Source organism: Aphis gossypii, chromosome X, assembly GCF_020184175.1.
Source record: "Aphis gossypii isolate Hap1 chromosome X, ASM2018417v2, whole genome shotgun sequence".
NCBI classification, from domain to species: domain Eukaryota; kingdom Metazoa; phylum Arthropoda; class Insecta; order Hemiptera; family Aphididae; genus Aphis; species Aphis gossypii.
In genome coordinates, this window is record NC_065533.1 from 40797314 (window position 1) to 40869402 (window position 72089).

The window sequence follows — 72089 nt, forward strand, 5'->3', positions numbered from 1 at the left end:
ATTGTACTTATATCTATATGCGTTTTCTTTGTATTAGTATAGATGTGTGATCTTTAACTCACGCGTACTGGAAACTGTGTTTACTTACTGCTCGAGGATAACAATAAAGAAAACTTATATGTTTATACTTGAAAGGAAATACAAACACGTTCGATTTTTATTGAATTCATTCTTAAAAAATAAAAAACTTCTTCACGTCGTTATTTTGTTTGATTATATTTTCGCGAAAGTTAAGGTGTAGTAATGATGTATATAATACAATATACAGTAATAAAACACGTGAATTGCAAGTTACCTACCAGATGACATACGAAAATGTACACATACGGGAATTCATTGGTGGAAAGTAATTTAATAAATAAAATTGAATTAATATTTTTTATTTGTGCTTTTTCTTACTAAATTATTATGATTTACTTTGATTTTTTCTCTCTCTGTAAAGGAGAGATAATAATTTAAAATAACATTTTGATGAAAATATGGTGCAATCAAATAGTAGAAAAATGTTAAAACTTATAATAATATATGTACAATTATTACCATAAACGTACGGAATTTATGTGTATTGTGCAGCAATACCTACCTGCTATATAAGAATAGATAACAAAATATTGAAAATAATTATAAATTATAAATGAACAATATTATATAATATAAATGTCACAGTAATACATATTGACAATAGGTAGACAATTAATAAACAACTAAGCAAGAAATCAAATAGCTTTTAAAACAACAATCATTGTAGTTTTATTTATAATCGAAGCTTTAACAAATTGGCTACATTATTATTATTATTATTTTTCTTTCTTTATTATTTATTATTTTTTTTTTTTTAGATCGAAAATAACCAACATTTCCTCTACCATTTAGTAATACCAGTTATCTCAAACTTAGATAAATGTAATATAGGTAATTCAAAATGTATTATCAAAATAACTGCCCATTATAATGTCGATCCTACAACGAGAGAACCTATCACTCCATGATTTACGTGTCATATTATATTTTTATAATATACACCCAATCAGATTTACTTGCAGATTTTGTAACAGGTCTCGCGCAATAAAAAAATTAAATTAAAAAAAAAAAAAAAACTATTTGAGAGTTTGAGCACATCTGACACCTGTCAAGTTATAAAAACACAAATGGCCAGGCAAACAACATCAACGCATAATATTGTTCTATTTTTAATTTTCGTTATTAAAATCGTTATGTTTTTAATTATTAAATTAAATCAAACCTAGTCATATTAATCACGTTTAAAGTACCGCGCACCGATAAGGTATACCTACATTATTTACTTCTATTACACGATATGACAGGCGGGTTATTAATTTATATTTTTAACTTAAAATAAATTTCATTTTTAGTTATAAAAAAAATTGGCGATTCAAAAACGATTTTTATCATGAGATTATATTAAGCTCGTCACCACAATTTTGCTGTTGAATATATTATTATATATTTTACCCCTTGGGGGGGGTATATAATACTTTAGGGGGGGGGATATATTATTTTACCGTCAGTCCGTCACCACACTGAGCTGTTTGATACATTAATATTTCCATTTAAAATTATCTTGCTCTTATTCATAATAGGTACGTCCAACTGTTTATGTTATTATTATAATAACAGTTCCTTAATGTTTGGCACGTTTTAAATTTAAACGACATAGCAGCGCGGCACACAGGTTGCTCTATCCATCCGCTGTTATTGTTATAGATGATATTATTATATAGTATTGTCAAATATGCTAAATGAGTTTGTTCGTTAAAAATTTAAATTATGATTCAAGTTGCTACACTATGAACTCACTGTGAATACATGAAATAAATGCTCATAAACGTCCGAGGTATAAACATTATGATAGTAGAAAATCTATACAAGAAAAACATTATAACAATTCAATAATAATAATTATAATAATTCAGAAATATAAATAACATTAGGCTTATGGATGTTTAAGGAAATAGGTAATTTAATTATAATATAACTATTGTTCAGTCTATAAACACGTATACTTGTCTTAAAAAAATCAGAATTCACAAACAAATAAACAAAAAACTTGTTATTTAAGAAATTTAACGGCTCTTTTTATTTCAAATTAGCATATATTATTTATTTTTAATTTTTATGCAAACTATTGTATTATTAAAATATTTATTTGTATTTTATTGAATTAATATGAAACACAAAAAATATTCTGTCTAACAAAATACATTTTTATATTTTTATATTGTTATTATGCTATAATTTTACTATATTATAATAGTATAGGGCTATATATTTAGGGCTCGAATTCTATACATTTGCATATTTTTAAAATTTGGATTGTACTGCATGCTAAATAAGCGCAAAATTTGTTACATCAATGTGTGGTTGAAAATACGAATTCCCTTAACATACATTTTTTGTATAATAACCACACAGTGGCCAGCACAATATACAAAGCATTAGACTTAACACAATCATCACCATTACGATGATATTCTTCTTGAGAATAGCCTACCTAAACAATTTAATATAAGTAATGGTATAAGAACATATATAATAACTTGATATATTTAAAGTATTTAATACATATCTAAGTAATTTAACTACTCATCATTACTATTACTCAAACTATGTAAAATCAAAAAGTTAGCTATTTTTAACCATGTAACTTTTATATAATTTTATTATAAAACACTTTACTATATAATATAGAAACTATGTAGAAACTAATAAACTTTGTAGTTGAGATTTGTTTAGTTTTAATAAAAACATTTTTTTATTTGTAGATTTTAATATTTTCAGTATTTATAACAATTTTTTGAATGCACAGTAATATTTTATCTTTTTATTGTATATGCTAAATCAGTGTGATCGAAAATGGCTAGTCCCTAATTAATATACCTAAACTGGATAAACTCGATTGTCTATGAATGTTACAATGTGACGTAATATACATCATTGTTTTGGAACATAGAATGCAGTTACTTACACGGGATTGGATACTACGCGTCCTAAAGATCATCATTTAGTACATAAACACAACTTCTTATGACCCAATGGGATCATTATGTTCCATCTCACATATTGAGTATTGCACGGAGGGATATAATTGTACTATTTTTTAACTCGAGTAAAAACTATAAGTAGATATAATGTACTATAAACAATTTAAAAAATATAAATATATTTATAAAGACTGCCAATTCGGTAGAAACAAAAAAATTAAATTTAAATATGTATAATATATATTATATATTAGTATATACTATATATATTCAAGTAACGTATCCAATTATTTATTTATGACATTTTTTTTTTTGTGTATTTTATTTTATTATATATATTTTTTTTAAGTTAGGTATTTATGCAATAAGAAACTTATAAATAAATATTGCTGTTTTAAAATTCATTTAAAACCAATAACATACATTTAAAAAGAATATTTATCCACAAATTTGGCCATTTTTGGTGCATGGAGGCCAGAAGGCTACTATACAACTTTTTGATTTCGATGCATATTAATCCTATACCTATTGTAATATCAGTCGGCTTTATATGGATATAGCATGTCCATAATGTAACCAGTTTGAGTAATATTTTCGATTCAAGTATTTTATATACAATTTTTTCTTGTATTTTATACGATATACGATTTAATTTTAGGAAGTATCGAGTATTTTGTATTGCAATACATTTTTAGTCTATGTATCGAATATTTCATTAAATTTTTTCATCTAATGATAATCGATACATTAAACATATACACTAATTTCACATTTCTTTTTAAAGATAAGTAATTATCGTTAATAAAAATAATATTACTTAGTTTAGGCCTTTTTTTTTCATTAATATTATGTAGTGGTTAGTGTTGACTTGTTAAGCCGGTTTTACACGACTCTTATACTAGGCAAATAATCGACGATAATTGTGTTTTACGAATCATATTGACTTTATGAGGTAAGAGAGATAATTAATCATAAAAAATATTAAAACTATTTTCAATTCTATTTTAGTTTTTCGTCTATTTTAGCAATTTAATATTCGCTTTACACACACATATACACACATCCAAACAGACATGGTTAGATCGGAACGTACAATGACTAGTTGTCAACGAATATTTATAGTATGTATGTGTAATATATCTCTGAAAAAATTTGTTTAACCATTGAACATTGTTACTATCATTACATTTTATAATAAATTATTGAATTATATTGATAATTGTAATAAAATAAAATATAATTTAGTTTAATTTTATTATTACATACTAGTGATTTGTGGTTTTCATAGTATGTCTATTTAAATTTTTATAACAGTTTTGTTTGTTAATAAAATATTGCTATACATATACCAAATATATATTATATATATATATATATAATGTTGACATATGATGAAATTACTTATACTAAAAATACTTTTATTTTAATGTATCGAACATCAAGTATCTAAATACTTAAAATGAATAGGTAAGTATTGAATATCTAGTGTAATACTATACTTCGAACACGAGTACTTAAGTTCTATTATCGTGATACTGATTTCTAAGTATTTTCCCTTCTTTGCTTTTCAGAAAACTGTTATAATATTATAGTTTTCTTTTTTACATTTTAGTAAAATTTTTATTAAGATATTTTGCACGGAATCCATTTGAAAATATACAGTTCACACCGGCTACAATACAATACCATTTAGTGTATATAATGTGTAAATAACATATATATATATATATATACCGTAAACACTGAACAAGCTTTTCTATTGATATAATATAGTATTGTTTGTCCAGTTTAGTTGTGCAAACAGAATGTACCAATTGTTCAATGTGCCCGCTTCACGAGAGAGCAAAAATAGCTGCTAGCAGAATTGTTGGTTGAGAAATCTTATGTCCAATTTTTATTTGGTGAAATGTACGTATTATTGTCATCACGCAAAATGTTAGAGGTTAAGCTCTTTAAAGTTGTGTTAACAAACGTCTGTGGTCGTTTGAAAAAACTGAGTATAATATGATTTGTCGGGAAATGGTATTAGGAAAGTTGTGTTTACTATTTGCAACGATTACATCCGTATAATTTTGATTCACATTCAGATAATTTCGAGCCTTATATACATATATTATACATATAAAAGGATTGCAATTTGTAATCTATTTTTTAATATCAAATATTGTGTCAAATTTTAACAAAACATAACGAATATGACAGAGAATAAAGTTCACACTTTTATATTTATTAGTCTTTGTTTTTTTGATTCATACAATTGCCTAATAAAATATTATCGTCTTGTGAATTGCCTATACATATGTATCATTCAAAAAATAAAAATTTTAATTACTTACATTAGAGTCTGTATTAGTGTTCATATTTTTATCGAAATAAATTCAAAAATGAATGTTATATATTTAATAGTTTTAAGAAATAAATTTGAGATACTAATCGAGGAAATAAAAATAAGTGTATACGCTTATAGCGTCATCTAACGTGAATCAGATTCCATTTTCGTCCGCTATTGTCGTCGTCTTCGTTTATCGATCCACTAGTTTTCAGCAACGACCACTGTAGCGTGCGGCTCCAGTAAATGCTATGGATAGGGATGAGTGTTGGAGGGTGCGCTAATGTTGGTGATTGGGATAGCGAGGGGGTGGCATTTCCAGTACATTGCAGTCCAGTATAATACCGCTCGATTGCGACATGTGGTTGTACGCGATTTTTTCTACGAATTTCTAAAAAAATTCACATTCTATACAAATTAACGCCATAATATAATTGTAATGGCCTGGCTGCAGTTGTATCTGTCTATGTTAAAAAATACATCGACTATCGACTGTAGTGGGCTATTTTAAATAGTTATTTAATAAAAAAAAAGTCACTTCTAATCAAAATATTGATATTTTTTTTTTGTGCTAACTAATCAAATGCATAGTTCATATTTCTTTCATAAACATTGATGTTCACCGTAAATAAAAACATATTATATGGAGTACATTATGTTATAACAATGAATAATGTACAAGTCTCCATGTCAATATTCTGTTTTGTCGAAATTATCTTCTCATTTTATTTTATTTTTTAAATTTTGATATTTATTTAAAAACATTAATTAAATAAACGTAATACAAGTATTCAAATTTTTAAAACGGATAAATTATACAACTTTTATTATAGCTATTTCTCAATTATAATCATAATGTTTATATTAATTTTTTTTTATTTATTATTCCTCTATAAATTACTTTAATAATTATTCTATTGAGTTGACCGAAAGGTTTTGAGTCTAGAATAATTTTACATTTTATTTTAACATTTTTTACTAAAATTAAAAAACAAACATATATTTATTTTGTAAATAACTTTATATTAATGTACAAATAAATATATGTTAATTAATTGTATATTAAATACATTTAATATATTGGAAAACTTAATTAATTGAATATTCGACGAAACAAAATTTAGTCAAAACATTAAAACACCGAAATCATTTTTAATGCACACAACATAAACATAAACAACATTTGCAGTCTTATAGGTGAGACTATAATGTAAATAATTTACATTATTATTATTTACAAACGTGTAAAAGGAAACAATATAATATTTAATTTTTATCCATAAAATACTTAACAGTTAATTATCATTGTAACTACTAATAGATAATGTTAACTAGCAAACATAATATTGCATAGTATTGGATAGAGAGATCATTGTTGATAGGAAAGGGTTATGATAGAAAAAAATAGCGCGCTGACATCATTCATTTAAGTCTCCCGATTTTATCAACCACTGCAAATTTTTTCGATTTTGATCAACTTAAAATATTTATATTCTATAGACACATAATCTGGCAGTATGATAATTTTGTAAAATGTTGTCCTAAATCTCGGCTCTTGGGAAAAGCGTTATCATAACAAAACCATTTCTAATAGTTAAAAAATGTATTTGGAATATATTTTTTAGCTATAGTGTCAGGATTCATGAAACATGTGTTTCGGTTCTGTTATTTAGAAAAACGTGTTATCCAATTTAAATACTCTGATGTTTCGTATTTTTATAATAAAGAATTTTCTTTGATTCCTAAACCAATGAAAGTTAAGTTAAGGTATGACTTTCGATTCAAAGAATTTACCGAATAAAATAAAACTACCGTACACAATCGTATACGAAAAACTTTCCAACTCACGGAATCCAAAATCTACATAATTTTCTTCTTTTCAAATATCAAGATGAAATGAATTGTACAAAAAAGGTTTTAAAGTATGACGATAATATGAACGTCACAACCAATAGCGTATTTTGATCTAAATTTTGGGGCAGTGGTTAAATTTATAAATTGTGTTAAGTTGACCAAAAAAAGATATTTAAAAATTGAATTTCCAAATCCAAAAGTATTCGGTGAGAAGAGTTCATTCTCCCTATTGTCCATTTATACGATTAACACGTCACTGGAGGCGTGGTATATATTTATTTTTCTTTGTGAAAAATCCAGTTTCCTGACATACTTGTATGCTATTGACCACGGCTACGGTTATTATTTATTAGTTATTAGTAGAGCCCGGATTTATATGCACTAAAAAGTATCGAAATATGCCATATAATATGTAGTAATATATACTAATAACTAATATACTAATATACTAATATACTAATAACTTATTAGTATATTAATTTAACGATTACCAAAAACCGAAATTGTAATATGCCTTTTCGCTCGGTATTAATTTTGGTCAGGTAACCTGAATATATTAATCAAGACATTTCTGAATTTCCTACTGTCATTAAATTAAATGTGAATGTCGAGAGCATAATGAAATATCCCCCTGGATTTCTACCATTGATTACTTTTAGTAATTTCCTCATAATGGATCATCAAGCGTATCTATAAATAGAATGGTCGAGCATTTAATGACGTATAATTTGAACAATATTTGGAGTGGATGAACACTGTTAATTACAATAGTTTCGTATAGAATTTGAAATTAGTTTGTATTTACTACTTTAATACCGAATATAATAGTTAACTTTACAACAAGATAATATTCGTGTGTTTTAAAGTTCATCACTTTATAGATTTGAATAATGATTTACATACACAGAAGTTGCAAAAAGTTATTTATTGCTAGTAGTTCAATAAACGCGTATAATATCTATGATTTATGAATTTAAAGAACTGCAGTTCGTCACTAGCGTTTAACGCGATTTTACAAGCTCGCATAAGTATATTATAATATAAAACAACCGGAGATTATAAAAAACCGTCTATAATAATAAAAATTATACTTTTACTATTATTTTTGAATTTTATTTGTTCCTAAATTACAACATAAAATAAATATTATACTTTTTTTAATTTCTTATTCCCGATTTTTTTATGTGAATGATTATATAACGAAATGCTCAAAAAATTTAATAATATATTGTTATATTAATACTATGTTATAACCTTTATTATATTATTATTTTAAGCACAGTCATCCATTTATACAATTGACGTTGTACACACCAACAAATATTTATTCACGATTTTCAAACGTGATTAGCCGATCATAGAAAAATGTACCAGTTCGTTTAGAATTTGTTTTTTGGATAAAAAAAAAAAAAAAATGAAAACTACCTACTTTGTAGTATTTTCTTCAGTTATCATGGCGCAAAATCCAAAGAAATTCCCACCGGAGATTTCTTTGGCAAGAGTAACAGTTTTAAGGAATTGCTATCTGTCACTAGGGATTAAACGTGTACAGTTCACGGTGAATATAAATAAAATAAAATTGAAAAACATATTAAAGTGAATATTTTTGCTGAAATTGAATTATTTTAATTCACTTTTTCTTCACACCAAATGACTTATGTCGATTATTGTCATATTTCGGAAGCTTTCAAATATCAGATGGATTATGGATATCACACAAAATATATTATATTATGAATTTTCCTTTAAATATATATATATTTGTATGTTATCGCCTATCGGTAATATATATATTTTTTTCATAATACCTGATATTATTAGTTTCAAAATATAAAACTAAATTTAAATTATCGTTGAGTATAAGTAACTCTAAAAAACTATTGTAATATATACTTATACAAATATTATAAATAATTACCTATACGTAGTTATAAGAAATAGATTAATCTAATTTATATAAAAATAAAAATACTTTATACTGTTTAATTTATTAATTTTTATATAAACATTTAAATATTATAAACTTATTATTATCGTCAAAATACACGTAAGTACGATTATTTTACAACATGATTTGACAGAAAAATTATTTCTTGGCCTGCCAACTCATTAATTTCAAAATTTCAAATAGATTAAGTTAATTGCAGTTTATGGATTTATATGTTACAGGAAATGTTGAAATTTTGGTGATGATGACAGTTCCCAGGAAATTTTGACAATTCTTAACAATATTAGGCAAAGATGTCAATTTTTTTTTAGATATTTTAATTTGATCTTTCTAATTTAAATATTACTTTAATCAAATATAATTCTTAATTATTACCCTGTCATTACCCTAATAATCAATAATCAATAAACAAATAAGACAAGACGTGTTTTTTTAACATTTTTTTTTCACTTTGATTTGTTTAATTTAAGCATTTTTACGTTAGAAAAATTAGGAACTTATCAATCCATTTTAACAAATACGTAGGTACTGCACTAAGAAGTAAGCGCACACTACTCAACTCATCGTGTTGAATGTATAGATTAAGGAGTAGGGACACTTTTAATTAAAAACATAAATATTGCGATATGCTGTGTCCCTGCGATTTTCTAATCAACCATTTTATCGATATCAGTCATTTCCCAACCTCATATTTTTAGATCACGGACAATATTGACGGTTGACGCCAAAATTGGTGGATGACGATTATGTTTTTTAGCATGTCGCCGTTGCGAGTTAGCCAATGCTTTCGTGTAAGAAAGCGATGTGTGATAACATAGCCTAATAAACTACGGAAATATGATAGTTTCTAGGAAATGATATCATTTCCTTCTGCTATTAGTAATTGTCATCATTTCCTAAATATTATCAACATTTCCGGTAACATATATAATAAATATAATACTGTAAAGAGTATAAAAACGAATAATGTAAGAATTTTGTGATGTGATATGGTAAAAATTTTATACAGTAATGTGGTTAAGTAGTTATTATTAACCATTTAACACCTATCTGAGTTGAACTATTCGAACGTTAACAATTTCAAGTGTAACTTATCATTGAAAATGATGATGTGTTAAATAGGTATGAACTTAAATATTTAATGATAAATCATTGGATAAGAAAAATGGTTCTAAGCAGACATTGTGTACCAGTCTACATTTCTAAGGATATTTTATAATTTGTTTGGGTATATAATGTAATAAATATACGTAATTTATTTTTCTAATATCAAATAATTATTATAGTGATGATTATTGTGGGTAGCCAACAGTGTCATTTTAATTTTTAAATTGAGAAGCGAACATATTTTATTGTAGGCTAATTTTAAAAGTGGTGCTAAACGATGGTTAGGTATGTAAAAATATAAAAAAATATTGAAGTAGAGCAGAAAAAGAAAAAAAGAAAGAATACACGAAAAATTTTGTTTTTATATATTTTAAAAGCATTAAGCAGAAATAATTATATATTCGTTCAGTTTTTCCAATAATTTATAACAACGTAGGTATATATATCTAATGTCGTTAATATTTTTTATTATAAACGAAAATATTTAAGTTAAAATTATATAATTTTATTTAAAATAATATGAAGGTTATAATATGTCATAGTTAGTATTGCATAAAAATTAATACATTTTGTTAAAGCATAAGTCTTATGTTATTATACTTCAAACTATATAACATGAATAACATTGGATAACATTTTAGTATTTTACTTTAAATGTATGTATAACGAGAGTAAATTATATTATTGGTTAATTAGATATATTTACTCATATAACACTAACCAATCATGGTGTTAAAGATATTATTGCTTGACAGTGAGTAATCATAAAGTTATGTTTAAGCAAAACGAGGTCAATATTGTTATGTTCAAATAGGGATAAAAACATGATTGTATTTGTTTTCCATTGATCGGGGCCCACTACCTACTATGTAATACTATGTCTATGTATAATCATAACGACACACAAAAATTAATTAAAAGTACTTCTGAAAAAAAAAGTAAAGCCACGATTAATTTTATTCATAAGCAGTAATAATTTATTGATAGAATAGGTTACCGAAAGAAGTGATATTTTTTTTTGTATACTTAAATATTTACCAATAATTTTAAAAACTATATTGAAAATATTTTCAAAGGTATTTTGGTGATCGGACAACGTTAGGGGCCGTTATTAGCATAAAGTTTGCCTTCAAAAATATTTTTAATATTTTAAATATTATTAAAGAAAAATAGCAAATCGAATCAAAGGGATACTTTTGGAAGTCATGAATGAAAAAATCATACCTCGGGAAAAGGTACACTAAAATACGTAACTAAAATATTTACCTAACACAAATTATATAGATAAAAAAAAATTAATTATTATATTATAATTCAAAAACATATAACGTAGTTTATATTTTCCATGAATTGTTTTATTAGAATTTTCTAGAAATAATTTTTTTTTTATACATACACAAATAAAAATTTTTAATTTTTTAAATTTCAGTTATAAAGCTTAGTAGGTACAGTAAACTCTCGTCCATTTACATTGCACATAACGCATGATCCTTCACAGAACAGTGATTTTAAGAAGTACAAATTAAATAAATGTACCATAACAATACTCCATATTGATATGAAATATATGAGATATCACTTCGGTTCAACTAATCGGCTTAGAGTAATAATGAAATAATACTAAATACGACATGAAATAATTTAATGTCAATAAAACATGTTAAAAGCATTTTTGTGTTAATTTCGGCCCAATTGTTTTATTTTGGATTATCTGCGGTGGCAGCGTCACCTAATTATGCGGACAATCGAGAGTTAACTGTACATGAGTTTAAGGTTCCTCATTTAATAAATATTATAATATATTTGAATGACTAAAAGTATAATGTGAATCCATATTTATTTAAAAAAAAATCTGTTTGAGGTTAGAATCTTGACAAAATTTGTTAAAATTGAGAAAATAAACTAATTGTTTTGTAGGTAAAAATTCATATAATATTTATATTTAATACATATGGCTTTATTTTATAGACAATTTTAGGCGCTAGGCTGAACATTTTGAAAATTAAATTCAAGATACCTATCAGATGAATATAATGTACAGTGGTTTAAAAATATAACAATATTATTGGATGTTTTAAAGTAAAAATAAAGATTTTTGCGCTTATTATTAGGAATTAAAAAATATTATCATACAGACTTGAAAGCTTTCCAATCAAGTGCAAATGCAAATATTATTATCTATACATAATAATATTTTAAAAAAATTAATGCATCCTACCGTATTACTAAAACAAAAAATATGAAATATCATTGGAATTAGGTATGTGGCACAAACTGTCAATCGTTACCACTCTGAATTGTTTTTTTTTTTTTTTTTTGTAAACGGTGATCACACAGTGATATAGGTACTCGATTACTGCCGATAGCCTCTCCTAATTCATTTTGAATATCGAAACGCGTAAACAGCTAGAATCTTAAGTTCGATACATTAATTACTTTTTTCGGAAAATCGTGATCAAGCTTAAATAATTGTTGTTGTTTGTCGAATTTAATTTTCAAAGCAATCGGTTACAAAACGCCTACAGGTATTTTTGGTATTGATTAATGTTGTGTCAAAGACAAACAAAATAAAAAATAAACAAACCAATACGTTTGAAATGTAGATGCTAAAATATATTTTCTCATAGGTAAGCCACGTTATAAACACTTAATTACCAAAAGCAATTATACAATGCAACAGTTTATATGTATAAGCGGCAAAGTTCAATTTATTTTGATAGTGTTTTAGATTTGTTAACTGTCTCAGACATATTATTATCAAAAGGATATGGAAATGGTAATAATATAAAGCAATTTCCTTTAAAAACAAACATTATAGAGAACCTTAAATGCTTAATAAATTTACGACTTGTTTTAGCTTTATACATTTATTAGGAGTTAAAACAGACATGTCAATTATTTGGGATAGAACACATGTCAGGAATTGTCTTTGATGCAATAAAGCAAAAGGCAGTTTTATCAAAGGAAATTGTTTTCTTTTTTTCGGAATTAAATAAGTACCTAAAGCTCTATTGTTTACTGTACACCACATTTGACTTTAATTTAATTTAAATGCAAAATTTATCTTTAAAAAATATAACGTTATTGACTGAAAATAGCTGTAAGGTTTTTGTTTTATTTTATTTTATCTAAATGATGGTACATCGTCAGTGGTTTACTGACGGGAGGTTTAGTGGTTTAACCCTCGTCCACCATAAGTAAAACATGTATAATGATTTGTTTTACTTTTATTTATTTATTTTAGATCTTAGACCACACTTGTTTTAAGTTGAACAACTGTTTTGATAATATTCAATATTTGTAGTTTTTACATTAAATACTTAAGAAAAAAATATTATTTTTCAATATAAATATATGTCTACATTAAATATAAAAGAGAGAGAGAACGAAAAATGGAGGTATTACAAATTGGAATAGTATATGATTTAAGCATTTGTCTAAAAATTATCGAAAAAATGGCATGCAGTAATTTTTATACATGATATATTTCCAAATCAAATAGTGCTCCAAACAAAAATTGTAAAATGTAGTCATTTTAGATTTTGATCAAAGTTGTTAAAAAAGTAGTGGAACGACTTTGATTATTTGATGTTTATCGTATATTTAATACGATTATTAAGTACCTATAATAAAGAATATTATCATAATATTGTGATTAAATTACTAGATACAGAAAATTTAAATAATTGTTCATTAACGTTTTGAATACGTGAATGAAATAGAATATGGCGTAAAACATAATGATATTATAAAGATTTTTTTTAAGGGGAATTTTACAGTTTGTTTAAGTTTTAAAGTGTATATAATAATTTAAATATACTAACCACTATACCTACTATATAATATAATATAATTTTCTCATTGTCTTATATTTCGATTGAAAATTAAATCAAACTATTGATTGATATTGTTATTTTTCTCATCATGTACCGGTAATCGGTATAAACTTTGAGGAAAAATGATCAAACATGTTCGATATTATTTCATACCCATTTTACATTTCTGATGGATGTATTCATTTCCTGTGTTTTTATTATCAGTTGGTCAGTCTTCGCTTACTTAAAAAAAATTAATTTTAAACTTAAATGAAATAATTTAGTAGCAAATTTCAAAATTACCAAGAAAACAATTGTATAAAAACTGATATATTTAAGAAAAATCTAATATTTGTATTGTCAACTTATGTTTTTAGTGATTTTGTTTTTTTCTGTTATTTGAGAAAAAAAATACTCTGAAAGATTAGAAACAATTGTTTGTTTGTAAATATTGATAGAAGGATTTGATAGACACGATACATAATTTTCAAAATATTTTAGCATTTTATATATTATAAAAAGATTTTCAATTTTATTTTTTTTTTATTTGTGTATAATAATGATAAATATTGTTTTAAAAAGCAAAAAAGTTGCAATGATCATCATAAATGGAATATATAGCAAACATAGTAAAGTTTAAATTTTGCAAATTTTGTGCAAACCATGAAAATTCAAAAATTATTTTGTAAATTAAAATTTCTGATACTCAATTTTTATAACTAAAACTTAAAAATATAATAAAATGTTCCGAATAAGTTCATATTAATATTAAAAAAATGAAAATCCAAAATATATTTTAAATTTATTTATTACTTGTAATTCAAATTTGGACGAAATTCGATATTCAAACAAAAGAATAACGTTCCTAATTATTTTTGTTTAATCTCTCATTGGAAATACATGCGCTGTTGTAAATGTTAATAGCACAGAGATTTACTTCAAATAAATACCTACATAATAAAATAATAATATTGGATTTCATAATTGGACGGACTCCCACCTCATACTATTCACGTAAAAAAATTTGGATTATATACTTGTCATATTTTACTTGTACATAATATTTTCATATTATATATTATGTAACATAGATTAAAAAGTTTATATATAGTAAGTTATTTTGTTGTAATTCAAAAACATTTTTCATTGGGATTTAAAACGTTTAAAAATATTTATAAAAGTACACAATTAAATTTTCATAAAATTTAAATCAATTCATAATGTTTCATAATGTTATAGTTTATATTAAATTACTTATAATATCATATAATATTTATAGCTTATAATGGTTTAAGCGTATTATAAGTAAATACTTTCGAGAAATGAAAAGAAAAACATACAAGAATATCAAAATATTATTAATAATAAGGGTATTCTAAATAATGTAATAAGAACTTTTTCCTTAAAAGCTAATAAATTATTGATTATATTTAACTTAAATTTAAATTTTAGAAACTTTTTATTTCATAAATAAACAATGAAAGCGAGAAATCGTTCATCCGTGTATAGTAGGTTTTTAAACTGTACTACGTCTTTGAGTAATGAAAACAAAATCTTTATATATTTAAGAAAAATGATTCTGATAGGCGGGAGACAAAAATAGATCAATACGACAGTACCTATCTATTTCTAAAGATAATTTATATAATACTATTATTAGTAATTTCTTAGTATGGATGGTTGAGCTAATTTTAAGCGAAAACATTTCATAGGTACAATGATACAATTAGTATAAGCTAATACTAACGTAGCGTAGAATGGTGTTAATAGCACTTAGTCTTATAAATAGCTTAGGATATTAAAACACATTTTGTTGTTTGTAGTAAATAATGTATTTTACCGACATAATAACCAAACATTTTAAATCCCAACAATAAGTTTTTTTATTTAAATTACAACATAATATATAATATCTAAAACCATAAGCTTAAAACTAATCATTATTTTCGTTTAATATCCTATTTTGTCAAAAATACAATTTCAAATGTATTTAACACCTTAACTGTGATATGACCGCCGGTGGTCGTATAATAGGTTTTTGTTATACACCAGACGTTTTTTTCATTGTCATTCCAAATTTGTATGGACTATGTTCTTAGAAAAACATTTAAAAATATAAAGAGAAAAATGTATTGCATCAAAAACGTTGTAATGATTTCAGTTACGCTACGACACTTTTTCAGCGCCACGGAAAAGATAATAATATAAAAACAAATTCATTTACGGTCGTTGGAAGTCATGTGGCATGGTAGTTGTGATCAACTATGAGCGCTGACGGATATAAACGTATACAATTTATGAATAACAGATGATTGACTTATTTATATTTATATTTTTTTTAAAAGCTTTAAGACCTACTTCATAAAAACATTGAAATAATTAATATTTAATTTTTATATTTATTAAAATTGAAAAAATATTACACATTTTGAACTCATAAATAATTGCAAAATGTAGTGCCTATGGCGAGTTTTATGAAACTTTAAACTTTAAACGTCTGTAAGGAAATTTTAGAAAGGAAGAGCTTGATTTTTTGATGTTTCATAAACTGAAATGGGTTTCTCAAACAAATCTGTCTTCTACATACGATTTAAGTATAAAAGTTAATAAAATGTAGTGCTCAAAAAGGATTTAAATAATAATAATTAATCTTGCCATAGTTCCATGTTTTAGACACGTCAAACAATTTATTTGAGTAATAATGTTTTATTACCAATGATAAAAAAATACAGTCTAATTTAACCTATGCATTTAATAAATTGTAGAAGTGATCAAAAACCTGATTTGAATATCGGTTTATTTTTATTTAAAACTTTTATTAAATAATATTATAAGCTGCTAACTGCGTAAGAATAAAATATATTCTTATCATAAAGATTGATATGGACAAGTTTGTCTTGTAAATTACTATAAATTAGTCAAAATATTTTGAAAATTTTGCTGTAGGTGTAAAGAAAATTATAATTGGATGAAAATTAATGATTGAGCTGAATATGATTCTAGTTTCTACGATTAATATTTTTCGAATATTAAGAAAATAAAAAATATGAAAATTATTTTATGATTTTTTAACAACAAAATATTTTACATATTTTCGTGTTTTTAGTACAGTTCGTATACATTAAAACGCTTATAAAAAAAATTGTGCCCGTGTATTTCTATATTTCAATGATTTTGTTTGTGTTTTTTTATTTATTTTTAAATGTAAGTTTTGGAAATCTATACTAATAATTAATATTTTTTGTATAATAATTTAATATAACAGAAGTAAAAATTAGAAAAAAAATTTGGCATTTGAAAATAGACATCAATGGTAACTGACGAGACACATTTATTAATTATTATTCTATTTTCAACTCACGAACATATCAAGAAACATATATTTATATCTTATTATTTTCATTACATATCTATTTGTTGTTTTTTAAATTATTTATAATTTTAATAACATTAAAGTGGCCAACGTTTTGTTATAATATTTTGCTGAATTATTTATTTAGAAACAATATTTGTTGTCATGATAATTGATTCTACGTGGAAAAACAACGAATATACTATATAATTTAATAATTTATAGTGAGTAGGTAATACATTTAGTTTCAAGAAATTTCTCGAAGGAATAATTCATGAGTACAGTTTTTGTCACGATGTAAAAAATACATTATTTATTTGAAATTGTTATAAAATCGTGTTTTTGTTTAAAGAAGATTAGAAAAAACACTTGAAAAATCAGAGAGAGATTTATGTTTAAATGTAGGTTTAGTTTTTCTAAATAAATATAGCAAACTCAGATAATATTATATATTTTAATGAAAATAAAGGATTTCTATTTGTAACGATAACTATATCTACGTTCATTTAAATTAATTCATTACCACTATGGTTTTTAATTAATATTATTGTACTAACGAATAACTCAGCTCACTCTCAATAGTACCTTTATTCTCTAAACACACTTTCCGTCTTAATAAAAAAGTACGATAATCATTATCTAACATACTTATTGTGAACCTAACGTCTTAGACAATCAAAATGAAAAACTAGTATGCTACGACATATGAAATTCATATATTATATTAGATATTATTACATATCATACTAATTTTATCAATACGATAAATTTCTATACGGCTATAATATTGATAAATACATAATATTTTATCTCATTCATTAAGTTTAATTATCTGAGTAGTTAACTAGAGTTTTCGTCGAAATATTATTGACGTTTTGAAAAATAATTTTGGTCAGGAAAGTTGCGTCTTTCGGGCTATGTGCGTGGATTGAATCTAGACCACACTATATTATTCTTCTAGAATGATGCGTTTAGAAAACAATATTGTCGAGAGTGAAGTATTGTAATAACAATTTATAAAAACACGTTTAAATGGCACACAAACAAAATATTTCAAAGACCAGTGTGCGACATAAACGCTGTTATATATTATACTATATTGGACATAAACGACGTACTCACACACACACACACACACACACACACACACACATACACACATTCCATAATTGAAGAATAATATTATTCGAATGAAAAAAGTTCATTATTTCAGTGGATGCCTACGACTTGGTTCCCAAGTCAAAATTACCGAATTGGTACCCGAGGAATAGTTCATATATAGGGCTGGGTCACTAGAATTTAAATGTTATAAAAAAATGCAAGTTATGTATTTGGCTTATTAAAATTATGCGAAAATATGCAATTAATATTATACAGGAAAAAACATATGAAATATAGACTGATAGACTGAAAATAAAATTAACATGTTTTAAAATTAATAAAACATTTTTCTTTTACGATCTTTTAAACGATCTTTTGTTGTTCTTATATTTACTAAAACTACGTTCGACATCACATGACGTAAAAAGTCTATCAACGAAATATACCATAAAACATGTTTTTTAGCGTTTTTATAATCAAAATTTGCAATAATATTAATTTTATTCAATTATTCAATAATATGCATTTTTTTAAAAATATGCAAAATAAGAACACCACAATTTACATCATCATGAAGTAATTCGTTTTTTTTGACAATTTTATGTTAGTATTTATTAATTTCTTATACATAGTATAATTTTGGTATAATTTTAAGAATATTTCGACTTTTTTTAAGTCATTCATAGACATTTTAAATCTTCAATGTTTCTTATTATTAGTATTTCTATAAATTTTGATTAAAATGTTTTTAACAATAATCGTCAAAATTACATACACTTTGCAAATTGTTTCGCAGTTTAAAATACATATTATGTGCAATTTTTTTATCTTAAGCTAGAAAAACTAATTCAAAGTATCTTCAAAAATCTAAAAAAAATTTGAACCTAAGTTTTTTAGGTGTTGAAAATTAAATTTTGGACTAAATTGGGCATATATTTAAACTATGAATAACTACCTATATTCATTATTTTTAATAATTTAGAATTATTTTTTATAAGACTTTAAAACATATATTGTTATATTTTATACACGCAATGATATTTTTAATTACAATGTTTTTGTTAAAAACATAATTCAATATACTGTAATGCATAAAATTAATAGTAAAATAAATTATAAATTACTTTACCTAGTATGAATATCAAAAAACATAACATAAAATATTCTTAGTGTTATAGGCTGAGCACTAATAGACTGTTTAAAATCGTTTTTAAGGTGTAGGTATACAATGATGTATTATCATTGAATTCAAATTCAAAAAACATCCATCACAGTGACCCACTGAACAACTACAGTTTATCACAGCAGTACTCACTTACCCACCTTTTTTTTTGTGCTACGTTACATAAGTCAACCCGTGAACCCAAATCCTTTAAAATGTACATAAACTATGTTATATTATATGAACCTATAAATAATTTGATTTAAATAAAACGTCAAATTTAAAACAGAAAGAACATACAAATCTAACAAACTATCGAATATACCCGGGTTTTTAAAAAAAAAATAAATAAATCGTTTAAAGGCATTATTCATAATGATTAATAATCAATTTAATTTTGGAAGTTAAGTATTATAGTTTATAAATACATTATTGAAAATAAAATAAAATAAAGTGTCTTCACTGATCATTAAATACCATGGAAACAACATCTATATTAAAATATTAATTATTGCTAGTTGGTAATAATTTGTTTGGTGAGAACAAATGTATAGTAAATAACTTACTATAGTACGCTTAAACAGCGTAGTGTATTTAGTTTTGAACATTTCATCCCCTCCTTGCCACTAACCTTACCAAAATCACATTTAATAATAATTAAATGAATATTTCTATAATTGACAGCCGAATTATACGTTTACACTTCACTAATATTTATTTACACAATAAGAATAGATATTGTAATATTTATACACGTATTTTGTTTTAGGGAACTAACCTTATTCTAGCTATTTTATACAAAACTAAAACCTGTTTTTTTCTTTTTTAAATCCATATCAGATCAAATTATATCACTTTCTATTATTAAAAATAGAATTAGTGTTTTCCAAACGAAAACTTAAGACATCATAGTCACGACGAAGATCCGTCATCCGTGTGTCATTTTCCTTTATGTTTACAAAATATAATATTATAACTTATAAGCATTTTTTGTAGGAAAAAATAAATGTCTTAGTGATTGTTCTTCAAATTTTAAGATGTAAAAGTTTTATTTATGTGTGTGTTTTTACTACTTACATCATATTATAATTAAATAAAAAATCCATTATTTCTGATATTTTTGGAATTTTTAATACTTAGATATATCATATTTACTCTCATACTCTCAATATTTACCCTTTATAATATATTCAATCAATGTTTCACCATACACTCAACTTTATTTGACTTACATTTTTTATATTTATTTAAATATTTCGACTGCTTAATTTGTTCAATTTACATTTCATTAATTGTATACATAATCATTTTTTTACCATATTATATAATAGTAATAATTTTCAATCATATAATTTTATTCACCACTTGGTCACAAATTTAAAGTTTTATATGGTGGACATAATTGTAACATAGATTACAGTATTAAAAATTAACATAATTTTTAGTAAAAAAAATTAAGTGATAATATGACCTATAAGTACGGACTGACTTGAATTTGATTTAGCTTCAGCCTAAAACTGAACGTTAAATTCTTTAGAGTGTACCATCGTCTTCAGCATAAAAAATACATACTTGGAAAAATATCCAAATCAGAAAAAAGAGTGCTAATTGAAAAAAAAAGTACCTACCTCTGCTAATATGTAATATTGTTCAAAGCAAGTCCGTAATTAGAAAAAAATTTCAGAGTGGGCCTAAAATTTTTTTATATATCTGGATACTGAACACTTGTCATTTTTATTTATAATTTATGTTAGGTAAATATTTCTACTTTTAAAAATTTCGGGGAAGGTCAGACTCCTGGACCAGCTAGACCTAGTTAAGGCCTTGGTTCCCAGTAAAATGCTGTATTCAATATTTCAATGTTACTATAAATAAAAATATTTATTCTAGATAGCGTAATTATGATTTAACTTTTAAAATTTAAATTCATACTTCCAATTTTCGGGGGTGAAAATCATTTTTGTAGGTATAATATGAATATAATATAACATGAAAATATGAAATACCTTATTATAAAGGTACGTATAGACGGTGCATAATATTATAATGAACTTAGCTACTTACCTATACTACTTGAATTCGTCTATTTGACCGGTAATTAATTTATAAATATTTGCGAGTTATGAGAGTAATGATAGCAATATAAAATATAATGTCAATATTAAATATACAAATAAGCTATAACTCATAAATTAGACATTTGTATGAATTATTTTTTATGATGGTAAATATTTGTATCCAAAATCTGAAAAAATAATTTCAATGCGTAGGTAGTTTAAGTTTTTTATTGGTCGTATAATACGAATCATCGTTTAGTGAAATATTGTCAATTTGTATACCGGTTTTATTATATAATATATTAATATATATATATATATATAAGTAAACTATTTTGAATCAAATCACCAAGTGAATGTAAAGAGTTTTATTTGGATGAAATAAAATGGGCACAAAAATTATTGCCCATAAAATGTTTTAGGGTTTATAATCAAACTTTATTTTCGCAATATGTATTCATTTCATGCGTTCATATAATATAATACGTTCAGTCAGTGAAAAAGCCGATGAGTTTTCAAATTTATTTGTTATTATTATACTGCTATTGCAACAATATTGGAAAACTTATGAAACGACACGTTTATTTTCGAATATATCCATTATATTTCATAGGTGATATGATATTTATTATTATGTTTTTAATTAAATAATAGTTTCCGATGGTCTCGGATCTAAGTCTAGAAATTGTATTTGATAAATCGTTATTAGAATTTAGAGATTTAAAAAATGATTCATCAAGATTAAGTATTATATAGGTATACCAATTCATTATGATCGAACTTCCAATGACCTATATAAAGTATATAAATAATATTAATAATATTAATTAAAACAAAACAAAATCAATACAAATTATCTTCAAAAATAATTATTTTAATATTTTGAATTTGGCAGTGTTGGATTTGAGGACTTGATAGGGTAAGAGGGTAAAAAGAGCCTAACCTTATCTAACCATCTAGCTCTTGGGACTTGGTTAATTCCTTTTAATTTACAATATTAAAAAAAATAACAAGAATAATTTATGGTAATTATTTTTAGTAAATTTAATATAAAAGATATAAAATATAACAACTTATTATAAAAAAAAATAAGTACGCTAGAATGATAATTAAAGTATTTAAAGTACTATATTTCAACACCCCCTCCCAAAAAAAAAAAAAATAAATAAAAATTACTTATTTGTATTGAACATTTTTATGCACTCACGACAATTAATTTAGAATTCAATGAAATTATTTAAAATATTGTTTTTTTCTACATTTAATACATATTAACCAAATGAATTGAGTGCCTATATATATGCTTTTAAAACCCTACATTTTTCGTATTTTGCTACAAATTAACAATAATTTAAAACTATTTTGAGCTACTTGAGATGTAAAATAACACTATTCGACATAATATTGTCATATAATCTATTATAGGTTACAACATGTTTAGCTATTGAGTATTGATTCATACGGAGATAGGATTATTTAAAATATTATTTTTACGAAATCAACTCACACTAAAATTTAATTTATTTTAATTAACCATTAGTGATAAAATATACGCTAATAAAAAGGAAACAATTAGTGTTCAACTGTGTTCTATTTTACCTCGACACCAATCAATAATCAATAAATTCTGATCATATTATGAGGATTCAACAAAATGTCGTACAAGTTCAACAGACCGTTATTGTTATAATAAAGTTTGTTATAATTTGCTCTATCGCGATTCTGGATGCGCCATTATAACATAATATAATACATTAAATATAATTCTTACGTATATAATACTCGTAAATACAATTTTTTCTAAGCATCTGTTAATTTTTAACGAGTTTTATTTACGTAACATTATAATTATTAATATCGATATAAATTCGCAGTGTGTGGGATATGTTTTAACGATTCAATTCAATCAGTTAATAAACTGAACAATGTAAGACTTGAAATGTTATACTTAAGAAATATAATTTTTAAGACATTTCTGTAAAAAGATTTTTAGTATTAATGTTCTTGAATTTTTTTTTGAAATGTCTGCATGTTATTTAAAAATGTAATTGTTTTTCTTAAAAAATAACCTAAATTGATGAATTTTGTTCCATCGAAACTATACATATTATAAATATTATTTAATTTGACATATATATGTATTTGATTTGAATATATTAATTTAAATATCCTTTTTAAACTCAATCTCATTAGTTATTAATCATTACCTATACTCGCGCTATTTCAGTAGCCAATATAAAACAAATAAATAATATGAAATACAACTACAGTATTGTCCTTTTATTAAAACATATTTTACATTAGTAATAAAAAAAATAATTTTAAGGGTTTGAATAAATTGGCGAAATTTCCATCTTAGAAATTTCTTATTTTCTTTCTAAAATCAGATATGCGTGCAACGGACGGATTGCCGAGTTCTTATTTTCATATTCATAATTATTTACAAGTTACGAAAAGCGTGTGTATACCGACGTCACATTCGTTAATATAATAATACATAAATTATTTAATAAGTGTTAGCGATAATAGGCTTATAAACCAATCTTTTTTTCCTTTTAAAGTGGCGTGCCACTTCGTTGTAGTGTGCTCCACACTATTTTAATAATACATATTTACGTATTATAATATTATAACCGTTGTGCCGTAACGACATTGTACCGATGAATGATGTATTGTCGTTTCCATTGGGGACAACAACAGATAGTTTTGTGTTGTTCCCCAAATGTTACAGTGTAACGCTCATAAATATTTTAATTTTCAACTGTTGATGATTGAGGATCTGAGAAAACGTATTTCCCCCGCGGTGTCACTCAAGCGAGTTTTAATATCTCCAAAGAGCCGCTCGACAATTATATTATATGGGTACGAAATAAAATGTGATGAAACATATTATAATATTGCGGCACCAAAAATAGTAATATATTTATATAATTTGTATACTTGTACGATGCACCTACACGGAGCTACGATACGTGCAATTCTGAGAATTCAATGAATATACACGATACCTTGATGCTCTTTAATCGAGTAACGTCAAATACATTCTGTTTTTGAACATTTCTTCGTTTGATATTCCCATTGCAGGTAAAGGATGTTTATGAATTGTAATGCGCAGCACGCCGGACGCGAAACTTTTGGAGTTTGGAAATTATTTGCATAACCTAATCTTTCTGCACACGGTAAAATCATTATAATAGTGTCACAAAAATACGTTTGAATAGAGTAAAAAAATATACATAGGTATATAATGTTTCGAATCGTCACGACTTTCACTATTTATAATAATTTATAAGGTGAACATTCAAGTATCACATAGTATATTGTAACAATGCATTTGTATATTTAAAACATTAAGTAGGTATTAATTTTTTTTCAAAGTTTTTAATTTGCTCATCTTTCCATAATCGTAAAAAATTGTAATGTTTTCTTCCCTTATATTTATCGGTTAATTCACTTTTGATTTTCAACCCACAACTAATAATGTAATCAATTAACTTAATTATTCTTTTATGGATTTTTAGTTTTTACGTTAAATCTGATAGCGAGGTATAACACCGTAAAGTCAAATCTTTTCGAAAGGCTCTAATATATGTTTCGTTTGTAGATACGAGGGATCGATGTATCGATCAACTAAAGGTAACGAAAAAGTAGTTTTATCGATTCATAATCCTGGTATCTATCTACACTAATTAATAATTTATTTATCAATAACTATCACTATACTGTTTATTACATAATACCCGCTCTTTATCAAGTACTAACATATAACCACTGAAAACATAGGTTCTGAATACAAATAACCGATAATTTACGTTCAGTACTATATAAAATGTATGTTACAGTTATTTTATAATACATAATAATTATATTCAAAAAAAAAAAAAGAATATCATGTATTTTTTATACGAATGTTTTTTTTTTTAAATATAAAATAATTTGTAATTTGTAACTTGAAAAATTAAATTAAAACTAAATTATATTTTACCGAGTTAAATGCATTTATTGTTTTGTTTTATTAGATAATTGTGTAATAGACACAAATGAATTCAACAAATTCAGATTCAAAATAAAAATGTGGGAATATCGAGTCCATCTAGGAAACTTATTCAAACGTTCATCCGTCTAGATTCTATAGATTCTTGATGGTATGGAGAAAGGATGAAAAAGAAGAAATCGCATCTACCGAGCAATGGTAGACATAACCGCATAACCAAAATACAGAGTAGAGACAAAATCTCGGTGGGATGCACAAAGTTCAAATCAATGAAGATAATTTTATATAACTTATGTAACTATCGCTAGACTTCATTTCAGATGATATTTTATGTATAAGTATAAAATATATGAATACTAGATTACGACGAACGATAAGAATATATTATTGTATTGTAATTTAAATATTTAATTTAAAATAATATTATCATATCTTTTCAGTGGGACCAGAAGGCATCGTAAAAATGTCGACAACATTGAATAACAATATCTCCGAAACCGATATCTGTCATATTTAGTGCTGGACCAATCAATCAAGGATATATGATACGCAATGGATAATTTTACATTTTAGGGGTTGGTCAAATTTTTTATTAACTAAAAATCCCGTGGAATGAAGATACAATATCTTAAATAATTTTTACCTCACGCTCTTAAGTTTTAATAAATGATCCAATTAGATAAAATATTTAATCATTAATTATTAATGTTAATGTAAGTATTTATTTATTTTATTTTTGGTATTTTTTCACTTTTAAATCTAATTTTCTACGATAAAAATACAATATATTACCATACATTTTCTTGTTTTTGTAATTTCTAGTTGTATTTTTATAATAGATACATTATACATAATATTTAATATCTATCAAAAAATAGAAGATTAAAACTGCCATGGATTTATAGGAGTGCTATTGTTCATATATAATCCCCTTTCAAAACGTACGACTATAGCACACTATGATAATAATATCATAATATATATGTGTGTACGTGCGCGCGTGCATGTTTCTATTATTATTAAAAACAATTATGAAAATATTTATCTAAATAAGTATTTGAATAATTAATATATATTTAAATAATTTTCAATCATGATTATCCTAATAAAAAAACATTTGAACGTAGAAGTTGAAAATATATTGTATTTTTTAAAGTTATTTGAATAATTGTGTTAGAAAATTATACAAAAATAAAATTTTATCCAAATAATTATTTAAATACAGATTTATCCAAAAACTCCCCTACTCATATAATACTATATAATATGGTTGTATTTAAAAAAGTAGTTACACTCAGATAGCATGGTTGTCAGTAGGCATCTCGAATCACTGAGCATCTGATTATTGCAGAAATCTTGACCACATTTATTTAAAAGAATTCAAAATTAAGCACAATGGTGTGACATAAAAATATGAATTTTATTTTATTTAGTCATATGAAATATTTTGGTACAAATAATGTTTAACGTCTACGATGTTTCTTTTTTTTCTGGCATAACATTACTTGTTATTCAAAAGTACAGTCTTATAAGAATGTATTTTGACAATGTGTGGCAACTTTTAAGGAGTCCGTTTTATCTGAAAATATTTCATCAGCGCCATATTTTAGTCGAACAATGTATTAGATATATGAAAAGTTTAATGTTTTGTATTTTCGTCAAAACAGTATATCCTGAAAAATATTTCATCAAAACGGTATTTAGGGCTGAAAATAATGTACATCGAGATTAAAGCTGTTGAAAATATATCATATGAAGGTATTTCCCAAAAATTATCTTGTAGGTATAAATATTTTAGTAGTTAATGAGTAGTTATTAAATATTATAACTATAAGGAAAATATGTTTTTGAACTTTACTGGCACGTATAGAAAATATTTTAAAATACACAAATTTAATGGAAAAATCAAAATACTAAAAGACACAATATTATAGTAAAATTTTTAAGAACAAAAAAAGCATACAATAACTTTACTATGCATATGAAAGACATTTTTTATTTAGTTAAATATTTTTTTAACGCAATATTTAAATAAAATAATATGAAATAAAAATGATAAATAAGTTTAAATGTATTAATATTATAATAGTATACTTCTCATCAAATAAAATACTTTGAAGATTATAAAATCAATAAATATGATTTAAAATTTATTTTTAATTGTATACGAAAATATGTATGAAAAAACGTTTCTATTAAATTCAAAATTGACTGAATCATGAGAATTATTAACAAAATAAATAGATATAATGATGTGTTCATAATACGAGTATATATTTATAATAGTATTATGTTTTTAAATACAGTTACTATAATTTCTACATTAATATAGGTACAATACTATAACTTTGTCAACCAAAATCATTGAATATTGAAATTATTTTATTTTTATTTTTAAAAGGCCTTTTTACGCTCAAAAAAATAAGCATAAAACGTTAAATTTTTAAAGATCAAACTAAATTAAAGTTAGTTAATATAATCGGATTTTAATATCTAAGAAAGATTTAAATTCAATATAAACTATAAATTCAAAATATTATTATTATTTTTTATTTTTTCATAAACAAAAATAAAATAGTATTGTAAAATGTGTAACCAAGTATAATAATAATATAAACAAACTAGAAGTTAAACTTAGAAAGTTGTTTTTAATGTTATAGTGTTATATAAATATAATTTATAAGTATTATATCATCATATTTTGTAGTTTAACATTTAAATGTATTGAAGTTTAATACTTTTTGTTTAAAAATAAACTTTTATTTTTTTTGTTAATAATAATTTAATAAAAAAACATTTTACCTTTTTTCTTTATTCTGATTATTTTTTTAGTTTTATTTAAACGAAAATCAATTTTGGTGACCGTATAAAAATTTAAAACAAAATATTATTATTTTCATATCAAACCCATGTACAATATATTATCTCTATTTTGTTTGGTACTTGGTCTATAATGGTAAAATATTTTATAAATATTTCCCTTTTTACTGAATAATAATAATAATAATCAAAATATTAATCAAACAACGTTTTGATTAAAGTGCTGTAGGCCATTGTTCAGAATTATTACTGTTTGTTATTCTAATAGTTTATAAAATATAATAATAATAAGAATGGAAAAATTATTAATTCGTGAAAGTGAAAGGACAAAAGGTAATATTCATATTATTAAAATGTTCTTGATATTTTTTTTGCAGTCATAAACAAAAAAAAACCAATCATTTTAATAACGTGAAATAAATGACAATTATGAATACTTGTTAAGTTTTGTAAAAGAACAAAACGTGTACAACGTTGGAATTTTCTTAGAATAATTGGACACGAACGCGAACAAAAATAAAAAAAAATATACAAACACAATATAATGTTCGATACGGTTCGATTTATTGTATTATATAAATAATCAAAGGCAGGATGCTGTTAACTTAAAAACGTACACATTACTATAATGTACACGGAAACGAATAAACCCATTAAATCATATTGTTTTCTTTTTTTTTTTCAGATAACAACGTTGACTGTTTTCAGACAATTTGGTCGAAGAGTCATTTTTGCCACAAAATAAAAACATCAAAGAAAGGCGTGATATTTCAGAGATCCCGAAAGCCGATTTGATTTCGAATAATATCGTTTAATATTTAAAAAAAACCTCTATTATTGCTTTTTAAAACACGTTTTGTGCCGAGTGTCGAAGAGCATGATGATGAATACGAATTATATGTATATACTTATTTATTAAAATGTCCATAATCACCGAAAATTATAGCTGTAACCGTCATTATGATGGTATTGTTAATTTATTATAGTATTAATGTAGACAGAACGATAAATAATTTTGTATTTTAACATTAAGAAAAAATATTTAGGTTAATATTTAGGTAATATTTAGGTTTCTATGTTTGTTTGCTTCAAAGTTCCACACTTCCACTTCGTTCTACTGCACCATTATATGTAGTACTGCTTGCCACCACCAACTAAATTTGACTAACGAATCTTTAAGATGTGTTTAATTTCGATTGGCTATGCAAATTAAATGAAAAATTAATATTTTTAATATTATTATTTAATTAATTAAATCCCGCCTTTATAACGATTTGTTATTCATCTAATTATAAATAATTTCTAGATTATAAGCTATTATTATTGTATATTATCTCCTATCATAAATGTTTTATGTTCTAAAAGGTCAACCCGTATAATTGAAATTAAAATAAATGTACGACTCAGTACGACATAATATATTATCGTAAAATAAGCAGTCTTCTCAAAGATAATTTTTTAATGTATCTGTACTACAGATACAGATACTTTAAAAAGGTAGTAATAATAAATTGATACATTCAATTTTTTTTCCCATTTATAAATCTACAAAACTGAATTTTTTTTTTTAACACGTTCCAATTGTCTTACATTATTATCATTGTATAACATTTTGTACCGTATCATTTGGTGTAGGTAATTATAAATTCTTCATCAAAGTATTCAAATCTTCGATTAGATAAAAAGCACACAGAAAAAATAGGTTTAATATTGTCAAATGCGCACATAAAAGTATATTAATATTTTAAATTAAATTATTGATAATTTTTAATTAACTTAAATTGAACAATACACAAATAAAAAATACAATACTTCGAATGAGTTTGTAATATTTTATATTTTTATATATTCTAGCTAGATATTGATTTTTTAGTTTATTTTTGTTTTTTATTTTACAATTAAATAAAAAATATGAAATAATCTAAAAATAAAGAGTACCTATTTAAATATTAATACTTAAATTTTCAATACAGATAGTTTGAGAAAAAATTTAAAATTCGTATTTTATCATTTAAAAGTACCTAATTAAATACTTAAATACTTTTACTCATCTACATTAGACACATTAGTGAAAATATACAATACTACTAAGTACTAGGTACTTCTACTACATTACTGACTTCTGATTTATATTATTATTATGAAAGTCGTTTAATATTTGAACAAAATAAAGTTTTACGATTATTTTATACAACAATATTATTATGTACCAACGCGCGTCGTCCCGCTTTATTTATATACCATAGTTATATTTGTAATCTACGTGCGTAAATCACACAATGTGATAATACATTAAGTGGTGTAATCATGACAATTAATAGCGTTTTAATCGTAATTTTTCAATAACGCCAATGGTTCAATCAAATAGCGTTTTTTACCCTAAACATGATAACAACGGTTTATTGTCGGCGAAAAAGAATGAACTTCGTTCAACCGAATTTTATAGTGTTATATACTTATTGTATAGTGTAATTCAGTCACGTTTTTTAACGTCTCTACGTTTTCGTTTTTACGTATCTGTACTCATGATTTTATCAATGTTACTTTAAAAATATCATTATTGATGTTAGTATAAATACTTGTTATAAGCCTACAAAAATCGTTTCTTGTATAATTTTAAATTTTAAACAAAGCGGGGATATACGCAGGTGTGCATATTTCTTTTACAATGATGTGAAATGTAATTTTTTTTCAACTATAAAAACTGTCATGTTCAAGATCAAACTTTAAATAAGCTGTTTTGTTCTTGATAATTTTCTCGGAGCGTAAAAATAAAGAGCACATTTAATGTAAAAACACTATCTGTGGAGAAATATCAGTTGTTAAACATAATTTGATGTCTAATTTAACTTATTCGTTTAATTATTTATTTATATAGAACTCAAAGTATATCATTTTGGTTACAGTTTTACGATATTTGATTGATTAAGTAATATTATTTCAAAGGCGCTTGCTCACATTGTTTTAAAATAAATTAATAGATAATAAAAATAAATAAATTTAGATGTCAAGTTAAAAAAAAATCAAGTTAGTACAAGTCCTACTCTGAGTCAATAAAATAAAATCACCAAAGTTGTATGCGATGACTAATATTTTAATAATAGTAATAATAATTGCCAATAATTCAAATTTTAATAAAAATAAATATTTAATCATAACTAAATATGCACTTAATTCAAGAAATATACACTAAAAATACGATAAGTAATTTAAATATGTATGCACTTAAAAGTGGAAAATTCCTTAAACATACAAAAAAAACATTCTGTTAAACTTTTCTGATATTTCATTAATTATAAAATTAACTATACGTGAAATAAACTTACACAAGATATAAGCAAGAAAAAAATATCCATATTTAATTAAGTAGGTAGGTACGTATCTAAATTGTTACAAACTGTGTAATAGCAAAATATAGTAATTTTGCGAGTCCGTTAAATTTTAGGCATCATTTTATTTTAGACATATTGTTTTATAGCTCTAAGCAAAATTGTAACTGAATAAAATTGTCTAAAACCATTGGTGATTAGAACTACTTCTATTAAGTTTTCTGCAGTCTACACATAAGTACTTAAGAAATGGAAAAAAAATACATTTAAGTGTATGTGCTCGTATGTCTTATATTTTGTAAATACAGAGTGAACTTAATTTCATGTTACATCAATTTCTCATTAAATATACAAAATAGAAAAAAATATATCGCACTAAAACTTAATTATCTTAAACGTTTCTCTGGCCTTCTACATTAAAAATTAATTTTTCAGCGGAATCGATTTCAAACAAATTCAGAGTAAAAGCGGAGAAATTCAAATTATTTAATAACATACTATATATTTGCAAAATAAATTTTGATTTTAATGAGCTATTGAAACAGACTTGAATGAAATACAATAATCTCAAATATTTGTCAATTTTTTTTTCCAACATCTTTAAGAATGGTTTATATACTAATGTCTTAATAACCAATTGTTAATGCCTTGCCTTTATACAATAATCAAAAAAAGATATTTTTATAAATTTAAAACCACTAAGAACATAATTAAAAAATATATATATTTGTCTAGTAATACCTTAAAGTTTTTAAAAATTGAATTTTATACCTGCCCACATAAATAATACTATTATACCTATAACGTCGAGTTGTATATTCCAATAACAATAATCTACAATAATAACATGATAATATATTAATAGTTAATATATTATATTATAATACCACTATAATATTTAATAATAACGATAAAAGTAATTAGTTGTTGTAGTACCTATGCAGTTGATAAACTAATCAAATAATAACATAATATATCATATTTTTTTCGTTTCTTGTTAGTTGAGATTTAGTTTTTCATAATGATAAATTATTATTTATTTTGTATTATACTTTTAACACACAAGTAGGTACCCATAGTTTAATCAATATTTATTTTAAAAAAAATGTAAATATAATATAAGTATGATAATTGGCATGTCATATCGTTTTTATTTATTCGATCATCATTATCATAGTATTAAATTTAAGTTAAATGATTAGTACAATTTGTAAATACTTAGTAACTTCTTTGTTGTATATTGATTTGTTATATTTAATTTGATACGTGTATTTGTATAATTTTCACTCAGTAGGTACTTGCCTGAGTGATACTTACTTATAAGTTTCTTTCAATATTAAGTTTAATGTTCACAGAATATTTTAAGTTCAAATGCGCTTTCAATGTCTTATTTTAATATTTATAAATTTAATATTGGATAAGCTTAACACCTACAATAAGCTATATTAATCGTAGTAAATAATTATTTAATTTTTATTTTTAGTTTATATAAATTATTTTTTATCAAGTATTCGTTGTAAATGTTAAACTAAGTTAAAAAAAAAAAATAAGGATTTCTAAGCATAGGTACTTAATTTTGTAATATTCATTTTAATTATTTATGATATTTAATTTAATCGATTTAAAAATATGTCAATAATCTATTGTATTTAAAAAAAAAAAATTCTCAAAAATAATACTTAAATATGTTTTGATTACAGATTTATTAGGTACACAATGCTATTTTTTATCGATATTAAGTAATATATCTTATGTCTATAATAATATCTTGAACCCTATTTTGTATTCAAGTAGTATTTTAAGGTAGCTAATAAATTAATGCATTGCAATAGATAATATTAATTATATATCTTAAGTAGATAAAATGTCTTCTATTAATTTGATAAAATACAAATACTTAAAAAGATGGCTAAAAATATGATTCTACTTTAGTTCTTGATTTTGTATAGATATGATGATTATTAAAACATTATAATAAATATCATACCTTTGTTAGAGAACCAAAAATAAAATATAAAAATATATTATATAGATATAAATAATTATATTCCTATAAAGTTTAACGTTAATTAAAATATAAGTGTTATATCTATAAATTTAAATGTTGAATTGAGTTCGTGTTAAACTTTATAAATGCGTATAAGTGATTTTATAATATTAATAATAAATATTTAACAAGAAAAAAAATATATATATTAATTAATATAAAAAAATTTACTATTATTGACATGTTTTAATTGCTATAGGAATTAACTTGCATAAATACGTCCGATAAATCTTGTATTGCAAAAATAACTGGTGTTGTGTCAGGTGTTTTTATTATTTTATTATTTTATTTTAGTTAATCCTGATAATTTAAAAATTGACTAGTAATTTTGTATTAACTGAAGTATTAAGTATAGGTATCTAATGATAGTTTTCTACCAAAAATAATTTTTGGAATTAATAAATAATAAATGCTCTAAACTTCTAATACATTTATCGCCTAGCATAAAATCTAAAATGAAAAAAGAAAATGGAATATATTGAACAGGTTTACAAAAGTAACCGTGTTATGTTAACATTTTATAAACAATAAGTACAGAATTGAATACATCTCTCTAAGCAAACAGTGATTGCGTGTATCTATGTAGCTCTAAATTCTGAGAGCTAGTAATTTAATAAGACAGGTACAACTACTCTCGCACTTACCTCATATAAATGTAATTTGTATCAGTCTGAATTACATTTTTTATTTCACTTCAGGTTTTGTATTATTATTGGCATTTATTTTTTACATTTGTTGTTGAGGGTACACTGTATTGTACGTGTTAAATTTGAATTTAATATCGTTATGCACCAAAACCTTTTCTAATTGGTGACTGTCTATCAGCCTTAATATTTTATATTATTTACATTATATTCTATTTAATAGAATAATATTACATATATTATACTTTTTATTCATAAAACAAAAATAAATTATATTTTTATTACAATAATATTGAAATCTAAAGTCAAATAATGTTTGTATTTGATTACCAGATTTATAATAATAACGTGCATCCACCAATCGTTGTATCCTCTTGAAGATTTATTTAAATTCTATTTTTATAATTTTTTATAAATATAACCTATAATATTATTATTTCAGTATAAGTATTTAGTACTGAGTATCATCATTATATTAATACACGCTCAATAATATTGTTTATAATTCTACAATGAATAATTTTAGATTACTGAAAATTAATAATTTCGTATTTTCCCCTAAAAATAATTGATAGCTCAATGAGCAAATTTTAAGATCATTACACATAATGATATATTATTAACTTACCTGATACTGAGTTTTCATTGTTATTTATAAATTATCATTTTACCTTAATAATATTCTTAGTCTCATTTCTCGTGGTTTTTTTTTTGACAAATGGCATATAATTTAATCATCAAATGTTCGACCAAAGGCTAATTGGATAATACAATTTCCTTTTTGAGTCGTCATTTAAAAACCAATATTTACCTTCATGAAACTTTTTAGTTTTAAGATTCAAGATTTTAGGAATTTTTTAATAGGTTGATATTTAAAACAATTAAAAAATGTGATGTGTAATGTGCGTTTATTTTAAATTTCGTGCTCTCAAAATAGTGCTAATTATTATAATTCATACAACACTAATAATACTACATACTACATACTTTTTTCCAAAGGCATTTAAAATATTTAGGTATATATTAAAATTTTTAGGATAAAACAATATAATATATTTATAAATACATTTGTATTAATTATGAATAACATAAAATCAGAAAAAAATCAATAGCAGTACTTGTAAGTAACAATAGATTTATAATAAAGAATATGTATTTTTAACAGGTTAATTTGTGAGTTAAACAAAAATAAAAAACTGTTAAACTATTAATAACAATAATAATATTATAACTGTTCAAAGGAAAAATACAATAAAGTATTAGACTACACAAGCAAGTATATTCGTGTAAGAGTTTGAATATAATGGATTTGCATAAATTTGTAATGATTATAGTGAGTTAAATAAATTTAAAATATTCAACAGTAATAAATAAATATAATTTAAATGATTTTAATATTATTATTCATATATTTCTTTAAAGGAGATAAATTTGTTTTAATTATAATTTAAAATTTATACTTTTTAAGTAGGTATAATAATATTTTATACTAATATATTATATGAAACTAAACTATATTAATAATCATTAGCGAATCTACGTGTTTATAAATTTTTAGATTAAGTGATTAATGCATTGATTTTACAATGATTTTTTTTTTTTTTTGAATCTATGTATTTTAATCAATCTCTATGTTAAGTAAATATTTATTTTCATCATTGATCTAAATTAATAGTCATGTATGACTAATTTATTTTTATCGCATTACACTGCTTAAATTATCAAGTGGTCACCCATCCGAAAACAAGCAGCGTAGTATTTAACTTTAAATAGTTAATTTTTCTCTTAACTTTCACATCTGCAACAGACGTGATTTTACTCATTCAAAACATGTCTTAATAAATAATTGAAGTAATAATGTTTTACATTTTATATATTATTATACTATGTACCTAATAAGTGTATATTTTATAAATTAATTATTTTTTCTAAATATTTATAATTGTTTTTATTCATTACGATAAATTGTATAATTGAATATTAAAACATTTTTATGCCTAAAAATAACAACAAAAGTAGTAATTTAATAATCTAAAATGAAATTATCATAATTCTTAAGATTATTTATTTATATATTATTCAAATAATTTAAACATCATATTATTATATTATTAACATTGTACACAATCAACAGAGTTTTGAGTTCCTTTGCGATATTATCAAGTTGTTAGTTGATTAATTACCCCAAACTTAGTTGTATTGAAATACATCAATTAATAATTTTTTGTATGTCTAAAATATGTTATACGATCGAATTTTGAATGTTTTATGCATCTTTTATACTTAAATATAAATTATTATGATTCAAAACTACACTTATATCATAATTATAATGATTAGAAACTACACTTACATCTAAATTTGTATTGTTAAATAAAACACAATAAAACATCTATTACTAATAAAATGAAACTAAATACGATTGACATTATTTTTTTTATTAATGTTTATTACGGCTTCAACATCAAAGTCATTAGCCGGGTACAGATATAATTTTCATTTTTAATTTAATATTGTAATAATTTGTACATTTATCTAATAATATTATAAATATTATATAAGACTAGGTTAGACATGATAGAGAATAGAGCACAGTAACAACTAAAGAAAAAAAAAGTTAAAGATTATTTTTCATTACATGAAATACTTATTATTCGGTTGTACAGGTTAGTTATTTTAAGAAAATATATAAACAAATTTTTTTTCATGTGGCGTCCGGGAGTAGACCTGAAGGCCTAGTTTGGACGCCTATTTTGCAGAACTTCCATTTGGGTACCCGTAGATTTCTACCGTGCCCATGGTGGGGGTGGTGGCCTCTCTCTCCAGACACAGTGACTGCCCGAAGAGAGGTGTTGCCGGTTTCCGAAGTTTGAACAACCGGCGAAGGTGCGCATCACAACCGACGCCTTAGAACGCTTGGCCATTCCATCCCCCATTAAAAAATTCAATTTTTTAATTGAAGTAATGTCTTCAAGATTGTTGGAACAGGAAATATTTTTCTCTCTTGATTGACATTATTATTACAGTCGAGTCTCGATAATTCGAACGTTGGTAAATCGAAAACCTCTATAACTCGAATTTGTTTTCGTCTCCATGGAATTCTTATGCACTTAATGCGATATTAATTGTAACTCGAAAAATATGTAACTCGAATTAATTTTTGCCTCCCTTGAAATTCGAGTTATTGAGACTCCACCGTATTATCATGTATCAAGTGATTCATTAAAAAGTATTAGGTATAATGTTGTTGTTATATACATTTTGATGTTGAGTTGTTTTGATGTTAAAAATGAATCACTTGAACATGACTGAGAACCTTTTGCGTTACCCGGGGGACACCACGTGGAGGCGGTTCTCGTTGTCCCCCAAAAATATTTTTCCTTAATAACCATAAAGAGTACGCAACAGTAACGATAATTATGTTTGTTTTCATATCTTATTATTTTGCCTTAATCAAGTTTGAATTTATTTTACGGTCTAGTTAAAAATTGAAAAAATTGCACGTTCGTGATATTAGGATAAAAATATTCTAATGTCTATAATAAAATAGGGTTCAATTTCACGTAAATATTATCGAGCGAAAAATTAGTATTTTTATTATTTTAGCCATTACAAAACAAACAAAATTAATTTAGAATAAACTTTAAAAAGATTGATTTTAGTTACTGTTGCGATCTCATAATATTAATTATTATAATAATTTATATCTAAAAAAAAAAAAAAATACTACTACTAAGTTTTAAATATTGATTATTTTTCGATTTATACAAGGAGCAAAATTGTTTTGAACGAAATGAATTACCTAATGCCACTGCAGTAATATTAATTTTTTTATAATTGAAAAGAAAGCTATGCAAAATATTATGACATAGTAAATTCCACTATTACAAGTGATATTATAATAATTCTATAAGCATAAGCTTACACGTCATGTAAGCTTCTACACGAATATGTATCACTTTTGCCTATACGAGACGCCGTGCTAATTTTTGAATAATCGTTTTTTTTATTATTTTTTCTTTTTTTTTTTTAAATACACTTGAAATAAATATTCAACATTTTAACAATGAAAATAAGTTTATAAGTATGAGTTATTTTGTCAGATTTTTAGGTATCAAACACCACGAAATAAGAGCACAATTTTCAACTACCTAAGTGATTTAAAATTTAACGTTTATATAGAATATAGTTTCTTACTAATAATGTAATAATTTAAAAAATGTATACATTTTTTTACTAGTATTTATTATTAGTAACACATTTAGTAGTATATTAAATGATTTAAGTGGTTTCAAATGATTAGTTTGAAATAATTATTTTTTTATTCACTTGTTTATATGTATGTAATGGTATCGTGTACTCATATTAATTTTGCATATTTTTCTATAAATTATATTATTGAATTTTAAATATTTTCACTAAATACGTTTTTACTACAGTTCTAAATTCATGCAAAGAAAAATTTTCTATTTCAATAATACTTTATAATGTATATTTTTGTTTGTTATTATAAGCTCATCAATTAGTAATATAACGAAAGCAATTTTTTTATGAAAATCAGATAAAATCAAACAATACTAAAAAATGTTTAAACAAGTGAAGTCGTGTAATATTGTCATAATAATATCGATTCATTAATTTAATTTAATAATTATTAATTTTGTTTCAATTTTTGCTAAATATTAATAATAATAATAATAATATAATAATCGTTATTGTCTTTCTTTATCTATTAACAGAACACTGTCATACCACTTATTATTCGAATTAATTTTTCTAGGTATTTAACTCTTCATCAAGCTTTGAGGCCCTATTGTTATTATGTATGTAATTATATTTTTTATCGTGAATTCTGGCTTTTTAATTTTAAAACAAATTGTTTAACATGTGTATCACCATAATCACTCACGTCCATACGTGCTCAAAAACCATACCTTTTAAAAATAATATAATACTTTAAATAACAATAACTAATTCACTTGAAGATTAATAATACATGTTTTAATACTCGATCAATACATCTTAAATGAAATACGTCAATCAATTTTCTAATGCATTTTTGATACTCCTTAATGATATTTCGTTATAAATTTTAAAACTAACACAATTTTCGAAAAGCAAAGGTAATTAAGTTTACATATATGACTATATGAGTAATAAATTTATCCTTCTGTCCTTATCTATCAAACTATAATTATTATATTATATTGAAATATTGTATTTATTTATTTTGATAGGTATATTTTTTAGTAATAATAATACAATATAATACAATGGAACCTTTACTAAATAAACCTTGGTCACAAAAAAGGCCTTTTCCTATGATGGATAATGTACTAATTTTTAAAAATGTAAAATTTATATTGTAGTAAAATATATTTATTTATTAAATATACATACTATATTGTATATCTAAGTAAGTATTATGATAATTAATAATATTATTATTTATAATTACTTGGACTTTAGAATTATAACATCTATTGATGGCTGTTAATTTACGAATTATATAATATTTAAAATATTCTAATATTTTTTAATCAAACAACGATGTAACTAACATAAAATATTACACTACGCCTTTGTCCGTAAATTAAAATTAAAATGTACCTACTAACCATAGTTACCCTAAATCGTAATAAAAAAATAATTTTTCTCGATGTCTAATTATATGCTCCTTAATACCATACAGATGAATATAACTAGTATATTTTAATTTTGAATAGATGTTTAACACTGTATCGTTTATTTAAAAACATTTATATCACTATATTCTAATCATTTTTTAATAGGTACAAGCAATGAAATAATGTTTATTGCCTACCAGTCTATTGAATAATGTTTTTGAACTTCGATAAATACATTTAACGAAACAAAAAAAAAAAAAAATTAAAATATAATCAAATTATATTTATTTATATGTTTGTTAATGTATGATACAACATTTGAAATACAGGGTCCTCATAACTAAGTTATACTCTGCACCTGCGTTAATCTAGGACTCTAGCTACAACACAAAGTCGCATAGTTTATGTATACTATTTAATGTGACATTCATTTTTTTAATACCGTAATGATGACGACAAAGTGGTCGAACTGGCGTATGTATCTAAGTCGATGTTTATTGTTTTTTGATTAGAATCGACTTTTAAAATAAATTCGACCTCTTAATCAAACACAAAATACAACAACCAGTGATTTATCTCTTCGTGTTTAACCACGTGTCATTTTTTTTTATATAATATTTTCAATTCATACGTTATTATTACTGTGGTCTTTTGAGCATCACTGGATTACCATTCCGTAATACGGAGACTTCGCTCATTGTGACTTTCTGCCACCTGCAGTGCCAGCGCCAGAAATTTCAATCTCTACCCTACACGTGGACGATATCATTCGAGAACGAAGGCTAATATACTATTGTATATTGTATTGAGATTTTTTTTTTTTTAGGATGTTTGTCTATCGTATAGTTCATATAATATACGATACACATAATATTTAATATCATAATATACTAGCTGATCCCACTCAGTGTTGCTCGCAACAGATCACATACACTAGTAAATTTACACTGTCTTAAACTCCGTTGAATAAAAATACGTTTATTTTTAACGAGCATTAGAGTGATGTTGACCAATTACAAAATACAGCTATAAAATTATATAAAATTATAATTACTATTAAAAATAAAAACATTTTTTATTTTTACTCCATTTCATACCTTTTAACCCCCTTAGGAAATGGATTTCATACTAGTAGTTTCTGCGGTTGTTCCGGCTAGGTGATGATGAATCAGTGGGTCAAATACATTTTTTTTTTATATACACATATAAGTTTAATGTGTAGATAGTACTCCTATGGTTTTGACATTTGATGATTAAATATATTAAATTTGATTTATACATTGCAGCCTATGTACATTTTAGGTAATCCATGTTGACGTTATGCACACAATGTGGATCATCACTATGCAAACGTTACGAATTGAGATATATAATATTATTATTTAATAATAGGTACTTTTATTTTTTAATATTCTGTTTTGTTACTTACTAACTTAAGAATCGTTGAGATTTGACATTTGGCAGTTTATTAATTAATTTACTTAATTTAAAGTTATATAAGTTATCCGATATATCTTTTATTACATTATAATAAATTCAATAACAAATACCGTAGAATAGATTCGTATAATTAGACTAAAACTTAAAATGAGACTAAATATTTTTGATTTTGAGCGAAGCTATGAACATTATTATTGATTTAATCTGTGTTCTTATATTTTTTTTATTGTTATGTCTGTCATCACATTTAAGGTCACTAAAAATGCTTGGATTTTCTACGTATAGGGTGGTTTCTGATAGAAAATTTAATCTACTTGGTATTTTGAGAGGGTTGAAAATGAAAAAAAAAATATTGTAGTTCTTAAAATAACAGGTAAATTAACAATAATATTAAGGGAAACATGAATTTTTACACAAAAACAATATTTGACAAAGAAAATGCCGATTTTGTTTTTTTTAAAGTAACACAAAAATGAATAACCATAGATACTTGAAATTAAATTGAAATATTTATATTATAGTTTTATACACACTATAAAATTTTTTAAATAATATTATGTTAATATTATTATACACTATAATTAATATGTAGACTCTTTTTAAGATATAAACAAATTTCACTTGATCAAAACCCTTAAAAATCGTACATAAAGTTTCTCATAAGTTTATCATTTAGTAATAAACGAATATTAAAAATATGTATGTATAGCCATTATATATTTTTAATTAATGTTTATAAAGAAATAATTCTTATGAGTTTCTTAAATATCACGAAATTTTGCAAATTATTTTGTAATTAAAAATGTATAAACTGTTAAATTTTAATAACTAAAGGTTAAAATTGTATACAAGATTTCGGTTAAAAAGTTCTTACTGTTACTATTATGTACAAACTCTTAAAAATATATAATCACAATTATTTTTAAAAGCATTTTAAGTTTAAATTTTAAAGAAATTAGATATTTAAACGAAGAATAATGATTTTAATTATTTTATTATTGTAAAAAAAATATTACTCATGAATACCTCATTGAAACTCTTAACGTATAACTATTGCTATTCAGTATACACACTACATATATTTTAAAATCCAATGCTTTTAGCAAAAAAATAAGTCAATTTACTATATTACCAATATTAAAATTAATTAATTTTAATAAAAATATAAAATATCGTAAAATATACTCAGCAATTAATTTAATTTAACAGACCATGTTTGCATAGAATCTTTTTCTGTAATTTAACACACACATTATATTCACTTACTCCTAAACAATAAGATTCACTCAAACTTACTATACATCAGAGTAGTTATCTATTTTCTTTTTTTTAATTATTATTAATTTAATTATGTGTTTAAAATTATACACAAAATTATGAAAATTTTCAAATTCTAACCATTTAACATTTTTAAATAATAATATAATAACTCAACTGTTATTCGATTCTGAATGGATTCAAAAGTTATATGTGTTTTTAAACATAATTTAAGTAGATAAAATAAAATTCAATCTTCAACATCAAGTTGTGTTTTCCAATTGAAAATTAAATTTATTTGTTACTAGTTGGAAAGAGTCAAGTAAAAGATTAAAATATTATTAATACAACACCGTAGATCAGTGTATCTAGATTACTTGTGATTTAATAATTTAAAATTAAAAAAAAAAATTTAAATCTAATCAAACATTTTGTATAATAAATAATACTAAAACAATATACAATAGGTTAGGTTTTTTTGAATTATAACAAAAATACTAAATCGTTATTTTTTTGTTAAAATATATAATAACCGTGATTATAGTTGATATTTTTTTAATCACGGTAAGAAAATTTATGAAAAACTTTGTATGAAAATATCAACAAAAAACATTTTATCATACATAAATTAAAAATAAAGTTAACATTTTTTTCTTGTATTTAACACCGATGATGAATATAAATCTTTAAATATCGAAATAATAAAAACCAATACTGGTGATAGAAAACGAAATATTAGTATTTGAAATTGATATTGTAATCGAAAAAATGAAAATTGGTAATCGAAAATGAAATCGGAAAAAAAATTTAGTTTTAAATTTTGCTTAACAACTTGAAAAATAAAATTAGCAAAGTGTGTTCAAAAGTCTAATATATACTGAAAATGTTAAGTGGCAAATGTAAATACTAAATAAAATGCCTCCGTCTTTCAAACGTAAAACATATCAAATTTAAGTTCAGTAGAACCAATTTTTTGTTTTAACTTTCTAAATAAACATATTTTATGCAGTTAACTTATTATCTAACTTGTAGGTAAGAATATTATCTGCCATTGTTTTTTATAGTATTTTTATTTATTTATACGTTATAAATATCTATGTTAAATACTAAAATAAAATTTTAATTTTAAAAAAGCTCATAACTCTTTTATTAACTCTTTTAAATATCGTAAAAAACATAAGAATGATACATAATGTGATGATTTTAACTTACAGTTTGATCACGAGTTAATAGAACCTAATATTTTTGTTAACGACACAAAATTGAACCATATTTACTACATTTTTAACATTTATTCAAGATATATGAAAGTGTTCCCTCAAATACCTACAGTAATTCATTTTTAAATTACAAAAAATACAAAATCAATTTGATCAACATTTTTGTTTATAGTACTTATTTTATTTATTTTCCCCGCCCCACAATTATTTTTAAAAGCACTGGGGAATTTTTCATTTACCCGACCTACTCTAAATATCAAATAGATCCAATCTTCTATTATAAATAATTCTGAAAATCGAATATTAACTGATTCAAAAGGTGATGATAGACCCGAAAAAAATAGAAACAAACATGCACCAATATACATCATAATAAAATGATGGTGTTGACACTTGTGGAAACCGTTGGTACAACATTTAGACCAATTCAAATTTGATAGGTATAAAACAAATAATGTTTAAAAACGATTATAATTACACATTTAAATTGTGTTAAATAAATTTATTTATTTCGACAATATATCAACACAACAATAAAACAACATCAACATAAAACTTATTATATATATATCTATTATGTAATACAAATTTTGAAATTATAATCGTTCTGAAATATTACATACAAGAGTAGTTCTTAAATTCTTTTAAAGGTATAAACACTCTTTTTTACAAAAATGATTAGATTTAGAAAACGTATTTTTCACATTAAGTTTACACAAGGATATATCAGTACTAATTTACCATTACTATATATGTATATAAGTGGTACTCGACATTGTTTCCGAAGAAACAAAAACCATCGAATCATATAATAATTGTATTTTAATTATTATTAAGATAATGTATCAACAAGAATAGGTTATTATTATGTTAATGTAATTATACGAATCATTGTTTACTATTGGTAACTTAACAAAAATCCCGATTAAATGATAATAATAGTAACAGTCAGAGTAGTTATACTCAAGATTAGTGACAAAAATAAAAATTGTATCCAGTCCAAACAAATACATAACATGTTTAAAAAAAATAATCCACAAAATTAATATATTTTAAGAGAATGAGAATTTTACCTTTAAATGAATCGCTTTACTCATATATATAATATTATATTATATAACAAATTGGTTTTATAAAATTGAACATTTTAATAATTTAGTATATAACCAACTGAGCATATGTTAAATGTAAAATAGACATTTACTTGTACTGAATAAATAAGAATGAGCAATTTTAATGTTGATTAAAAACATATTTTATTTTTAATTTTAGTTCTTAAATTTGGGAATATTAGTATTTTATTTTATTTGTTTGGTCCTTTGATAGTTTATATTTTATATATTTATATGCACTGAATATTGTATACTACTTATTCATTTCATATATTATAATATATGATCAGTACATAAGAACACAATTAAAATTATACTGAAAAATGTTAATAATATTTATCTGTTTATTGTAAATAATATTTGTCTTTACTTTTAATTTAAAGTTGTTTAACAGATTTTATTTTGTAACTATGTAAAACCAGAAAGTTTATAGCTCTAATAATTTCAAAAAATGCATTTATTCTAATATCAAATAGCATTGAACTAGCTTTCGAGGCCAACATTTAGTTTTCAAAATTAATAATAATAAAAAGAAACATTTTTAATTTTAGTATTTCATTTTTTAGTAGAATTGCAATCGTTTTTCAATTAAAATACTATAATACTATAAACTAATTAAAATATTTATATTTATTTATCCTAAAACAGGGGTGACAAATCTATAACACATGAAAAATTAAAATATTTACTATTTTATATTTTATTTTTAATGATAAATAATAAAACCACAATGTAAGTATGTATTCCAAAAAATTAAATATTATAGGTCCGTTAAAAGTATAGATAAAATACTAAACGTTAAATGACCCGATTGCTATAATCCTCTTAAATAAATCTATTTATAGATTATTAATGCAAATGGTGAGGAAAACTTTCTATGAAAGAGAATATGTCAAAGATTTAATGCTAGAAACTACACCAATTTGAATTGAAGAATTTAAATAAAGATAAAATTATTTTAAGTTCTTTTATAATTTATACATATATGCACATAATATTTTTTATCATTTAAAATTAAACCCAGAAAAAAAAGAAAGAATCGTGGAAATGTTGTCACCCCTGGCCTAAAACATTATAATAATAATAATAATAATATATAATTAAATAATGTTTTTAAATAGCTTATAAGCTATAACTATCTAGATCATTTCTCAATTGAAATTCAAACGAACTACGCAATGCAATCTACATTTTTACTAATATTCTATTATAAGTATTAAGTACCCACAGTATTCTCAAAGTTTCACTAAAAGCAGATTTTTTAATACTTAAGCGATAATATAATTATTATGTATAAGGGTACACAATTTTATTTTATTTTTTTAATGAACTTGTTAAGAAATTACTATGTTTTCTAGGAGTAGACTAAAAACGTATCAGTGGTTTTTTATATGAAAAAATAAAAAAGTGGAAATAGTTTACGATTTTTAGCAAACCGACCACTTGAACGTAATTTTGTGTACGTATATCGCATAAACATTCGTTTGTATAATATATCAATACATTTATTATAACGCAGAAAATCTATTAATTCACTAACTTTAAGAAAGCGGCTGAGTCGAATCTTTCGAAGTGGTATTATCTTATTTTTTTGAGACTTCCTTCTACTGCAGTGGATACGTAGTGGATGAAACTCGAAGTAACGCAACAATATCTTTGCAACCGTGAAGGACTGAAAAAAACATACACAAAATCATCAGTTCACACAAATTTTTTAAAAAACAATTGCTGATATTAATTATACTATCGTTCTCATCTTACACTATAGAAATCATTCTTATATAACACGACTATGAGAAATAATAAAACGACGATGAAAACATTTTATTTGTTCATTTTGAATTATGTTCTAAATTCCAAGTGTTTCGGTTATTTTTTTTTTTTCAATTTTTCATTAATGATGCGATCATAATAATATGTTATATAATAATATATAATAGGATTTAATGCAAATAAATTTAATATTCTATTTTTTTATTAATCATTTCTAAGACCTGAATTAAGATTGTATACATTATTATACACCTATACAATTTTTAATTTAGATCAATCAGAAAATTGAAACTGGAACGTTATTTTTTACCGACAGCATGATTTACAAAATTATTATACATTTTATTTTCGGCGCTAAACAATTCAAACTTTCAAAATTCAAATACTATAAATTGTAATAATAAGTGGATATATTTATTCTAATAGAAATTTTATTCTTACTTTCATAGACAACAAGACTGGCGATCTATTTATTTATAAATATAATTATATTTCCCTAATTTAATATTTTAAGCATTGTATATTATTGATTAATAAATCATACAATAACATTTTATGGAATTTTTAACAAATGCTTTGTTGATTATGATAAGAAAATAATTCTTATAAATATACGAGTATTATATAGATTTATATCGTATTATTCTGATGGCAATCAAGACATTTAGTAAACTCTGTTTTGCTTATTTTGATTTTTTAATTAATTTTAAATATTTTCTTGAATAATTTTTTTAATTATTTTCACGAAAATTTCAAATGTTTCATTACCTTTATTATATTATTCAAATTATCTACTACAGCTAGCAATAGGTGCAATTTTCATCATCGAAATTGTTTAGTTTATAATGTTATTATATTAATATACGGCTAATAAAATAATTAAAGGAATACCCGATTACATGATATAGTATTATCAAAGTGACTGTTTTGACTTTGAGTAATGGAAAATCCTAGCTCTAATAATGCTCATAATATAATATGTAAGTTTAAATTAAGTAAATAAATTTTTGGAAATTATTTAAATATTATTTCAATGAATTATTTTGCTACAAAATGTACTCTCTTAGAATTATAAAAACAAATTGAACTATTTTTGTACAAATTTCAGAAATGAATTTAGAAAATAGCTATATAATATACATAATAATGTATACATAATATTGAATTGATAGTCAAATCAGAAATAAAATTGATTCGTTCTATTCTTCATGAAAACATCCAACTTTTGGTACCTAATTTTATCAAAACAGATTTAAAAATATTTATTTTACATTTATCGCATCCGCACATCATATTATTATAATATGTTATAATAATTGAAAGTTGTTTTTTTTTAAGCTTATGAATATAATTACATATTTTAATTATTTTATAACTATTATATCATGCTTATGAGACATAGTTTACTATATATTATAAAAAAATATTTTAAACGACAAGAATATTTCATTATTTACTGCGATTTGAGCCGAGAACCCGGCCTGTATAACGCGCACAACGACATTTACAAAATCATAATACTATCATTATTATTCGTTATTATTATTATTGTAGGTATAGATATACTTACGAGAAAGTATATAAAACGATCTTTATAGAAAATTGATATGAGTAAGTTGAACGGAGTTTTGGGAACTTTTGCGTAAACCACAATAATTTTGGGAGTTTCATATGATAAATAATACAGTTGAGCCATGACAATGGTTATAGTTTTAGACTTGCGTCTCAAACAGTGGAGCCGTGTTGGCTACAAAGTCGTCGTCGTCGTCCTCTTCCTCTTCGTCGATGTAGGCGATTCTATTTGATTCGTCTGCTTCTCTGTCACCCTCGTCGTCGTCTACGTCGTCTTCGCTGTCGTCGTCACTGTCGTTTGCCGTTGTAGCCCTTCTAGTCGTCGTACGGTGCCGTTCGGAAGTGTTGTGGCGTGCCCGATAATCGCGCCGATGCTTTCGCTTATCGGCGGCAACGTTGGTCAGCCGGTTTCGGCCGACCCGTCGTTTCTATTCCTCTGTACGACGGTTCCACATCCGTCTCTCGCGACACACCGGAGATAGCCAAGACGAGTGTTGCAGACGCTGTATGATGTCCCGTTCCGGATATACGGGCCCCGTTCGCATCCGATTGTACGCTTCCGCCACGCGCCCGTATAGTTCAACGATGCGCTGAGCCAGCAACCTCAAATGTTCCGCGATCGTACGACGCTGTCTTCTGCGGTTCCGGCGTTCTGACGGCATGCCCTAGCGAATTGACGAGTGTAAAGACGGGGGCCAATAAGCGACGCGGACGCGAGACGACTAATAAGGCGCGAAACGTAGTCGAAGGAAAATTTCACGCGATAGTAGGTTATAATAAATTATTATTTATCACTAATTAATAAATAATTTGTAAATTATTATTATTATTTTAATTTTACCGTAATAATATGATTTTTGTGCGGCGCGTGAAGTGCGCTACGGCGAGATGGACGAGAGCGTGAAACGGCAGCGGACGGGCTCGGCAGACGAATCCGGCTGGAGTGTTACGTCAGTCGCGCGAGACGGGTCGCGTGTACGCAAAGGTGGCTCGCGCTACGACTTTTATAACCTCGCGCGGTCGTCGGGTGTCCTTGTCGCGGAGCCCGCTCGGACCGACGTCGCGCGACGGTTAAACGCTGCAGCGCCGCCACCGTCACAATCCTGCGCATAATACATCCGTCTGTGTGTGTGTGTGTGTGTGTGTGTGTGTGTGTGTGTGTGTCTGTGTGTGTGTCTGTGTGTGTGTCTGTGTCTTTGGCTGTGTGTCTGTGTGTCTGTGTGTCTGTGTGTCTGTGAATCTGTGCGTACGACGTCCGCTGGTAGAGGCAAACTGCAGGATGGCACAGGATTGGTTTAACGCGCATCTTACTTATAAGTAGGATTATTATAACATATATATATATATATTTTACTCGATGTAGCAAGCTAAAAAACGCACTTGGAAAATTACCTTGGCGAGGACAACCATAGAGAGCTTTTTCGAGAAGAATCAAATGAGCTATAAATATTTCGGATCAATTATGTATAGATATAAAACACTATAATTATGAAAATTACGTCAATATTGACGTCTCTCTTAAAGACGTTTTATTTGAATGAAATAAATTTTTTTATTCGTATACCACATTATTATATAAACTCAAAAAAGTAAGTACCTCTAGTAATGAAGTGATGGCCCCCAATCCGCGAGGTCCATATTACCTATAATATGTATCATAAGTTTAAATGAATGTTCAACATTATTTAGTTATCACGTTACAGATATTGGCTGTAATGACATAGGATCGCCTATAAGTCACTTTAGATTAGATTTTTAATTTAATATATGTTTTTTTGAGGACAATTGAATTGCCCACTTATGAGAAATTTATCCTTTGAAAAGATTCTCCTAAGAATGAATACACTTAGTATTATAATAAGTAACTATTGAGATAAATAATAATAATAATTATTTATGTTAAAAATAATTTCTACGTTTACTATTTTCTCCATAACCATAATTTAAATTTGACAATCGGACAACAACATTCTAATTCTTTGAAAATTATCAAAAAATAAAAATAAAACTCATAGTTTTTTTTTAATAATATTTGGATTTTTCGATGTATCTATACTATACTATCCAATCACTAGTCTTTGACATACACTCAGTATGATATGTTATGCATGTGTGTGTTGGGGTAGAAGGGAGGGAAAATAGACCACCGCCGAATTGGATTTTCACTTTTTTTGATGAATATCAACACCACTGCTCCGCCCGCCTGATATAGGATAGCCAATCACAGCCTGGGGCTTCGGCATTATGCCGCCGTCGCCGCGTGCACAGTGCACACATATACCAATATCAAATCCAGACGAATCTTCCACCCGTGTTTTTAATAGATTTAATTTCCCAGAAAACCTCTCTGAAGTCTAAACTCGAAACACATACGCGATATTACCTATATACGTATATCATATAGTATACAGTTATGTTATACTTAACCTATATCGAAAACGTTGTCCCCGCTAGTATACATGTATTAAGCACAAATATTTATTACGTCGTAGGTCTAACTAAGTACATAATATATGGCGTATTGACATGTTACATTTACTTTCTCCCAACAATAGGTGGTACATACCTACCATCTTTTAATGGTTTTTAAGAAAAATCAACGATTAAGTTCTCGCTTTTTTTTCTTTTTCCTTCTGTGATATTTATTGATCATAAAAATAGATTTTGTGTGTACCTATAAACCAAGTGACAATAACGATGATTAATAAATTATTTTCCCAAAACATTAATATATTATGTACCTACCTATGTATTCTACGGTGTAGGTAACATCCAAACACCGACGTGTAATTATTATTATAAATAAGTAAATTAGTAATTTATTCTTTTAAACTTATAGTTTTAGCATAATAATATTATAAAATGTTGAATGTTCGAGTAATATTACAATCACCTATTATAAAAAATAATAAATTAGGTAGTCCTACTGATGAACATTTAATGAATACTTAGTCGAATATGATAATGAACCGTAATAGGAAATAAAAGAATATTAAAAAGTAGCTATAACATTACTATTTACTATTATCTAATATCTATATCATCATAATCGAATTAATAATACTTTCATAATATAATCAATTAAAACAAATTATAGGTACACTTATATGTCATATCGCATTTTTATTTATTATTAAATCAAAATAATTATGTATATATATATACATTTTCAGTAAACTACAAATAATTTTTCATTATTTTATATTTTCTTATCGTTTTAGCTGCTAAAAATGAGTATTTTTATTTATAATAGAACAAAACACGTCCAAATATTATAATATGGCGTACGAAAATGTAATTTTAACTATAGATTATGACTTCTTAATGAACAACATTTTTATAACTAAATATTTGTGCACTAAAACAAAAATCAAAATAAGGATCTTTTGTTTACGGCATATAAGATAGTAAACAATGAAATTTTGAAATAAATAACATTTATATTAATATATATTCTACGGTGTTGAACAACGTTTAAATTTTCCCATTTTGTTCTAACTTAATAGTTCGGGATTAAAGCAAACTTTCCGTTATTGTATTTTATAATCTGCAAACATAGTTTTAGAATTGTCATTTTTATTGTTATAAACCTTTGAACTTTTTACACCCGTGTATGAATGAATGTCGAACTTATATTAAAGTTTATGGTTAAAAATACTGCTTTGTCTCACACGAAATCATTGACTAAACATTTAATGAATCAAAAGTGAACTATAACAGTTGAATATAACTATTATGGCTCATGTTTGATGACCAGGTAAGGTCGAGATTGATCCGCTAAAATTTTATTTAAACTAATCAATTATTTATGCAATTATAAATTAAAATAGAAATATTAATTGTAAATAATAATTTGTTTTAGGGTATATTCAGGAGTATTTTATTTAGGTCTGCTCTTGCTTATTTTATTTATAAATGATTTACCCCCGTTTTTAATTCTTCAATAAGACAATAAACGTACTATAATTTACTAATAATACTAAATATTCTCAATAATTGATTTCTTCTGATCCATTACAATTACAGCCTTATTTGGGTAAAATTGTCGTTTGTAGTCAACATAATAGTTTATCATTAAATATTAACAAATGAAGTGCCATAATTTTTTTTCATTTACAAAATCGTATTTTATATGATTACTCAATTAATCATGCATTGCTATCGAGAGTCAACTCTATTGGATATCTAAAAATTTTTTTGAAAGCAATATGTCTTTTTCTTTACATGTAAATTTGTTAACAAATAAATACTTCAAAATGTTAGATTTTTACTGTATGAGTACTAAAAATTTCAAAAATATTAATACTTTGAAACTATTGTATTTTTCACTTATCAAGTCTCAGTTAGAGTTTGTCTCAACGATTTGATTACCAAATTATGCTGTTTATATCAAACAAGTTTAAGATGTTCAGTACAAGTGAAATTAATATGTACAAAGGTCCAAGACTATTGATATAGATAATCATATAATTTGAAAGTTTGCAATTTAAAGATGACTTAATTCGAATTAAAAAGAAAAGTTACTGATCTAATGTTCTTACACGATTTATTAAAAATTTAATATAAATTCCTACGAACTATCTCAATGGTTGAATTTAGTATTTTAGTTATAATAAACATTATACAAAGTTAAAAATTAATTTAATGTTCTATTTTATCATAGTAAATATAAGTTCCTTTAAAATTGTTAATCACGTTTTATTTCTTTTTTAGGTCGAGTGAAATTTTCAAACACAATGTCATCTATTTAGTCTTAAGTCTTATTGTTAATAGTTAATAATAAATTATTGTTATAAGTTCACAGTTTTTGAAATCATATATCTTGTAAATCTTTAGGTATGTATTATTTTGTATTGTATAATAGTTTTTTATTATATAATTATAAAATATTTTGTAATATATTAATATTAATACTTTTGTTTTTATTGTTGTTGGTAAATAAGTATTTACCTATTTATAAATAAATAAATATTATTTTATTTTTCATCAAATTAATTTGTATAAAATATTAATCGTTCAATATTCAACATTTAGACGTGTATAAATTCCACACCAAATTATGCAATTAAAAATATAGGTTGCCAATTATTTTAATTAATGGTTATAATTTAATACTAATTCCATCGATTAGCGTAAAGAAAATGAAATAAAATAAGTAATAAAAAAAATAAAATAAAATAAAATGTTTAAATTACCTATATTGACATTTTCAAAAAAAGAAAATATAGAATTAACAATGTGTTCAGTGTCAGTCTGTCAATTATTTTGCAACTTAAAATATATAGTTAGCCCTAGTCTTAAAATAATCGATCTGGTTAAAATAGCTGAAAAAAATAGCTTGATAAAATCTTTTTTTTTAAATTAATTAAATGAAAAATTTGTTGAATTTTCTTTGTAAATATTTGTCATTTACATAATATTTTCTGTAGAATTTTTGTAATGATAACAGTAGTTTATTTATCGATATCAATTAATTTAAACTAATTTAAGGTTTTTAGATACGTAAATACGTTGTGAATATTTCTGTTTCGTACATTTATTTTATGCTGACAATATTTATTTTTTATTATTATAGATTATTTTAATATTAAACTTAATATCTAATAATTTAAGTAAATATAAATTGTAAATACAATTACTACAGTCGCTTCCAGTTAGGACCGGGTGATGTGATAAAGCCAAAACTTATTTGAGAACAGTAGTTATTATTACCAATAAATAATTATTATAATCATTACTAGATTTTGTAATATTTTTCATAATTTGATAAAATTGTTTTATTCGCGCCCTACAAATATAGGCATACGTAGAAATATTTACTGTTATTATTATTCAATTGAATAAAAATAAAAATGGACCAATTTTGTATTTAAGTTATGAAAACATATGTCAGGTCCACCTAACCACTATATCAAAATTCTGATTAATGGGTGGGTGAGAGTGACTGAGTGGCTATTCCCATTTTTTTTTTTTTTTGTATATATATATAACTCAATTGCCAGTGCAATACAAATTATGACGTTCGTCATACAAGCTCTAACGAATGGTATACTCTTAATGTTACGTATCAAAACCTACTGATTTTTCATATAAGGTGGGTCGTGTAATGTGCATGATATGACATGCTCAAAACCACTTTATACCTCTACCTAGTACAAGTACATACATATATATTATATATAATAATAGGTATATATTATTTACACTATATATATTATTTTGTAAATAAATAGATAGTAATAATTTTTTACTGATAAAATATACACTTTTTGAAAATGTATGGGATAGTTAAAATTAAAAAGGGTGGTTAAATGTATAACGCTCTGTTGTACAGTATTTATCGAGTGAACCTCGAACCTATAGAGTAGGTTGTGTTAAATTTGAATGCAATTATAGGTATCATTGTATACGAAAAACGATTTTGAACGGAGATGGTTTGTCAGTCTAGCATATATTTTCCACTGGGTTGTGAAAAAAGTAGTTTATGTTCTAATTACCTAAATACCCTAAAATTAAATCATGTACAGAAAATGCCAATTTAAAAAAATGGTGTATGATTCAAGTTTCTATGACTATTAGTTTTTAACTATAGCAAAAATCAAAGTTATACAATAATAAGTCGTTATTTTACGAGTGATCAACTTCTTTTATGATTATTTTTAAGCCAAACTTATGGGGAATCTTGTATTCCATTTTTAATTTTTAATTGCTACCTATTACAAAATTTTTTATTAATTTTTAGCTACAAAATAATTTTCAAATATTTATGATTTTGACGACTTTTTGTCAAAATTTGAACAATAAAAGCTAATAAAAAAAATGTGTGCCCATATGCTCTAATAATTATTGAATCACCATAAGACTAACTCATGATGAACTTTGCATTAAATTTTCGGTATTGTGACTATAAGCCAAAAAGTTTTTATCGAGATTTATAAAAAAAAAAAACTAAAAAAAACAAATATTTTAAATGCCTATACCTACATAGCCTTAAAATAAGCGAAATATTTTGAAAATTAAATTATGTAAAGAAAATCCCAATCTAAATTATTGGTGAAAAGTTTAAGTATCTACCAACTTATACTTATACTTTTTGAATAATAACAGATATCTAAAATCGTTAATATATTGATAATAAGTCATTATCGTTACACAATTTCATATAAATTTAAAATTTAGACGCTCGTACATTTTTTTCCTATAATGACGCTTGAGTTAAGTTTTCTCTATAGCTATTTGAAAGAAAACTTATAGAAAACTTTGTGTTGAATTTCTTAACCTAAGATTTAAATACTAAAAATTGTATGCATTTTCCACTACCAAATTACTCAAGTTTTTGCGATTCTGATATTTTTCGTAAAAATTTGAACTTTATACGGTTATAAAATAAAATTATGATCAACGATTTTTTAATTTTATTATTAACTATAATAAGAACAACTTATAAAAAAATTTTGTTCAAGTTTTTTCAAAATTTATCGGCATTTCAAAAAAAAAATACATAAAAAAATCAAAAATTTCAGTTGTCTGCTCAAAAAAAATTCAGAATATTTTGAAAATTTAACCGTGTATATATAACACTAACATACAAATTTGGTAAAAATTTCAATATTTTCAGTGATTCGTTGTTGAATCACGACTTATAAAAAAAATGATTTTATTTGAAAACTTCTGAAAACTTCTTATACTTTTGACCTCTACCGGCTCTACCTCTATAATGCACCAGAGATATTCAATTTACCACCGGAAACTGAAGTTTTAAATTGAAGCATTATTTTGACAAGTTATGGTGTACACAGACACACAAAAAAAAATTCATCATTGTAAAATTAATACATTATCATTTTGTTCAGAATCTAAAATGTATTTCAAAACTTATATTATGTTTTTTAAATAACACAGAACAAATGTAATTTAAAATTACTTAAAAAAAAAAAAAAAAAAACAGCAAAATATATTATAATTTCTTTTCTACAACTTTCTTACGCATACGCATTTTAAAATGTATATTTTTAAAACCAGGACCTAATCTAAATGATTAAAAATTTAATGTGAATATGTGATAATATAAACTCCCCCTCCAAACAATATTAAACTGGGAACCTGAAAATTATGATACCTATAATGAAACATTGTCTAAGTTCATAAATCTTATAAAATTAAAATCTTTGTTGAACTATTATAAGAACTAATATGTAATTTTTATGCCTAGACATTTAATACTTTATAAAACAAAAAAAAAATGCATTCACTTAAAATTTACCGTATTTGCTCTATTAACATACAAAAATACTTAAATATATATTATTTCTAATCAGAAACCAAACAATTTAGAATTTTAAATTTAATCTTTACAAAAATAAAAAACTGTACTTAGTCTAAAATATTTTAGGTACTATGACAATGAATAATAACGAAAACACAAAATTAAAATTCGTTCAATTACAATTGAACTAACATTTGTATTTTCCGTACCTATCGATCGATTTTATGTGACTTTGATTAACATAAAATTATAAATAATTGGATAAATCAATAAACTTATTAGGTAGATACTTATTTTATTATTTGATAAATTAATCAACATCTATCAAGTATCATTAAATCGTTTCAATAGATTTTTTTTAATATCTACGAAATTTATATTAAATATTATATAATATCTGAAAATTTTGCTTAAAATAAAAATATACACTTATATAAAAAAATAGCCAGCTATATTTAAAATTAAAATACTGCATTAGACTAGTACAATATTATTGAACTAATTTCCATATTACTTATAGCTACAGATCATGAAAAATATAGCTCATAGTCATCAATTTTTGGAACAAAAAAAAAAGAAAGGTAAATTAAAAATAAAAATACAGTAGGTAATTTTTTAAATTATTAAAAAAACAAAAACAAATAAAGAAAATTAAGATTTTTTTATTAAAATAAGTTTTCAACAAAATTGTTTTATTTGTTTATTATTATTATTGTATTCATAAATAAATAGCCGTAAAGACATTAAAGAATTTTCATCAAAAATTCATGTTAACATTTAGAATTTGCAATTGTATTAGTCCAAATTTCATAATTTGTTGCAAGATTCCTTATGAACGTATTTATTTTAAATTAATAAAAATAATTTAGTAAAGTTCCAAATTTCTAATGTACAATACATTTTATGAGCAATTAAAGTTTAGGTGTTGATGACATAAGTCATAAAACATTGCCACTTTGAATATTTAAATGTACCTATATACCACTTAATAACAATTTACCTTCGGCGGATTATCATTATTATTATTATTCAAAATCTAACTATCGTAAAATCTTGAAACATTCCGCTGTTATTTGTATGTTTTATATTCGATAATTTTTTAAATATTTAGATACCTTCTAAATTGTAAATGTTTATATATATATATATATATTATATATTTATATATAAATACATTTTTTTAAGTGTTGATAATATTTTTTAAGTTTGGTCAAGAAAATGTAATACAAGATCCCATATAAGTTCTAACTATATATAAAAATATTAAACATTTTTTCTTATAATTTTCTTTGTAACCATTTTATCAAATTTTAGAAATGTTTTCAAAATTATAAAAATGTAAAAAATTGTTTGTTAAAAAATGTATAAAATAATAAGGATTAAAAATTGTTTACCAATTTTTTAATAACTCTTAACTTATAAGTAAATAATACTGAAATATAAAATAATAAAAAAATGTATCTACACAAGTTTCATTTAAATACATTTGAATGAAATTAGATACTGAAATGAAGTGTAATTGTTTAGTAGTTATTTTGTTTTAATTTAAAAATATTATTAGTAGAGACTTGAAACGTTTTTATACATTATTCTATTTTACACAATGATGTTTTCAATTCACCTACAACAATTAATATTATAACTTATAAGACATTGTTTATTTTTATACTGCAAACGTCGACTTATTTATACCATTTTACAGTAAATGTAACTCAGTATAACAATGAGTGTGACTCAAAGTTTAACATTAATACAACTTGAAATAAATATATTATACTATACAATAATATCAATGTTCATGAATTCTACCTACCAAATTACAAATAGTAAAACATACTACTATTACCTACAACACAAATATAAATATACATATATAATTATAATGAAATATCTGTACTATTATATTAATACAGGCCGTTTATACTCAGAATCATTTTACGTCTGTAATAGTAGTTTATTGAGAAATTTAAATTTAGCCCATCCATGACATGTGACATTTTTAATGTCGTAGTACCTATACCCGACAGTCAACACCAAAGCAAAACAATTACCTTCTTATATTTTTTTGGTTCTAATAATTATTAAACATTTAAAAAATTTTAACATTAAATATTTAAAAATCTAATTTTAATTATTGATGTGTGCAAGAGTTTCCAAAAATGGAAGTCTTTTTTAAGCAAACTATTCATGACAAATACAAAAATTCTTACAGAAATCTTACACCGTTGGTATAAAATATAAATGTATAATATAGGTATTTTGTAGTTTTATAAAATTGGCATAACAATATAACATATTTTAATAGAAAATATAGATATCAACTTTAATATTTATAACTAATTAGTAATAATTAATAAGAGGTAATAATTTATCACAAGATTTATTTGTATAATAGACACTTTTTATCAATTCTATTGATAAATCGATAATAATATGATAATACTTCTGAAAAAAAAACAATTTGTTAATATGCCTATTTGCTTAGGATCGATTAGGCCACGTTTTAAGATTTTTTTATTTCAATGTAAAATGATCAACATTAAAAAATTAATATAATATACATTAAACATTTTAAACATAGGTAGGTACCTATTCAAATATGTCATATGTTCATACCTTTGAAGTAGGAACGAGTACTTGTGGAAAAAACATTTGAAAAACTAGCTGATCATTTTCTATAATGAATTCAAAACAATTTTCAAAATTATAATCACATTATTAAGACAAATGTATAATTGACACAACATTGATACCAATGATACCTATACCTAGCTCAATTTTAATTGAAATCTTGACTATCTTGTCGTATGCTCTCTGCTGCAGATTACGGTCTACCTGTAATTACGGGACGCTTATCGTATGCATTCTACTGACCAATTCATATCAGCTTTATTATCATGACTTATAATTTATATGGTTGGTACTTATATAGTTGCATGGTAATAAAGATTAGGCGTTTACCCATAGAATTGAAAGCTTATGGAACCCGTTGAAGCTAAAAATTGTGAAAAATATATGTGGTATAACTCCAGATTTACTTTCAACTTCCAAAGTAAGTATAATATAATAATACAATAAATTACCAATAAACATAAATATAATAACTATACACAGGTATCACATTGAAACGTGGTGGAGAGGTTTGAAAAAGAGACTTATTTAACGCGTTTCTGAAAGACATGGCACACGTAGATACTTTCCTATTTATTTTATTTTAATTTTTTCTAATTATTTTTAAATAATTAAACGGATAACTAAACGACGACGAACGGCGAGTTGATAATAGTATATTATAATTGTTCAATTATTATTATTTATATTGTATAATTATTTTTAATTAATTAGCTTATATTAACTAATTAGTTTATATTAAGTACTAGGTAGGTACTTGCTAATAAGGATTTTTGTTCGTCATTAAACTACTTTTACATCTTCTACTTATTACGAGAGTATAATACTGTTTGTATAGTTAAAATATATAGTCTAATATAGTTATAGAGTGGTATAAACGGTAGAGCGCAATCAAACGGTAAAACGCATACTGCAGTCGTAAATCGTAATGTTACCGGTAAAGGGTAGAGCGCATACGACGTCTTGAAATAACACATCGCTTGTATTGCTTGTAATATTAGGTGTCTTACGATATTTTAGTACAAACATTTATCTTAAATTAAAATCATCGTTATATGTTAGAACTGTCAGATTACTGAAATTAGACTTGGAATACATTTTTTTCACTTAAAGGCGTGTGTATAATGTATGATTCAAAATGTTCAAAGATTTACAAGATTTATTTCTTCGCTGTTGATATCTACCTCCACCATAGATTAAACCTACCTCCACTCGTTATCAACTTATAAATTATCAGTACCTATCGTATGTTTTGTATGATATTTGAAAATTCAAAATCAAAATGTTTATTGTTTACTTTTTCACATCTAAATCTTGTGATCAAACATTACTAACGAACTTTAATTTAATTTAATTAAATACAATACATTTTATTACTTACCCGCGAAATTAAATGTTAAGTAACTTGTAAAATGAAAGATCGGATGCTGCAAGTGAATATTATACCAGTGGAGGATAGTTTTGTGCATTTATCCTCAAAGTTGATTCGTGAACTAAACGCCCTAAGACATGGCAAACAAACAGTATGTTGTTCTTTTGTTTACTAATTTCTATTGGAAAACTATTCTAGTAAATTTGTGTTGTATAATAGGTTTGTCTTAAAGTAACAGCCATTGATGGTGTGCAACAAGAGTTATATGCATCCTATTGTCAAACTCCGTGCAATTCAAATGGAGCTGATGCATTTAATATCAGTTATGAACTGTCTAAAACAATAGGACTTACTGCATCACAGTATGTGTTGATTTCATTAATTGATCAAATTTATCCATTAAAACGAGTCTTTGTTACCCCAGTCACTAATGAAGATTGGGACTTATTAGTAAGTATTAAACAAATTGTAATAGCTTATTGACTATCAAATTTATGAAATGCTATTTATTATAAATACTATCAAATCTATAACCATATTTTTGATACTATTCATAAACAGCAAATATACTTGTACCCACCTATACATTTTGATTTAAATTGTATATATAGATAACCAAAATAAAAGTCAAATTTTAACTCTTTAATGTTCTATTTTTTGTAAAAAAAATATAAACATTATGAGGATGCCATATTTTTAAATACACATCAAACATGTAAATCAATTTAAATTTTGTATTAAAATGAACTGATAAATTAACAAATTTAGGTATAAGAATTGGTTTTTTGCTATATTTTAGTATTTAAGTAAATTAAGTGGGTGTAAAATAATATTTAAAAATGCTTATGTTTCATTTAAACATTGAAATATTGATGTTTGAATATATTAAAATGGAAGTAAGACATATGGTTATAACATATCTTAATTGATAATAAATAATTTAAACATAATAATTATCTATTAATTTATATATTAATACCGTATCTAGTATTTTAAAGATCTAAGAATTTCCCTCTCTAAATAGTGTTAGTTATTTAATTCTAATACTTTTATAAAGCAAATTATTTTATCTAATGCAATTGAAAATTTAAAAAATGTATTATTTTATTATTATAACACGATAATATATACATTGAGTTATCTTAAAATATATATCTATAAGTTATGTGTTGGTATATAATTTCCTTTAATATTATATAATAAATGGTATAATATATAAATTAGTACTTATGGGTTATCATGACTACCTTAATGTCAAATGCACGCTGCCAAACTACCAAAGTCTACTGTCCTAAAAGTTACCCAACTAATCTACTGAAATATACAATAAATACAATATAATAACTCTTTGCCCTACTTGAATTCGTCAATTGCAATAAGTGCAATAAGATTGTAACATTATAAAAAAATAGAATTCACGACGTGCGGTAGTCACTATAATCCATATGTGACACGTAGCAGTCGCGATTACCCATAAGTACCTGTTAAGTATATTAAAATTATAAAATGTATTTATTTATTTTCAAGACACTAAATAATGACTCACTTCAAGATAGGATTTTACAACAACTTCAAATAGTTCAAAAAAATCAAATTTTTCCAATATGGGTTTCAAAGTTTGTACATTTAAGAATTTGTATAGGTAATATTTTCAAAGTTCATAAACATTATGTTTTTTATAATACTGTGCATTTTTTTTTCAGATGATTTAGAAAATGGTTTACAAGTCGGATCATTAAAAGAATCTACTGAAATAGTTGTAAAACCTAACGTAAGGACTTCAGACAGAAATATTAGTATCAATCAAAATTTAGATGATAATGTGCAAATAGATGATATAAATCAAAATTATTGTATTCCTATAACAAAATATCACAATCGTTTTATTTATCGCACCATTTTAGTTGAAAAAACATTATTAGAATCTGATTATATATATGATTATTGTGCTCTTATTTCTAAAGCCCATATGTCAATAATATTTAAAAATAATGATGCCTATTCTACTGGAAACAGTTTTGTTAAAATATCACTAATTCATGAACTTGATAAAATCAAATCAGAAGACTCAGAAAACAAATCAAAAATTAAAAACCCATCTATAATTATACGTTTATGTCCACTGGATCCATTTATGAATAATATTGAGAAAATGGAAGTTATTACTTGGCCAACTATTTATGTAACCAATATCTTAAGCAAAATATTGGGTTTAAAAATGAATTCAAAGGTTATACTGGAACCAGTAAGCCGAATTGAAAATGAAATTTGTGATGTTCAGTATATTCACATCTCTCCTTCAAATAATATTGTAAGTTAAAATTATAATTACAGTAAGAAGCTTATCATTATTCATTATTTTTGATTTTAGAAAATAGTTGATGAAGAAACACTTATTGAATGCACAATAAAAAGATTAAAAGATGAAATCACACATCGAAAAATTTTGGTTTTAAATAATTCAACTTTACTACGAGTGACATACAATAAATTATCAGCAATAGATGTACTACTGACATTTTCTCCATCAAATATTCCTTTTATCTTTCTTAATGAATTTAATTATGGAATGTTTTCATTGACATGTAAAACCAATAATAACTATCGCAATAATCATGTGGATTCCATAAAAGATACTGATCTTAACCAGATTACAGAAAGATTGTTATCTAACATTCCAAAGACGGAACATTATGAATTAAAGTATGTTTCAAAAATCAACCCTACACATCAAAATTATAATATTATTTAATTATTGGGTCTATATTTTTCTACTACTAAATAATTTGAATTTAATTAATTACAAATTAAAAGTATTTTAATAGAAACATTTTACTACAATTATTATTAATATAATGACAAGTTAATTAACTTTTCACTATTGCAATTTTAAATATAATTTATTATAAGCTTTATATTTAAAACATTGTCACATAGCTTTGTTATAGAGCTTATAAAAATTCTTAAAATGTCCATCACTTACAATTTTAAAGACGATATATCAATATATATATATATATATCGATATAAAAACCTATTTTATTCAATTCTAATAATTTTATTCATACATTTGAATAATTTTATTAATTTATTATTCTTAATATGGATTTTAATGTTTAATGCAAATAATTAATAAAATATAAACAATTTATTTGTAGGTGTTTTAAAGAAATGAATAAAATTGGATCCTTATGCTTGAAACCTGGTTTACAATGTTATACTACATTACCACAAACATTTTTTGCATTTGATAATTTATTGATTACAGGTAATTACTAATTGAAATATTCTTGATCGGTAAGATTAAATTTAAAATTTTTATTTAAGGACCAATTGCATCTGGAAAAACATCAATAGCTAAATTATTTTGTGATAAGCTTTCTAAGTGTCCGTATTTTGTAAGAACTATTTGGATTCACGGACGTTTTTTAGCAGGTTGTTATTATATTTAAACCAATATTTGTATTTATAAGTTATTAATAACTATTTAATATATTTATAGGTAAATTATGGGAAACAGTTCAAAAACAAATAAACAGTGATTTTCAAGAATGTTTGTATTATCAGCCAGCTATTATTGTTATTGATGATTTTGATGATTTATGTCATTTAAATTCTGAACCTAATGAGCATGCTGATATGTCTAAAATTTATATGCGGTAATAAATTCCTTTCAACATTTTAATGTATAATATTTTATTAAAAACATTAATTATAATAATTATCTCATAGATAACTAGGTTATAATTATTTTAAAAGTTGTATAGTTTTAGTATAATGTTATTATAGAATAAGTTGTTTTATTAAGTCAAATTAATATTCAATAAACAATTTATTATTTTAGACCTCTTCATTTGTTAATGCGAATGATTGAAAACTACACTAGAAATCAGTATTGTATCAGAGTTATTTGTACTGCTAAACCATTAAGTCAAGAAAATGAAAATTTATTTTCTAAACAGTTTAAACATGTCTTTAAAACTGTAATACATGTACCATTAATTGACAAGGTATTAATTAAGTCTTTATATGATAATGATATGATTACTTTATTTATGCTGTTTAACTATTAAAAAATATTTACTGAAATTGACAGGAAAATAGAAAAATAATTATTTCAAAACGCCTCAAAAAAATTCAATTTAATAAAGATGTAGATGATGACTTTTTAATGACTATTTGTGAAAAAATGGATAATTATGTAATTCAAGATATTATTGATTATTGTGATAAAGTTTTATTTGAAATGTTTAAGGGTAAGTATAAAACCATATTTTATTTTATAGTATCTCCTAATATTGTAAGAATGTATTTATTTAATAGGTGGATGTGATAAAACATTGAATAAAACTGTTTTAACTGACGTTTTTGAAAAAACTGTTCCACTTTCTTTGCATAATGTAAAATTATTCAAAGAAAAAACTATCAATTTTTCATTAGTGGGTGGTCTTAAGGAAGCCAAACAATCAATTACTGAAACAATTATTTGGCCGTCTTTAGTAAGTTTAAATTAAATTGTCATCTTCTGTTTAAATCTTGTAGTAATTTTGTTTATTTACTTTTTTTAGCATTCTGATGTATTTAGCAAGTGTCCGCTCAAACTTCAGTCAGGAGTTTTATTATATGGTGCACCAGGTACAGGCAAAACATTGTTGGCAAGAGCGATTGTTGGAGAAAGTAACTTAAATTTTATTTCAGTCAATGTAAGGACATTTTTTTAATTAAATATAATTTATTTATAATATTAATAACAAAAATTGTTAATTATATTTTAGGGTCCTGAATTACTTTCCAAATATGTTGGTGAAAGTGAAGAAAGTGTAAGAAAAGTGTTTCAAAGGTAAATTATAGAAATAATTTTTTTTAAATAATATGTATAAAATAGATTTTAGTCTAAAAGTTCAAGAAATAGCACTTGAGTATTTATTTATACTACATCTGACATAAAAGTAAACTCAGCAGCAACCACTTTTTTTTTCATTTTTCAACCATGCACCTGAAAAAAATTGTTGGATTATATTAATCTTTGAAAAACGTAATTTACGTGGTTACCCAAATAATAAAGTTAGACTTCTCAGAATGTGGCACTGTATGTTAGCTACAACCTTTGCTAATACACAGAAGCCTGACACTTGAGATTACTCTTATGGATGGTTATTTACTCAGGGGCTCATGTTATATTGTACTATATAATTTATAGAATTATTAATATAAATTAAAACAAACTAGTGAATGGTACACAAGTTACATTCTATTTTGTAAACAAAATGCAAAAACAATAAAATATGTGATTATTTTACTGCCTATATTTAATTGTATTTATCAAATCTAATTTTTATTGTATGATAATGTTGACAGAGCTCAAAACGCAAAACCATGTATTATCTTCTTTGACGAGTTTGAAAGTATTGCACCCAAGTCAGTTTTATAAATTATAATTTGTTAATAATAAAAATTATTTAATATTTTTATTATTTTTGTTAACAATTATTATGCAATGGAATTTATAGTCGAGGTTCAGATCAAACAGGAGTAACAGACAGAGTGGTTAACCAATTCCTAACCCAATTAGACGGTGTTGACACATTTGAAGGTGTATGGGTGATTGCAGCCACTTCTCGCCCAGATCTTGTTGATCAGGCACTGTTAAGACCTGGTCGAATTGGTGTCAAATTACATTGTCCAATTCCAACAATGGTAAGATTATTTTATAACCATTTACAGGTTTATGTCCAAAATTATCTATTTTATGATGATATAAAACATTCCATCTTTAAATAAAAAATTGTTGGTCTATAAATGTACATATACATTAACTACTTTAACCAAATTAAATAGATCTTTCTTAAATGTAATTTTGTTTGCTCACCATAATAAATTATTCACACATGTTTCTATGATAATGTAATAATTATATAATAATTGTTAACTATTTCCATAAAGTTGAACTATTTATCAAGTCATTATGATACAAGATTATATATTTTTTTCTAGGAAGATAGAGAAGATATATTACGAGTACTTTGTAAAAAAGTTACTTTGTCTTCAGACGTTGATTTACATAATGTTGCTACTGAAACAAGCAACTATACTGGTGCAGATTTAAGTGGACTATTATACACAACACTATCAATTGCAGAAAAAAGACTACTGAAAAGTACGTAAAATAAATTTATTGATGTATAATATATTATATTGTTAGGTAAACCATATAATAACGTGTATCTACATTTTTGGACAAATTAAGGTTTGATTATGTTATTATAAATAATCTTCTTGTGCTTTCTTTTGTTCATTTATACAATAATCAAAAAATCATTACTTTCCCTCCAAAACTAAAATGAGTGATATCGCGTATCATAAGAGTAATGTAAAATTTAAATAGTTTAAAAAAATGTTAAATGCTCTTCTGAAAAATGATGAAATGGTGCTGTTACGATTTACCTAACAATATAAGAATAATAAAATTAGCAATAAAAAAAAAAATCACTCAGAGTTGTTTTATTAGTCTAGATTTCACTACTTATACATCTATAAATCTACTACTATAATATATTATTTATAAATATTTATAAAAGTTTACTTTTTTCATTTTTAATGTATTTGCTGCTTAAAATTCAACATCAAAAGTATTTTTATTTTACAGTTAGTTTAATTATAATATAAAGTACATATTATGGTTTAATATACCAAGACATTAATATTTTAAACCATGGTATGACAGCAAAGCTAATATTCACAAGAATGTATTAGATTATAATTTACAATATAAATTAAGAGGACGCCACACCCACATGCATTGTATATTTGTATCCATCTAACATATTATATACAGCAGTAAATGTGTGTTCAGTACAGAGAGTAATATCATATTAATAATATTATTGTATGGTTTAGTAGAACCCATTATCATTATGTGTTATTAGAGTGAATTTACCTATTAAATAAAAGTTGGAACATTATCAGAGTCATAATGTAGATTTTTTTTTATTCAAATTTTTTTAAAAAACCAATCAATAATGTTTTTACTTTTAATTTTGATTATAGATAAATTCACTCTAATATTAAAGTTAGCAACATATAAATACATAATTAAAATAGGATCTACTGAACACAAATTGATTATGTTAGGTACCTATATAGTATATATACATACATATTATGTAAGACAAAAATTAAATATGGGTATGTATTGGTGCCCTCTTTAACAATTAGGTAGTGGATATTTTAACTAACTTATTATGTTTTATTTATTTATTGTTCAAATATTTTTTTTTAGGATTTTATCTTTATGTTGATATTAATTATGTCGTGTAGTGTGTAATAATTTTTTTTTAATACCGCCTAGCTAATGATAATTCCATAAAATGTTCATTGCACTTAAAGGGATTGTAAGCAAACAATATTTTAATTTTAAATTTAATTTGAGCCTTTTTCTTGTGCGGATCTTGCAAATGTGTACGTTGTAACTATTAAGTTATCATTAGTGTGTGTGTGTGTGTGCACTTATAAATACTTATTACTTAATAATTAATAATACAAGTTATCAACGCAGCATCTTACGTATGAACATTATATATAGATATAATAATATGTTTTTTTGTATCAGTGGTGATCTAACCTTAAGGAAGGGCAGTTGTAAAACTGTCAACCCCCTACCCCTCAATAAAAATTACTAAAATAACTATCTAGATATTTAGATACGGGGAACATTTATATATAATATAAAAAAAATTGCCCAGGGGGGGGGGGGGGGTAATCACCCATCGCCCCCCTAAAACCCGCCACTGATTTATATGAACTTTTTATCAATTATACCGATATTATAGCAACTATCCACTATAAAATACTATCACAAACTGTTTTATGAAAAATATTACATTTATATAAATTATTAAAATACTTATCATATGTACTTAATGATCAATCTTGTTAAAAAAAAAAGGTGGGAATACGTTTATATTTCTGTCCTTAAATGATGGATATTTTTTTTATTTTTTTTTCGAAAGTTCCAAAATATTTTTAAAAAAGTATTCAGTTTTTGTTCTATAGATAGCGCTGCATGAAACTAATAAAGAGCATTAATTATCCAAAATAGTGTTAGTACGTAAAAATAATTAAATAACATACATAAATATATAAAACCGATAAATTATTTGCTTTTACTTGATTTTTAAACTTTTTCACAAGCCGTGAGAATGGTTTATTTGTTAAATGATGGTCATTTAAGAAATTAAGTTCTAAATCAATATTATAGTAGCTACTCGTACTCGTACTATATCGTTTTTATAGCAAATCATTTATAACGATTTATTATTCTATAATCATTATATGCGGACAAAATACTATTATGATAAGATATTGCGAATCAATGGTCAGACTATAAGATTAAGTACTAAGCAATAAATAATAATGGTTAATTTAATAAATATTTTTTCATTGTTATTTATTAAATTTGATTTGTTTGATACTCTAATATTGTAAGTCTCATCCACTATTACAACTGTATTATGTTAAAGTTTTAGGCAAAATTCAATTAAATACTTTATACATTTCTAATTCAATTTGCATTAACTATGACTATCGTTATAACTTTATTCAGTGTTTGACAGTAAAATAAGTTTCATAGTACTATTTATCAGCTTCCATTCAATATATTATTTGTGAGCTTATTATTTTGTATAAAAGAGGGTTCTAACAAATGTCATTTTACTTTTTTGACACCGGAATCTGATATGAGGCATTTTCTTTAGTATTTTAATGGTATCCTTCATATTCAACGAATAATAGGAAAATGTTTGACTTGTCACAAGAAAAAAACATTTACATAAAATACACATTCAGAGATATTTTTATCTGACTATCGGAAGACAGAGACCAATAGAGGTTTGTGTGACTTTTTATTCATATTCAATTTTCAATCTAAAGTACTCAATATAAAATATACTATTGTCAAAATATATGCATTATTTATTGTTAGGTATAAATTATAACGTTATTTATCAATTGTATATTTGTTTTTGTATTATCCTTTACAGACTAAATTTAATTAAATTAATTTTTTAATATCAAACTTAAAGGTAAAATCACTATCTTTGATTTATCATTACATATTATGGCGGTTCTATTTTTAAGCAAATTAAAAAATAATATAAAACACATATAATGTTCTTTTCCTTAAATTAATTAATAACGAATAAATTCACTCTAATAAACTTTATTACCTAATTATTACACAAAATTGGAATTCCTGGATAAATGTGCTATTATGCACGTTCGTATTACGGAGACAATCATGTGAATGAAGCGACCTCTTAAAACATTTTTCTTTGTTTTAATTGTTTTTATTAAAAAAAAATAATCATACAATACAGAGATATCTGTTTATTTATAATTGCAACAACTTTATAATGTATAACCATTGACGATTGATATAAGTATAATTTTTTTTTCAGATCAAGACTGTGCATCATCTTTAGATGTGAGTATATGAGTATTTGAAATATTATATTAACATATAATGATAACGGCACATCCATATTTGTTGTCCTCGTCTCACAAATGTGTACTATATCAAATTTACGTTTAACAGTTTACGTTTAATTCTGTTACTTTATTACACGTGTAAATTAAATTTAACGTATAATATGGGCTATGGCTATATTCTAACTTAGCTTAACGTTAAAATAATCAATATTTGTTTGTCAGTTTTATTCGATATTTTAATTTTTTGAATATGAATTACTGAGTGTATAGATAATATATTATGTTTCACACTTGTAAGACTGAGTCAACAAATTTAGATTTGGTGTCATATCACAATAATATGTTACATACACATAACTTTTTCTAAGTAAAGTTTTTTACTTCGAAGCGTTGGTGTATTTACATTTTATTTTGAATTTAAAACACATCTATGTATTATTTATTTATTCATAAACATTAAGTAGTTTCTACATTATTTTCTATATACCTATTACCTAAAATACCCTATAATAGTTTATATACTAATGGAAAGTATATATTATAAGTAAATATAGTATTATATTATATTAGATATAGGTAAACTAGCTGTCCCACCCGGCGTTGCCCGCGCAAAAGTCACCTCAGGTGAAAACCGAGATTTTTTTATATTATATTAGTAATAATAATAGGCGGCCTATTAATAATAGCTGACCCGGCAGACTTCGTATTGCGTACTTCGTTTTGCACTTCGTTGCCCGTTAAAAATGCCAATTCTATATGACTCAGACTTTGTTCAATACGGATTTTAATATTTGATGGATGATGTTCTAGATTTATCTTAAGTTTTCTGTTGCCCGAAATAAAAATTCTGATTCGCAGCAGTATATTATCAGGTAGGCAATCTACCTGCGGTAGATCGCGGACCTAGTGCTGTTTGTACGTAAATGTATGATTTAACTCTAATAAAGTATCAAAGTTATACTAAGTTTTACATAATACGGTAGATTAATATAATCAATTAATACATAATCCTAACCTAGGTTTTGATTCTCGAAAATCTTGAATAACCCGGCTTTGACCGTGTACATTTTTTTGTGTTACCTACTATAACTTTTATTTTATCAGTTTATATTTATTACAGTCTGCTTTTAGATGTTATGTTTATCCTTGGTTGCCCATGTATTGTAATATTGTAATTTGTTGACAAAAAATTACTTTACATTATGGTGTTATAAAAACCAAAAACAAAAAAATATTTATATTGAAATATTTTATTCATCTCAATAACTCTTTATTAACAGTATTTTTGGTACTGCCTTTTAGGGCTAAAATAACCAAACTACTGGCAGAGCTAACTCTAGAACATGTGATATAGAACTATCCATGTGAAAAACATTCTTCTCTCAAGTCAATCCTTGTCATGCTCAATGATTGTCCTTGAGACTTATTAATAGTCATAACAAAGCAAACTTTGAGTGGGAATTGTATTCTTTTTAATTCAAAGGGATAATCAGTTGGAATCAACGTTATTCTCGGGATTAAAACTTTATCTCCTCTAGCGCTCCCAGTGATAACTATAGCGTCTATTATATTTTTGTGCAGAGCTTTAACTTGCAATCTTGGTTCCTTTCTGATCTAAATTTTTCATACAGTTCATCATTGAGGTATACCAATAATAATAATAATAATAATAATAATTAGCTGTAATAATAAAGTGATAAATGTGTTAACACATAAATCAGGTTGTTATAGCAACCATTTATAAACAAAAATTATAAACAAAATTTCCATCG

The 72089-nt window shown here is 24.4% G+C and overlaps 2 protein-coding genes and 1 long non-coding RNA gene across 6 annotated transcripts in view; 2 read left to right on the top strand and 1 right to left on the bottom strand.

Moving 5' to 3' along the window:
* The first annotated feature begins 5668 nt into the window (after positions 1-5668).
* On the top strand, positions 5669-34832 carry LOC114125306 (uncharacterized). 3 transcript variants are annotated; one of them, XR_007605478.1, is made up of 5 exons: positions 5669-6528; positions 25747-26015; positions 26162-26296; positions 28919-29154; positions 29227-34832. It is a non-coding gene; the product is annotated as an uncharacterized LOC114125306 (long non-coding RNA). The 3 variants fall into 3 exon arrangements; XR_007605479.1 differs by lacking the exon at positions 28919-29154 and having other exon boundaries at positions 29227-29507; positions 29611-33876; XR_003592512.2 differs by lacking the exon at positions 28919-29154 and having other exon boundaries at positions 29227-33875.
* Positions 34833-45993: 11161 nt separating this feature from the next.
* Positions 45994-49524, bottom strand: LOC114125312 (uncharacterized). Its single transcript, XM_027988909.2, has 2 exons — positions 48561-49524; positions 45994-46889 (listed from the first exon to the last, which is right to left on the bottom strand). The coding sequence occupies exons 1-2, from the start codon at positions 48684-48686 to the stop codon at positions 46605-46607; spliced, it is 411 nt and encodes a 136-aa protein (XP_027844710.1). The 5' UTR covers positions 48687-49524; the 3' UTR covers positions 45994-46604.
* Positions 49525-60698: 11174 nt separating this feature from the next.
* LOC114125307 (peroxisome biogenesis factor 1) overlaps positions 60699-72089 on the top strand; it is a 16193-nt gene continuing 4802 nt past the window's right edge. Inside the window, exons 1-17 of one of the 2 annotated variants that reach the window (XR_007605475.1) lie at positions 60699-60982; positions 61051-61281; positions 62359-62473; positions 62535-63142; positions 63203-63534; positions 63990-64099; positions 64159-64266; positions 64334-64490; positions 64676-64841; positions 64928-65087; positions 65155-65330; positions 65400-65534; positions 65607-65671; positions 66190-66249; positions 66342-66528; positions 66826-66988; positions 70287-70312. Coding sequence is in view for 1 of the 2 variants with exons in the window: in XM_027988904.2 (XP_027844705.2) it covers positions 60872-60982; positions 61051-61281; positions 62359-62473; positions 62535-63142; positions 63203-63534; positions 63990-64099; positions 64159-64266; positions 64334-64490; positions 64676-64841; positions 64928-65087; positions 65155-65330; positions 65400-65534; positions 65607-65671; positions 66190-66249; positions 66342-66528; positions 66826-66988; positions 70287-70312 (2910 nt within the window). In the remaining variant the exon portion in view is untranslated. The remainder of the gene's footprint in view (positions 60983-61050; positions 61282-62358; positions 62474-62534; positions 63143-63202; positions 63535-63989; positions 64100-64158; positions 64267-64333; positions 64491-64675; positions 64842-64927; positions 65088-65154; positions 65331-65399; positions 65535-65606; positions 65672-66189; positions 66250-66341; positions 66529-66825; positions 66989-70286; positions 70313-72089) is intronic. The other variant, XM_027988904.2, reaches the window with a different exon arrangement.

What these genes read in the sequence shown, in the direction of transcription:
- LOC114125312 (XM_027988909.2), bottom strand. Translation starts at nt 48,686, where the DNA reads ATGGCTCAACTGTATTATTTATCATATGAAACTCCCAAAATTATTGTG. An exon ending in ATCGTTTTATATACTTTCTC is followed by an intron (nt 46,890 to 48,560) that starts GTAAGTATATCT and finishes TGTTTTTTTCAG; the next exon opens with TCCTTCACGGTTGCAAAGAT.